This window comes from Vipera berus (assembly GCF_964194415.1).
Source record: "Vipera berus genome assembly, chromosome: 3".
Lineage (NCBI taxonomy): Eukaryota > Metazoa > Chordata > Lepidosauria > Squamata > Viperidae > Vipera > Vipera berus.
This window is the reverse complement of record NC_138204.1, coordinates 49,799,225-49,860,172: the sequence shown is the minus strand read 5'-3', so window position 1 is coordinate 49,860,172 and position 60,948 is coordinate 49,799,225. Positions and strand designations below refer to the sequence as shown.

At 38.1% G+C, this 60,948-nt stretch overlaps 2 protein-coding genes across 6 annotated transcripts; one reads left to right on the top strand and one right to left on the bottom strand.

Annotated features, from left to right (window-relative positions):
* The first annotated feature begins 7,405 nt into the window (after positions 1-7,405).
* Positions 7,406-37,657, top strand: HMGA1 (high mobility group AT-hook 1). The gene is made up of 5 exons (XM_081325981.1): positions 7,406-7,760; positions 19,868-19,976; positions 23,036-23,119; positions 29,454-29,507; positions 34,490-37,657. Exons 2-5 carry the CDS (start codon positions 19,875-19,877, stop codon positions 34,544-34,546), a joined length of 297 nt encoding a protein of 98 aa, XP_081182107.1. The 5' UTR covers positions 7,406-7,760; positions 19,868-19,874; the 3' UTR covers positions 34,547-37,657.
* Positions 37,658-40,734: 3,077 nt separating this feature from the next.
* Positions 40,735-60,458, bottom strand: SMIM29 (small integral membrane protein 29). Of its 5 annotated transcripts, XM_081324586.1 has the most exons (6): positions 56,758-56,889; positions 56,551-56,640; positions 50,477-50,649; positions 48,733-48,758; positions 46,753-46,858; positions 40,735-43,112 (listed from the first exon to the last, which is right to left on the bottom strand). In XM_081324586.1, the coding sequence occupies exons 3-6, from the start codon at positions 50,585-50,587 to the stop codon at positions 43,050-43,052; spliced, it is 306 nt and encodes a 101-aa protein (XP_081180712.1). In that variant the 5' UTR covers positions 50,588-50,649; positions 56,551-56,640; positions 56,758-56,889; the 3' UTR covers positions 40,735-43,049. The 5 variants fall into 5 exon arrangements, with proteins under 5 accessions (XP_081180712.1, XP_081180711.1, XP_081180715.1 ...); XM_081324585.1 differs by lacking the exons at positions 56,551-56,640; positions 56,758-56,889 and adding an exon at positions 59,794-60,458; XM_081324589.1 differs by lacking the exons at positions 56,551-56,640; positions 56,758-56,889 and adding an exon at positions 56,390-56,410.
* Positions 60,459-60,948: the final 490 nt, after the last annotated feature.

The following is a 60,948-nucleotide window of genomic DNA, read 5'->3' as shown; positions in this document are numbered from 1 at the left end:
CCCTCTCAGCTCTCACACTACTTATGTCTTTTTTCTTATATACAGTTATATTACATGCCCTCTGGCATAACAGCTGTTGGTTTAAATCATAATTTTATTTTACCTTGCACAGAAGGACTCCAAGAGATAATAGGGTGCTGTTGTATTTAGCAATGAACAGAGTAAGTTATTAATTGCTGTGCCTAGGTACATCTAGGCAGTTGAGATAAGCCCAACAGCAGTTGCATTATTTCCAAAACTAGTCATCAGTAACACTCCAGGGAACTTTAGTAGTTTTTTCTAGTCAGCATTACATGCAACAAAAAACTCAAAGCTTAGTAGGTCTTTCCTTTGTTACCTAATAATCAGGTTATCTAATATTTACCAATGGGGGGGGGAATTAAAAACTTGCCAATAAAGAAAACATAAAGAGCTACCTGTACCTATTCTAGAACATTTTTTAAATATATGCTTTATCTCAGATATATTAAAGAAAATCCTGAGCATTTTAATACCATGTTTTCCCAGAAATAAGACCCATCCAGAAAATGAATGAACGAACCTTTTATTGTCAAAGTACAACCTTGTATACACTGAGAGTGGCTGAGCCTCCCATCATACCCATCACCACAACTCACAGTAACAACAAACCCACCATCTTGTTACACCATGTGAGCTAATTGCACAACACACCGGCCTCGCAAGTCAATCATACATAAAATTATAAAATTATTTCCCATTCAAGAGCCTAACAGCCCATGGATAAAAGGTGTTCTTCAACCTGTTGGTACGGCTGGCTATACTCCTGTATCTCCTACCCGATGGTAGGAGAGTAAAGAGGAACCGACCAGGGTGTGAGTCGTCCCTGAGAATTTTCCTCACTCTTCCAAGGCAGCGAGCCCTGGTGATGTCAAAATAAGCCCTAGCATGATTGTTCAGGATGCTCGTAATATAAGCTCCACCCCAAAAATAAACCTCAGTTAAGATCATCAGCCAGACGGATGCATTTAGTACCGTATTTCTCAAATATAAGCCCTAACAGGAAAATAAGCCCTAATGCGTCTTTTGGAGCAAAAATTAATATAAGACCTGGCCTTATTATCAGGGAAACACAGGTAATAACACAGATTTTTTTAAAATGGAAAATAAAAAATCTGAACAGGTGCTTTTCTTACTCAAGAATCACCTATACAGGACAAAGGGAGAACCCTACCCATGAAACAGAAGATCCCACCTTCAATCTATGTTATCTGAGCTTCAGGTCTTCAATAACGCTGCTGCAGGACTGCCCCTTCCCATCTAGCCACAGGTCTCCATACTCTGTGGCTATTTCTGTTTTAACTGCTGGAGAGAACAGATTCTCACTTGATAGCCAAAGTGTTCTCTTTTTTTAGGAGTGGTGGAAAATAGCAATGAAGCATGTTCCATGAGATCACTATTCTTACCAATCTCTGCCTTGACAAAGGGGCTCTCCAAACAGCTATTTTATCAAAAGAACAAACACTATGTAGAGAAACTATACCAACTTCTGTCCCATAACAACATATGAACTATCAAACAGCTTATGAGATAACCAAGTATCTTTTACCTACTTACCAAAGTACACAAAATACACAAATAGACAACCTGGGCTGCCCCTTTATATCCAGTATTGGAATTATCATAACTTGTTAACAGCAGATTTCATGAACTCCATGCCCAGACCTTATGTCATCAGCACTCCCAGCTTCATATGGGACACCACAAACTTCCTAAGAAAATTGAACTCCATAGACAATCTCCCTGAAAAACCATCTTAGCAACAAGATATGTTGAGGCACTGCATAACAACATCTTTCACAAACATGGACTTCAAGCTATTAGGAATATTATCTTAATGATGCCAAAATAGCACACCTTGCCACCAAGTATGTAATTTTGTACTACCTCTGGCATTAACGTATATCTGCCAATCAGTTGCACATCCATGTGCATACACATGAATCCACAATATGCCAACATCTTCATGGTTGATCTGAAACAACACTGTCTTAACTCTTACCCATAAAGCCCTTCCTTTGATTGAGATGCAATAATGACATGTTCACCATCAGGAGACGTGGTAAAGAATTTCTCATGAAATTATATCATGAATTTCAACAATTTGTAAGTCAACATCCACCTTAGCGTAGACCCATCTACAAAACATAAAATTTTCCTTGATATTCTTGTTGTACCATAAAAGTAACAATGGATACTTACCGGTAAATATTTATTAGATTTAAATCCTGCCTTTATTACTTTACAAATAACTCAAAGCAGCAAACATACATAATACTCCTTCCTCTTCCTATTTTCTCCACAACAGCCCTGTATGTTGGATTGGACTAAGAGAGAGTGACTGGCCCAAAGTCAGCCAGCTGATTTTCATGCTTAAAGTGGAGCTAGAATTCACAGTCTCCGATACCACATTATACAATAAACAGTATTCAATATTTGTGCATTTGTAATTGTATACTGGGAAACATGGGGGCAGGTCAGAACTGCATTTTCTATCTTAGGTCAAGTGATCAGCAGGGAAAGGAGTTTAGAATACAGGTAGTCCTTGATTTAAGACCAGTCACTTGGCGACAGTTCAAAGTTATGACAGACCCCCCCCTAGTAGTCAGGTGACCACATATTACATAGGAAATAAATGTCAGTTTTCAGCAAAACCAGCCCACAGAAAACCATTGGTTCCATTAATGACCATGGCATTTGCTTAATGAGCACAGCAGAAAAGGTTGTAAAATCAAGTCAGTCACTGGTGATTACAACTGTCACAAGTTACAACTGTAGGCTCCATTAGGATCGTAACTCAAGAACTATCTGTGTATCAGCCAGCAACATTCCAAGCTGCTGACCCACTCCCTCTGCCATTAAGGGGTTGGGTGTTTTTTCCCCACAGCAGTACTTATAAACATCCAGCCTATTTTAAAACCCAGTCTTTCTTTCACCAGCTTCTTTGACCATATCAAACATAATACCAGCGTGTTTAGATTTCAGAAAGTAACTTTGCTCAACGACAGATGAATCGATGGATAGGGCCCTAACCCTCATCATGTAAACTTTTCTTAAAAGTCCATTGGGTTAAAAGTATAAAAATACAATTTGCTTACAAAAGCCCCCCTACACAACACAGCATATCGCTCTATGTACAAATTACTTGTCATATTGACTTTTCTTTAGTTGTCAACACCCCATTAAAAGAATAAAATGATACACTACTTTCACCTTGTTGTTTTTCCATGGAAACAAGTGCCTCTATAACTACCAGGATGCTAAAAATATTAAAGATAAAAAGAGAGGTAGGGCTCTAACCTCAATAAAAAAAAATTAGATGGATTCCATTAAAACATTCCAGGTCTAGAATGGGTTATAGACTCCTTGCAGAGATGGTTTATGAGAATTCTGTTGCTGTTTTCTGATACTTGTTTTTTGCATTGTTTGTATTCTATTGTTTTAGATCATGGGTCTTCAAACTCGGCCCTTTTATGACTCATGGACTTCAATTTCCAGAATTCCTCAGCCAGAGTGCCTGGCTGAGGAATTCTGGGAGTTGAAGTCCATGAGTCATAAAAGGGCCGAGTTTGAAGACCCATGTTTTAGATTATAAAGTCATAATGGAATGGTGTGGTCTAAAAATTCAATAAACAAATAAATGAATATTTCATATGTTTAAGCCATGAATGCTGTTGTTCAGGAGTATACTTGTGACAAAAAAGTAATTTAGTCCATATTTAATCAAAAGCAAGCCTTTAATATCACTCATTTTAATAAAAAGGTGGACTTGGTATATATACTCTTTTCTTGGAATAAGTATACTGAAAGATTTGTTTTCAATTATATGTTTATACCATACAGCTGCATTCATTAAATCACAAGCCAGTTTTTCAAGTTTTTTTCAGAATTAATTCCATTGGGTTAATGGAATTCATTTACTACTATGCTTGAGATTAGAATTGGAAAGGGAAATTTTGAGTCTTTCTTTAAGCATGGATGGATCACCTCCAAAACGTATTTCTGAAGATGTTTTCCTACAAAAATGGGAAAGTGACTTTACTTAACTTCAATCAGCACCTATTTTGGCTGCCAGTTGCCCTCCGGGTGAGATTCAAGGTGCTGGTAATGACCTATAAAGCCCTACATGGCATGGGTCCGGATTACCTACGGCAGCACCTGCTGCCGGCGTCAACCTCCCTCCGTCCAGTGCGCTCCCACAGAGTGGGCCTCCTCAGTGTGCCTCCGATCAGAGAATGTCGACTGGTGGCTCCCAGGGGGAGGGCGTTCTCTGTGGGCGCGCCAGACCTATGGAACCGCTTGCCGGTTGAGCTCCGGATGGCCCCCGACCTTCGCTCCTTCCGATGCGATCTAAAAACCTATCTATTTGAACAATCCGGCCTGGTCTGATGGGTTTGGGGTTTGGATTTGATTTTAACATAGTTTTAATTGTTGTATTATATTGGGCATAATTATTTAATCTTTTTAAACTTTTGTATTTATATTTCGATATTTATTGCCCTGTACACCGCCCTGAGTCCTTCGGGAGAAGGGCGGTATAAAAATTTAATAAATAAATAAATAAATAAATATTTTGCATTTATAGGGTTTTTTGACCCAATTCAAATCTTCCATCTGGTATGCTTTATTCTGCCAATCAATTTAGATTGTTTCTTAATCTTATTAGTACGTCTGAAGTCCCTAAAAGCTTTTGATGGAGTTTTGAAAGCTAGTTCAAAGAGATCAAGTGCCTATAAGTCTGAATGGGACAGAATGAGAAAATTATGAAATATATCATCTTCCTAGTGTTACTCCCATAGGTGCAGAGTCCGCTTTTTGGATCTAAAAATGCCATCTTGCACAGCATCTGGGTCTTATTTGCATTTTGACAGAGATGGCTGTAGATCCATTGGTTACAACAAAAAACTGACTGGTCAGCTTGTTGCATAGGCCTAACATTGGTTTGGTCTGTTTAGCTCAGCACTATCCTGCAGGTGGGCAGTATTTAGCGGCAGCACTAGGAGGAGCAGACCTCATTACCAAAATTATGATATGGAGTAATAATCTTGTTAACTATGATTTAAAAATTAAAACCACTGGCCCATGCACATTTTTGTAGTGCAACCTTCAGTGTTCAAATCCACTAGTCACTAGCATGGAAAAATTGTGTATGCACTCCTAATAAAACATTTTATTTGTAAGAAAAGTAGGGGGGGGGAAATCTGACTTAGATGCCTGGTTCTTGTCATCTCTTCAGTGGATCAATAAAGTTCTTGCTTTCCTTCACCCCGGATATCTTCATAAAACCTGAAGGGTGCCACCCTATTTACATTTACTTGTAAATTAACCCCATTATATTTAATGTAGTTTCCAATACATAAAATGTTTGTCTGAAGATAAAGATTATGAAAACATGTTATGACCTCAAGGATTTCATTTATGATGTAAAGGAGCAACAAAAATAGAATTCTTTCTCCCATATGTTGGCCTTCCTAAATTGATCTGCACTTGTAGAATACTGCATGAAGGCAGGTGTTTGGAACGTGGCTGAAGATCCAAAACAAAACAAACTCACTTGGAATTCTAGCAACAAAGTTTTATTTCAAAAGAAGCATTTGCAAAGGCTTGGTGGACTGAAACACACACAAGAGTTCAGCCACACCTTACAGAGCTGTTTTGACACATTTTTATATCCTATCCCCAACGCAGATTCCCACTCCCCTATCGCACTCAACGCCCCTTCCCTAATCATCCGATAAACTTTCTGGACCGCCTAAAATCACTGTCCTTCCCATGTTCCAGGAAGCCCCTTTGTCCATATCCTATCTTTCACCATCTAATTTTCTGTTACCACAGTTCATCTCCTATGTTGTTTCAATATTTCCTCTTACAATTTGTAACTTCTGCTTTTCACATTTGTACCTGTCAATACTTAGATAAAATATTATTTCTGATCTTCAGTTGGCTTCTGCTTCAACCTTTATAGACTCATTAGAACTTTCCGAATAATACTTTTATTCCTTTCAGAGGTATGATAAAATATGGCCTGTATTTTTGTTAGAAAAATGGAATATAAAATCTTTATAAAGGAATCTTGGGGAATTCTACATAAAGTACATGATCTGGGAAAAGTTAGGGTGCTTCATAATAACAAAGTAGCGTGCGCTTTAGGCAATGAATTGGTGGGCACATTTGGATTTTTCCAAACTTGGGGTAGAGCTCTCTCAAAATGGCTGACATCAGGGCCAGACCATTACAAACAATTCATTCAGCAGGCAGCAGCCTTATTGCTCTCCCATACTCACTACCAATATTCTGGGGTGCAGTTAGGCAACTATCATTTTATCTTCTAAGAAAGCCTATGAGGCCCAAAGTTATTCCTGGAAATAAAATATCAGAATGGCATTTTGCTCTGCAGCAAGCCAGGTTTTTTTCCCCTTTCTGTTCCTTCCCCCCCCCCCTTTCTCTATAGGTAAACCAATCCCCCTTCCCTCCCCACAGCAAGCACCAAAGGAGGTGTCCCATAGGTACAGAATTTAATGCTACTTCCTTGCATATGTATCACATAATCCTTCTCTTTACAAGGATAGATTTTAGGTACTTTGCAAGTTAAAATACATTCAGAAATGTGTAGCAAGCAGGAACGGTATTGTTTACACTAGTATCTCACTATGCCTGAGACTCATGGCACTAGGTGGAGACTTAGGACCCTGAAATGTTAAAACTTGAAATCAAATACAAGAAGTACTTTTAAAGCCAGTAAACTGAAAGGCAGGACTCCTGGAAATCTATATTCTTCTTAGGGAGGCTGCACTGAAGAAACACCTCCGACCTACAGAGTAGTTACTACCTCTCAACAGGAAACCCAGGATTTTTGACCCCTAAATAAGACTTTACACACCAATCGCCAACACACACACAGTACATTGTGTAGCACAGTGTCAGCTAAGATTTGGGTCGACCCCAAATTATATTCCAAAAAAAAACAGCTCCTAATCAGCTTCAACCCTATTAGGCTCAGGAGCTTCTCAAACCACGAAACTTACCCCCACCACCACCACCACCACTTTCAAACGAAGAAACAAAGCAAGCGGGTAGTGATGTTTTTTTTTTAAAGTTTTGTAAAGCGTTCCCTCCCATTCCTTCCTCATCTTTTGGCGCGAGGGAAAAGGGAGCAGCAGTAGCGCTCCCGCCGTTGTTTTCCTTTTGTTCTTCGCAGTTCGGCGCAGCCGCCGCTTTTTTTTTCCCCGAGCCCTCTAAGCAGCCTTTTAAAATCACCCTTGCTGCTTTCTTTTATATTTCCTCCACCCACAGGTGATGATGCAGACGCCGACTGGCTCCGCCTCCTTCCCCTTTACCCTCCCTCCCCCTATTTCTCTCTTCCACTGGAAGGGCTAAGCTCCCCTTAGCCAGTAAGCCTGCCCTTATTTAATTTGGAGTGTGATTTTGCTATTTTTAGCTTCTGGATTCTCTCCAGTAAGATTTTAGAGGAGGCTTTTTTTTCCCCTCTCACTTTTTTAATTCTGCAAATGATTTTGACCCAGCTTCCTTCCTCCTGGAACATTTTTAAAAAAATTATATAAATAAGAGGGGGGCCTGTCTGCTTGTACGCTGTTTCTCTCTTTTTTTTTTCCACTGCAAGTCTCCCTGCCTTCTGCTTCAGATCTGCAATTGCAACCATCAGCAACCAGAAGGGGGGATTATTTCCATTTCACCACAACACACAAGGAAAAACGTATACAGATTCGCGAATAAGAGTAATTGTAAGTTGGTGATTTCTAAAAAAAAAAAGTTGCGTTAATTTTATTTTACATTTGCAGAATTTAGAAACGGATTTTGCAAAGTCATTTGTTTGTAAAAAAAAATGTATCTGTGCTCTTCATTTACAATAGGAAGCAAGTAAGGCATGCGGAATAAAATACTCTCCAGCCTTTTATTCTCAGCGTGCTTGCAAGTAAGAGAAGAAGGGTTATATATGCAGGAAGGGAGGTCTTAAGCCACTGGACTGGGGAAGGCGGAATGGCCTTGTAATTTGTGGCTAAGTGGGTATGGTTTTTCTCAAGCACTTCGCCTTTAATGTTAAATTCTAATGCACTTGATCCGGATTTTATTCAGGGTGGGAAAATTGATAGACATATTTCTACAGATCACGGGTCCGAGGGTTAGAACTCCTTTTCTTGTCTCCCTTTATTTTTATTTTTAACGTCGGAAGAGAGTGGTGAACTGCTTTGCTTATTGCAACTTGCTCCTATCTGCGAGACTCCCGTAACATTGGAGCTCTGGCGGCTAGTGTTTCAGGTTTCCCTCCCCCACCCTTTCTCGAGATCCCTACAAATACATGCACGCTAGGGCTGTGTTCATTTTCAAATCGCGCGACACTACTTTCGTCCACTTATTAATTTTCCAGTGTATTTCTTCCAATAAGACGTGCAGATCCGGGGGAAAAAATTGTGTGTGTGTGTGCGTGCAAATAGCAGGTGCATTAGGCTTTCTAGAAACACCCCCTTCCGCTCTTTTAAAGGGAAAGATGCCAGAGCTTTCGTTTTCTTTTAAAGGAAATTGGTTATAATCGCTTTTCAGGTGTTGAAATGATTGGTAAATTTGACTAGATTTCCTGTTAGACGGATTTGCTTTGTTCATTAGCCTGTGTATCGTTTTTGGCTTACATTTTTGAGCAAAGGCTTTGGCTGTTGTTGGGGGGCCCACACTACTGCCCCACATATGTATATTCAATTTCAGTGAGCTGCTGCTACTGATTTCGAATGTTTGTGTTTTTTCATTAAAGGCTCTGATTAGGCAGATTCTAGCTCCCAGTCTCGATTTAGTGAATTGCTCAATTGGAAAATATTGGGAGAACTTAAATCAAAAATATGTTCAGAATTGAAAGTAGTGCACCTAGCTAGCTTATTATTAATACTTGGCTAACTGATGTTGGTAGAATTGGGTTTTTAACAATTGGGGAAGTGTCTTGAAGAAGTACCTGAGTGTTATTAACTAGTGCTTGGAAGAGAGAGTTTATCCAATTTCCTTTTTTTCTACTGATCAAAAAAGTTGGTTTTAGTGGAAAAGGAGGAGATGGGGGACTGTGTAACTTTCCCCATCAGCGTTTTGTTGTATGAAAAGCTTCTTGCTAACTTCAAAAAATGTAATTTACCCTTTTTCCTCTTCACAAAGAGTATAATACTCCCCTCCTCCCCATCAAGGCCTTGTGGGACTGAACATTTGTGCCCTGCGGGACAGCTCTTCAAAAGTTTCCAGTTCTCTGTTAACCTTCCTGTGTGGCCCCCCAGCCTTCCTTATCGCTTTCTTTTATTATGTGCACTTCAAGTGGGGCTGGGTGTTTCAATAGCCCATCTTCTGGGGCTTCAAAAGAATCCCTCTGGAATGCTCCATTAAGGGATCTCCAAAGCCAGCCCTATTTTCAAACAGGCTGTTCAAATTTGTGATTTGGTGTTTATGTGTTTGCCTCCAGCATATTGTTAGCAAACCCAATCCTTTGCCCAGAAGGTGCCCCAGCTCCTGGGAGGACACTGTGCTGCTTGGATTTAGGCCAGCCATTTTCGATTGAGCAACCTGTTGTCTTTCAAAATTTAATTTGTTATTAATCAGAGAGAAGCAAACAGTTGTGGCGCAAGCAGGGTGTGGGAACCTGGAAGGGGAATTGGCAGATTACTGTATTTGAGGAGAAAAATAACCCCAGAGATTGCTGTTTCTAAGGGTGACAGGTTGTGACTGCTGGCATTCAACTTCATTTTGAGGAATGGGTGATCTCTCTGGCCCTACTAGCTGTCTAGAATAATATGTAGTGATGGAGGGGTGCTGCATAAGCATTTCTTCAGCCAGTACTTTTAAAAGCATTTTCCTTTTTTTTCCATCCAGAGAAACATATCCATGGATTCTCAGTCTTCCCGGGCTTCTCTGCATTCACTATTTTAGGATGTAGAAACAGGATAATTTACCTTTTCCTGCATTCATTTAAAACTGGAGATTGGCTTTCATTGTAGCATAGTGTTGGTTTTCTTGGTTTCTCCATGTTGGTATAAGACTTTCCAAAATCTGAATCATTTGTTTGTTGATTTGGACAGTACAGGTAGTCCTCAACTTACAACAGTTCATTTACTGACCAAAATTACTGTCAGACTCTTGACTGACACTGAAAAAAGTCATTTTTCACAATTATGACCGGTGCAGCATCCCCCATGGTTATGTGGTTTACATTCAGATGCTTGATAACTAGTTCATATTTATGACCGTTGCTGTATTCCAAGATCATGTGATCACCTTTTGCGACTTTCTGACAAGCAAAGTCAATGGGGAAAGCAAATTCACCTAACAACTATATTACTACAGTAGTTTAACAATTGCAGTGATTCACTTAATAAATATGGCAAGAAAAGTCATAAAATAGGACAAAACTCACTTAACAAATTTTTCACTTAGGAACATAAATTAGGGGCTCATTTGTGTTCGTAGGTCAAGGCCTACCTGCAGAAGGGAAGTGAGTGGGGATATTTCTTGCCCTTCATTGCATTCTCCATCAGAAGCAAGAGAGCATTCAGTGGTAGCAAGTAACTGCAAAGGTTGTAAGTTGCCCTTTAAGTATTTATAGCCTCAGCAAAATTCATCGTCTCCAGAAAATCTGAGATTTGAGAAAGGGGAGAGAATAATACTGGTATATTAGTTTATATATTATTGCCATAATGTTTATTTTGGCATTTTGTCACAAATCATAAACCATTATTTAACATGTTGTATAAATCAGATGATTTGATGAACAGATCTAGCCTGTTCTATAAATCCTGTTTAAAACGAGCCATGCCTTGATGTACTGTGTAATCATAAGCATTGGATTAGACAAATGACCTACAGTAGCAGCTCGCAAATTCCTAAGAGAAATGGAAGACAACCTTGTAATAATGGTCTATGTAAAATACAGGTTTGATTTGTTGTGTTTTCCATGTGATTCTAATGATAACTGTTAGTAGATACCCTTCCCAAACTGGGAATTGGTATTATAAATCTAAGAATTATCTATTAGGTATGCAACAATTTATGTTCATCCAATTGACTTTCATTGATCAAAGTGCTGTGATAATAAGTTACATAGTCTCTCTGTGATCTAAAAGTTTAGTCCAATTTTAGATGGATCATTGCCTAAATGACATTTTTTTACATTAGTTAGAGCTAGTTTACTGTAGTGGTTAAGGTGCTCATCTAGTAACCAGGATATAGTGAGTTTATTTATTTATTTATTTATTTTATTACATTTATATACCGCCCTTTCCCGAAGGACTCAGGGCGGTTTACAGGGTAATTAAAAACCAAAATACAAAAGTTAAAAAACCAAGTTTAAAAAAAAATAAATTTATCCCTGTATAAATAAAACCCCAGTTAAAATAAAATTAATCCTCAGCCTGGGCCAGAGAGCTCGAAGAGCCAGGTCTTCAGGTCCTGGCGGAATGAACGGAGGTCGGGGGCAGTCCTCAGCTCCACTGGCAGCTGGTTCCAAAGGGCAGGCGCCCCCACTGAGAAGGCCCTATCCCTGGGTGTTACCCGCCGGCAATCTCTTACCTGTGGCACCCTGAGAAGACCCTCCCTGTGGGAGCGCACTGGACGAAGGGAACTTGATGCCGGCAGCAGGTGTTCCCCCAGATATCCCGGACCCAAGCCATGTAGGGTTCTGCCTTAAGCATGAAAGCCTGTTGAGTGGCTTTGAGCCAATCTCTGTCCCGTAGCCCACACAGGGGTGTTGTGGGGAAAATAGGAGGAAGAATTTCCTGCCTTGAGTTACTTACAAAGTACAAAAGGCAGGTTAAAAACTAATAAACTTTCCCTTTTTCACCCAGAAATGTTGTTTTTAACAGACAATTGAGGAGAATAAAGTATGTGTATATCCAGATGTCTGTTAAAACCAAATTTATATCATATGTTGCAAATGATGTAAATTTATATTAATCACATAGACCAGTGGTGGCGAACCTTTTAGAAACCAAGTGCCCAAACTGCAACCCAAAACCCACTTATGTATCGGGTGCTGAGTGGGCATGGCCCATTGGGTGGGCATAGCCCATTGGGTGGGTGTGGCTGCGGTGGTAACAGCTAGCTGGGTGGGACTAAAAAGTTCAATCAATTCCAACTTTGCGAGATCTTTTTTTCCCCCCACAAGAAGTTGAAATTGATTGATTGATTGAACCTTTTTTTTCTTTTTTGCACATGGCAGCGGAGGCCTAAAACTAAAACGTTTTGTAAAACCCAGCTGAAGGCCTAGGACTGGGGCGACGGCATGCGTGCCCACAGAGAGGGCTCTGCGTGCCACCTGTGGCACGCGTGCCATAGGTTCACGACCACGGACATACACTTTGAATGCTAAATACTTGTCTGTTATTTGGAGGGATGCAAATCTGGTATGTTGAAGGTCCAATGAAGTCCAATAAAACAGGATCCATGGTTTCACTGTCATCTGACAGATTTTCAGATGCAATATCAAAGGTTGATATGAATACTATTCTTGCTGCAAGTAATTTTTACTCAATTTATTTGATTTGATAATTACATGTCTACCCTTGTTATTGTTGTAGAACCTAGTATAATTCTGATATTATTACAAGTAGTAATAATATCCGACTTAACCATTAGTTTAGTGACGGTTTGAAGTTATAATCACTGAAAAAAGTGACTTACAGCCAGTTTTTACGCTTATGACCATTGCAGCATCCCCATGGTCATGTGATTGGAATTTGTGCACTTGGCATTTGGCATATATGATAGTTGCACTGTTCCAGGGTCGTGTGATCACCATTTACAACCTTCCCAGTTAGCTTCCAATACGTAAAGTCAGTGGGGGAAGCCAGATTTGCTTAATGAGCACATGACTCTCTTAACAATTGTCTAGCTTACCAACAGAAATTTTGGGCTCCATTGTGGTCGTAAGTGAAAGACTACCTGTATAAAGTATAATCTGTAGAGTAGAAGAGCTACAGGCCAAGCTATTTCTGAGTTTCAATGATATAAATAGGGTTACAGTGCATATACATTGCAGTGCATAAATGCACTATAATTATAACTATAATCTTCAATCCATATATCAATCTTCCTCAAGCTAGTGTCTTCTACAGATATTAGACTGCAGTTTCTGTCATTCCTAGGCAAGCTGTCTGAAGTTACACATCTGGATGGCCCCAGATGGGGAAGAAGCCTAGTTTATAATCATAATTCCAAAAAGAGGTTGACAACATAATAAAGCTGTTACCTTAGGTTTTTTCACCAATGAATTGCTTTTGCATCCTGTTTATAAGATCTCATGATTTGTGTTATTTTAAGTTCTTTTCTTGTTCTCTCTCTCTTTCTCTCTTTCTCTCTCTCTCTCTCTCTCTCTCTCTCTCTCTCTGTGTGTGTGTGTGTGTGTGTGCACCTCATATATAGGAGATACCATTCCTACATTTTCAGATTTAATAATTCTCTCCTTCTAGACATGAAGAGAATCTAAAACTGGAAATTCATTCCTACTAGTAGATGATGATTTATTTACTGACTTCCCAATTCAAACAGTATGATTTTCTGATGATACTATGTACAGTTTTTCATTCTATCATCTGTATTTTTGGTCTGATGGAAATTTGAATTAAAATTTGGATTGATAAAAAATATTGCCTCAGTATGAATTTCACATTTTGTTAATAACTTGGTATGATTGCTTTTACATCATCAGTCATTGTGCGTGAGCGTTTTCCAGGTAGTACCAGCTCTGAAATTAACAGCCTTCTGCATTTTCCTCAGTCCACCCTGAAAGGTTTTTAGAAGGGAAAAGTATAATATTTCTTGAAAATGTGTTGGTCTGGTATTGGTTATGTTGATATATCTTGAATTGAGTATATTAGTACATTAATATATTTTCTAGTTTGTGTGGTAAAGGCAACAGTATGCTTCCAAGATAGTTTCTAGAATTGAGATCCTAGCTTACCTCGAGTAACATTTCTTCCTCTTTCTTATTCATGAGTAGTAAGACTGGTTTTGCCCAATGTCTTGTCTGCAGCAAGGAATGCTATATGTGAGGGAGGATAGAAAAACTAGAGGTGAAGTTGGGGAAATGTAACATATTGAATGAAATATAACCTTAGTAGAATAAATTTTTCTGCTAGATGATATGAATGAGTGGGAATGAGATGAGAGTGTACAGAAAAGGTGATTAGGCCATCCAGAGACTCAGGAATAATTGAGAACAATGTTGTATACAGAGTATTTGCTTAGAAAAAGGTCTGCTTTGAATTTGTGATTGTACGTTTATTCACACATATTGCAAAGGAATACAAATCTAAAAATATGACTGGTTTGATTGTTTATAATGAAAATTGAGCAAAATATACAAAACCCTGATCTTCTGAATGTTGGGCGACCATTTCTTGATAATGTCAAAGATTCATGGGGGAAATGGATACAAGAAAAAAAGAAGTGAAAGAGGCCACTCACTGAAACAGAACGACTGCTGGGATGAAACTCAAGGCATATGTCTTAGAAAGAATATTTGAGGGATATGTCAAAGATTGGAGTTGAAATGTTCTTAGTGTCCAAAAAAAGACTAATGAAATGGAAATAAATGCTGTGAGAATCTTAGACTGAGAAGATTTCAGTAATAGCTGATATCACTAAAGAAATATTAAAATATGGATGTGGTTAACATGTGTGAAGCCAGCACCAATGCCTAATATCTGGAAGAATTCCATTGTGTTCTCCCACAGAAAATGAAAGATACTACAAGGAGAATTAGGTGTTAAGTGGGCCTAGGAACATGTCTGACAGATTTCTAATTCAAAGAAGAGAAGAATATAGTGCAGTTACATGCTGGACAAGAGATATGCAGCTCATCTTTATTCTTCAATATATTATTGAAAAACAAAAAATACATGTTTATTTGGAGAAAACTTATGATTAAGAAAATAAGCTTGAGCTATGGGTTATTTTGCAAGAGTATGTTGAAAGTTGGTTGCCGAATGCAATAAGCATTATACAGATGAAGTAAAATCTGTGAGAAAATGAATAAAATGCTTAATCAGCATTTCAGCATTATGCAAGTGGTAAGAATGTCTCATTATTTAATATGTTTGTGGTGATGTTAAAGATACGTTGGTTGAGCATATGTATACTTTGTATGTAGAAAATGCTTTGTTGGCTGAGAAATTGATTTGTAGCAAGTGCTAAATTGTACAGTGCATATGCATTGAGGAGTTTTGGTCTGAAAATTAATGTTTTAAATATTAAAGTACTTTTTTACAGAGAAAATAGGATGAATAAGTTATATGGCAAAAAAATAGTAAATTGATGTATATCATGTTAAAATATTGTAAATTGGGATATGGACAAATTTTAAAACATGCAATAGAAAGGTAGTAGGTTGCATTTGATCTATGGTGAAGAGTGAATGTTTGCCAAAAGAAGCAAAAATGGCTGTGAGAACAGCATGCTTTTGCCCATTTAGTTGTATGGAAGCGAGAGCTGGATATGTGAAGAGGAACATAACAGTCACTTGAATGCAGTGGGAATAGGATACTTAAGTGTGTGGCTACATCAAAAAGAGATGGGGTCAAAAATGAATGAGTGATGGATGACTGTGTATTGAATTCAAAAGTGAGTGACCAATATGAAAAAAAAAACATTGAGTGGTTTAGACATGCAGAGAGTAAATGAGGATTGAATTACAAAATAAATATATGAAGAACAAACAAATGACTTGAGAGGAAAGGGAAGACCAAGAGATTTATGGTTGGGTGGAGCTGATGAGAGCTGAAGAACAAAAAGCAATATATGAATCAGTGTATGGGAGAGGCAGGGGTGGTTTTCAATGATAGGAAAGTATGTTGAATATAATGAATAGGGTTAGTGTAACATAATTTTAGCTATGCTTTTTTCTGTTTCATGTTATTTAATTTATTCTGCTTGCTCCTTCTTTTGCATAATTTTATTCTACCACAAAAGGTAATAATGTAATAGATACTGTATATATTTATGTGAAGATGTATTGATGGCTTCAGAGTGTGGTTTGTGATGGTGGCTTTTTAATCTTAGGTGAGAAGATCTATTTATCTGTATCACATATAAGGAACTTATTGGCTGCATGCATCTTTCTCAGCACCTCTTTGCAACCCCAAATTTAATGAGACCATTTCCCCCCTTTTTTCATTTTGATTGATTTAAGGGATGAAGCACTTTTTTAAAAACCCCACTAAACCCTCAAACATGGGTTTGAAAATTCTGGCTTTGCACTTTCCAGTGGTATTACAATATTACTGAATATGCTTCATGTAGCCTCAGTGTAGAAAGAGCAGGGTTGATACCAAGATTTTTAAAAAATGGCCACCTTTAATTCTCCTGAAACTTATGGCATAGGGAGCATAATTTCATAGCAGTTCCTTTAAAACTATTTACAATTCATTGCTTAATACATTTATTCCAAAGTAAATCCATACTAAATTCAGTAAATTCAACTCTACAGTAAGCATTTCTAAATATTATTTATATGTGTCTGGTTCTTTTTTTAAAAAAGTATGAGTCACTTCCACAATTGAGTATGAGTCAAATTTTGTAAAAAAAAAAAAAAAGAAAGAAAAAATAAAAAGACTAGTACGTCTCTGTGCTCAAAGTTCATAAATCTGTCTGGGGTATATATTTTTAAACAATGTTCCTAGAAATATCTACATCCTGCAGGCAGCTGATTCTAAGTCCAAAAAATCTCCTTTGGTCATCCTATAAAAACTCTCATAATTTTGTTTTCTTGGCTGAGTTTTTTTGTTAAAAAAGTGAGCTTTTCTCAACTTTTGAATTTATAAGTTTCGAAGAAAAACTAGATAATATTATAATCTAAAAAATATGGACCCTTTAAACTGTATGCTTTGCATTTAGGAATAAGGATAGAAATGAGCTTTTGCTACTGGCAATGTTTGTAAATAATAAAGCTTCATCAAATATTCTGAGTGTCTTAAAATGCTCAATCCCATGAACTGTATTCTTCAGATCTTTGCTTATGGAAAGTTTCTATCTCGTATTGTCAGTGCTGCAGACTAAGCTTCTAATGGTGTACGTAAGAAAAGGGGAAGGCACATTTTTGGATCTCTGGCAACATTTGGAAATTACATGCGTATTGTGGCAATGCTAAGAAAATATCTGTCATTGGATGTGAAGGCAGTCAATGTACAAAAGCAGTCCATGTAGATGAGGGAATTAGCTGGTCACCAAAACACCCATTGCCAAAAGGACAACTGATGAAGTTGCTGCTCACTAATCCCCCTAAAACGCTGTCTGCCACCTCAGCATATTTTTTCATGGCAGGTAAGATACATAACCACCCCTCTGTTTTGTTTTTAAGAATCAATATATAATCTATAGGGGGGTCCAAAATATTATTTTCATTGAAGAGGAGGAGGTTTTTATAGCATCCATATTCTTCTGTATTTTTATTTGAGGATGTCTTAAGCAAACTTTGAAGGCAGGAAGATAGCCTGGCAGACACCAAGGAACATGTTTGCATGGACATGGATGCAAACAAAATTCTAAATTAATGTGAGGAGGAAAGGTTCTAGTATCCAAAGGCATTAAGACATTGATTTGGTTTTTTTATATGTTATATTAGACATTCAAGTGGGGGGAGGGGGGGAAGAGATTCATTCATTGAGACAGTACATACTGCTTTCAATTTGGAGCTGACCTCAACCATATCTGGAGCTTTGATAAATCTTTATCATATATAAACAGCCCTGGCTCTTTTTAATCAAAATCCTTTAAGGGTTTTCTGACAAGGTACTGTCAGTTCCTGGCAACAGCTAGGAGAAAAAATCTACAAGCCAGCATTTCAGTGAACTTCTCTGTGTTTGGAATGCACAGAAAAGTTGAGGACTTCTCTTCTCTTCAGGGGTCAACAAAGATAATCTATGGTTGGATGATATGCTGTGGTTGCCCAAAGGCACCTAACTTTAGTGAAATGGTTTGATCAACATAGTCAATGTGAATCTTTTAAAACTGTGGACAAGATGGTGCCCTGCATTTCAAGCTGATACATTGGTATTTATTGTGGGGGAGTTGCTGTCTAATGACTCCCCCTCATCATAGGGGTCACCATGGAAACAGCTCAGCAGGTAGTCTACCCTTTTTAAGGCCCTGTTTCTGATAGATTCGGACAGTTGTCAAGTTGCAGACATACAAGATTCAGGAAGAAGTAGTATATTGCTATGTGTGATTGGAAAAATAGCTAAGGGGCAGAGCGATACAAAATTACATGAGTTGGCATATTGACATTCTCATTTTTATCTTAAAGCAGAGGTTTTGATCGAAGTAGTGCTATATGAATAAGGTTTAACGTCCCTCCCATATGGCATTTCAGATATTCAGACAGAGCTACCATCATTCTTGCCCCACTCAGAGAAAGTATTGTTGTCATAGTGATAGCAGCACAATTGATATGGGTTTGGCCTTCAAGAGAAAAAAGTGTGTAGGTCCTTTTTTTCCTCAACCCGATGTGCCATAAAGACCTAAACCCATTTGATGCCTTTAAATTGGGAATGATTGACTTAGACCTAATTTAAATAGGATTTCTTAGTCAATGTAATGCACTTTTCCTGTCAATTGCCCTTAATAACTTTTATAGAATAATATTTAAATTTTGTCTTGCAGAAGACCTTATAGTTTCTAAAATATATTTACGACATTTATTTTGGCTTTAAATAACTTTTCCCTATGTTTTCTATTTTTCAAATTCTTTGTGGAATAACTATCTTCCTAAATTCTTATTCTTGCTCAATTTAGATCTTTGAATTAGACATGTAACACTGGGCTGGCTGACTCTTCTTTATGCTTCCATCCCCAGTGCCTTTTTTCAGAAATCTTATCACAATTTTTTCTGCATTATGTGGGACAAACATCTTCCTTATTGCTTAGCATCAATATACAGGTGATTATGAGTATACAAAGAACAAAATGCTAGGATATTATTTTTTTCTTCAGTGTAATTTTATCACTGGCAGTGCCATGGTAATTATAAGGCATAGTCTCAAAATGGGCTTCAGAGAACTCACCTTAAAGTATAAAGGCTTACTAAAAAACAAAAACAAAAGATGCCCCTGAACGCAGCCCTCTTTTCCATAGCAGAAAATGCTTTTTGCTCTGAAGCTTCATTTAAAACAAACCATACTTTTTTTTCATTCAGAACTCTGGCCATTCTTCTATAGTTCAATGATAAATTAATGAATTCATGGAATGAAGCTAATAACTATTTGGATATTAAATCAGGCAGCAATTGTAAAAAAAATATTCTAAAAGCTGGATGATAATCTGTTGGTACTACAATAAATGTGAAGTGAGTCTGATTAACTTTTAAGAAGCACTGATATTCTTAGTCCAGTAAAACATGTAGCCTTTAATAAAAATCGGAAGTGTTCTAGTTTCATGCTTGGCAGGATAACAGAGTAGTGCAGCCAACTCTTCTAATAATGGTCTATCATGATATTCGTGTTAGCCTGTATGTTGTACTGCAGTGAAGCAGACAGACACATACATACACACACAAATTTAGAACAGGGGGCCCTTTGGATGCCTTTGGAGTGTGCTGATCTGAATAGATCCATTTTTCAAAGCACTCAGCTTTCCCTACTGAGGCAAATAGAGGGCATTTCCTCTTTGCTTGGATAAGAGCACCTCTTGAAAGTGTAGACTGGGCTTTTCATTTGTTCCCTGGATAGGGAGAGGACAGAGTCCTTTGCATTGTTCATACCCTTTCGTAAAGTTTGATATTCTAGTAGCCAGAATAAAATCTGCTTTTAAATCTACCTATGTAGACATTTGAGAGAAAAGAATTAACAGAATCATTTTATATCTGTCCTTTTAAAAGCGAGAAGATGAGTGAATCCAGTGCAAAATCAAGCCAACCCCTGTCTGCTAAACAAGACAAGGATGTTTCAGAGAAGAGAGGACGAGGTCGGCCCAGGAAGCAACCCCAGGTTTGTACAGTATTCAACTTCCCTCATGTTATTAGGGGAAGCTTCTGCAAGATATACTATGAATCTTGCTGGTTATTGCTTAAAGCAACTGAGTCATAGTAAAAGGGAAATAAAAAGGACTATTATGGTGCGACCAAAGCTATTGATAATACACAATGAAAGTTAAACATCAGTAGGTCATTTACTCTGCATATGTAATGAAAGCAACTCCCCTGGGAATCAGGGCATCTTGCTTTATGATGCTGGCAATAATTGTGACAGTCTAACTCCTTTGTTTCTGGGACAAACACAGTTCTGTAGAGGAGTACTGAAGTAAATTCTGAATCTCTGCTATTTTCATTATTTGCAAATATCAAAATATTTTTCTTCCTAAAGTATCTAGAAAGCACTTTAGTAGCTTCAATGAATGCAGTATCCTGGTATACTAGGAGAATAGTTCAGCCTTAGAGTAGTTTATTTTGATCCCAGAAAGAATGCAATTTCCCTCTATAGATTTATTTCAGCTTAAAGTGTTGAAAGTTTGGGAACTCTTTAGAATTGTCTGCAATGTTGCAATATTGTCATCTGTAAAATGATCAGAGTTTCAACTACCGTAAGTCATATTAATAAGTAGAACTTACAAAGCAGTTAATACAGTATATTGAACACATTGAGCAAACATTATTGTGTTTCTAAAGAGTTCACATATTTAATCTCACTACTATAGATGTTCAAAAGACTTTGAATCACATTATCATTTATGATATGATTCAATAGAAGATTTTGATAGGGAATCACTTCACCATTCCTGGAACTTCAATCTCTGTCCTGATCTCTTTGCTCTGAGTTTTCCTCAGAGACATAAGTATTTATCCAAGATAGTTAAGTATAGTTTTGATTTTGGATGACAGCTTCATGGTATGTTTTCTATTTTACCAGAAGCAAATATATATGCCATTATTGTCTATCTAAACTGGAATGATCTTGCTTGTGAAGTAAGGGAGCCACAAATTCATCTCCCAATTTTATGGAGCATCACATGAGGCACTCTAGTGACAGTGATGTCATTGAACAAGCCTAGTTAATTTGAGGGAGTTGTTTTTAGCATTTGAGGCAGTTAAGGGTAAAACTAAAACTGAGAAACCTTTCTTGCAAATTGTTTTCATTCCCATCCTTAAAGCCACCAATCCAAATAAAAATGGATCAAATTTGCACAAGCAAAATTTGGTAATTTTTTTGCTGGTTTTTGTTACATTGTGTCAAAGTACTAAGGGGCTGCAAATGGGAGGCTGGGCTGTGAATTTATTTATTTATTTAATTTTTATACCGCCCTTCTCCCGAAGGACTCAGGGCAGTGTACAGGGCAATAAATATTAAAAAAACAAAGTACAAAAGTTAAAAAACAATTAAATAATTTATGCCCGATATATACAATAGTTAAAACCATATTAAAAAACCCAACCCCAAACCCATCAGACCAGGCCGGACTGCTCAAATAAATAGGTTTTTAGATCCCGCCGGAAGGAGCGAAGGTCGGGGGCCATCCGGAGCTCAACCGGCAAGCAGTTCCACAGGTCTGGTGCGCCCACAGAGAACGCCCTCCCCCTGGGGGCCACCAGTTGACATTCTCTGATCGGAGGCACCCTGAGGAGGCCCTCTCTGTGGGAGCGCACTGGACGGAGGGAGGTTGACGCCGGCAGCAGGTGCTGCAGTAGGTAATCCGGACCCATGCCATGTAGGGCTTTGTAGGTCATTACCAGCACCTTGAATCTCACCCGGAGGGCAACCGGCAGCCAATGCAGCTCGCGGAGCAAAGGTGTAACATGGGAGTATCGGGAGACTCCCAACACAACTCGCGCGGCTGCATTCTGCACCAGTTGGAGCCTCCGAGTGGTCTTCAAGGGCAGTAGTACAGGGAGACAATCTTTCTGGAGAAAGGCTGATGATATTAGAGTATTGGCTTCTCCATAGTACTAAAACCTGTGTCTGTAATCTTTTAACTGGTTGAAACACGCATCATAGGACAAAACATTTTCAACATTTTCAAGTTGGCTAATTTACAAAATGCTGGGATCCATTACTCCTGAGGCAATGAAATTTGGGGAAGTTGTGGCTTCTTCGACATTGCTGTTTTAGCATTGTCTCAATCAGTTGCAATTATGTGAACCTCATTTTCAACAATTCCATGGGAACACACCGCATTCCCTTGTTCCGTCCTCCACCCAGCCTGTGGAAAGGGAAAAAGAAAGGGAAAGGAAAGGATGACAGGAGAGAAGAGGAAAAGGAAATGAGGGAGGGAGGGAGGAGAAAAGGGACGGAAAAAAGAAAGAAAAGGAAGGAGAAGGGAGATAGGAATAGGAAGGAAGATAAGATGAAGAGAAAGAGGAACAAGAAAGGGGGGAAAGGAAAGGGAACAGACAGGAAGAAAGGGAGAGAAGGAAATAAGGAAGAAGGGAGAGGAAGGAGGGAGGAACAGAAGGAAAGGAATGTGAAAGAGGGAGGGAGAGAAGGAAGGAAAAAGTAACGAAAGAAAAAGGTGGAAAGGAAGATTTTCAAGGTTCACTGACAGCTTCCCCTAAACAAACTCTGTGGGGAAGCCAGCAGCAAGCCAGAAGTTGCTCCCATTCCCACTTTTTTTGCCCACCTGTCATCATTCTGTTTCTGTGTTAGGGTAAGGAAATATGTGTGAAATGATGATCTCATGAGTCGCGGGTTATCTAGTTTGCAGCTATAAGTAGCACGTTACAGGAAATATGAAACACTAGCTACAGTGTATAACACTTGAACATTGTCCACTATATGATAAAATGAGCATAAGAAAAATGTGTGGTCTGTACCACTAAACGTATTTCATGGTATTAACATTTTTGAAACTCGTTCTTTAAACACTGTAGACTGTATTATGAACGTCTACCAGAAATTAATGTGTCTGCGTATCAAGTTTCTAAATTGGCTGTATTGGTTGCAGTTTGGTGGGATTCTTTTATTTCTTTTATGGTAGCTTCCGGGTACCAAGCGGATATGTAAGCATTACCTACATTTATTTCTCTGTCACTCATTGTAATACTCTTTGTTTGTAGCAAGAACCCAGTGAGGCACCAATACCTAAGAGACCACGTGGCAGACCAAAGGGGAGCAAAAACAAGGCCACTTCAAAGGGAAGGGTAGGTATTCTGGCTGTTGGATAATGAATTAAAAGTCATACTCAATCATGTGTACTCTTTCCTGTTGTTTTTATGCACATATACCAATTGATAGTGTCTGTTAAGGCTGATCTGGAGAATTGTTTCAACAAAAATAGCATCTATGGAGGAATAAACCAGCCATAAGGAATGTCAGTGGCATTCTCCAAACATTAAATGTATTGGAGCAAACTTTTAATGCCTTTACTAGGACCACCTACTATAGATAGCCTCTACTTGTGACCACAATTGAACCCAAAATTTCCATTGCTAAGCAAGGCAGCTATTAAATGAGTTTTGCCCCATTTGACAACCTTTTTTTGCCACAGTTTTAAGTAAAACATTGCATTTTCAAAAGGCAACTGGACTTTCTTGGTTTTTCCTTGAAGACTTTTCACTGACAAAACCGAAGAAGCTTCTTAGATGAGAAGTAAAATGTCTTCAAGGAAAAAACAAGTCCAGTTGCCTTTTGAAAAAAGACCTTTGGGACAACCATGACCTGGATGAAGGAGAATCTCTTTAGATATGAATCAGTTGTTAAGTTAGTAATATGGTTGTTAAGTGAATTTGGCTTCCCCATTGACTTTGCTTGTTAGAGGGTTGCAAAGGGTGATCACATGGCCCTATGACACTGCAACCATCAAAAATATATGCCAGTTACCAAGCATCTGAATTTTGATCACATGATCATGGGGATGCTACAACAGTCAAAAGTGTGAAAAATGCTCACAAGTCACTTTTTTTAGTGCTGTTTAACTTCAGTCACTAAATGAATGGTTGTATGTCAAAGAATACCTATAATGAAGATGTGTAATAATGGGGCTGCAGCCATGTCAAACAGTTGGTTAAGAGACAGCTTAGCCTCAGTAAGAATATGAGTGTAGCAAACTTCTCAGAAGACACCCTCAGTTTTTTGGCCAGTGAAGGCAATGGGGGAAAATGTCCTTTCAAACTAGCAAGATTGAAATCAGCCTTGTAAAGTAATCTATACAGGAATAACAGAGTTGGAAGAGACCTTGGAGATCTTCTAGTCCAGCCCCCTACTCAAGCAGGAAACCATACTATTTCAAATGGTTGTCCAAACTCTTCTTAAAAACCTCCACTTTTGAAGCACATCCAGGATTATTTGCTCTGCTATTTATAAATTACATTAACAGAATCTTGCAAGTCCAAAAGTATATTCTCCCCTCAACTTTACAGCCCCAAACCTCTGAGACGTTTGCTATGCTCAGATTTCCTTCTGCTGGCTAAGATACCTTTTATCCAACTGCAGCTTTTTCCCCTCTCCCAAGGTCATTCCCACGTACCATTACAAGAGGTGAGTTATAACTCGAAAGGTTATGCATTTTCTCTTACGTTTATTTCTCAAATGGTCTATTATGTCTTCCATTTTTTTTAATTTTAAATGTAACATTTTCCAATTCATTATCTGTTTGTGTGTATCAGTCTGGTTTTTTGAAGTTTCTAAGATAAAACTAAGCAACACATGAAGAATATAAGAATTCTAGATGTAGTTTTTCATCTGGTGATAAAATAGGACCTAAAGTCTTGTCCCCTTGACTTATGGCCATTTTTCACACTTAATGACTGTTGCAGCATCCGCAGGGTCACATGATCAAAATTCAGATGCTTGCAATTGACTCATATTTATTGATGGTTGCAGTGTCCTGGGATCATGTGATTACCTTTTGCGACCTTCTGACAAGCAAAGTCAAAGAAGGCGAATTCACTTAACAACCTTCTTACTAACTTAACAATTGCAGTGATTCACTTAACAACTGTGGCAAGAAAGTTCATAAATGGGGCAAAACTCACTTAACCAATGTCTTACTTAACAACAAAACGTTTGGGCTCAATTGTGGTCATAAGTCGAGGACTACTTCAATATGTTTTCCTATTAGCGATTTTGCCTAGTATTCTGTGAAATTTTCAGGTGACAGTTAACACCATTTTCTGAAATAGCATCTGTTTTAAAGCTAATAACTGCTTTAAACCTATGAGAATACATATGTTAGGAAACAAACTCAATGTTGAGGATCCGCAAATTTCCTCATCGCTCTTGTTAACTGTTAACAGAATGAGCCAAGAGTATGGGATAGCTGCAAAAAAAGCAGTTGTCTCAATGCTACATCAATGCAAGTAATCCTCGCTTAACAACTACAGTTGAGGCCAGAATTTGGTTGTTGAGCAAAGCAGTTATTAAGCAAGATGCCCACATAATTGCTTTGAACAGTGATTGCTCTCCTGGTTGTGGCCGTCAAGCAATCTCCGGAGTCATTGCGAAGACAAGAGTAAAAGAGCTGCCAGCCGAAGTTTGAACAGTCACTGAATGAGTGATTATTAAATGAGGATTACCTGAATAACCATCAAAGTGCCGTGCTAGACCTAGAGAGAGAGAGACCAATCCTCCATGGAAGTTTACTGAGTGACTAGTCATGCACTCTCAGTCCATTACAGGATTGCTATTGTGGAGAAAAATATGAAGAAGCATTATGTGTATCGTTTTGAGCTTCTAGAGGAAAGGCAAGTTATAAATCTAAAAAATTACTGAAGGGCTGTCATTGTAAAAAAAAATGGGTAGGCTTGTTAAGTATTGAACCAGGAGATAATAGGAAAAAGTGATTTTTAGATTATAAGGAAGCAGGTTTAGTGTAGATACCACAAAAAGTTTCCTAATGGTAAGAGCTTAAGCAGAGGCATGCCATAGTAGTGGATTCTTGCATTTAGCATGGCTGCACTAAGTGATCTGTATAGTCTGTATAACACATTTTAAGATTGTATGAATATTGAAAAACTGTTTCCAAAGAAGAGATATGCTTGTAAATATGCATATGTTTATTTTTTTTTATTTTTTTGAGTTTATGGGGAAAGAAGAACAAATAATGGAATTCTATTGATATCCAAATCTAGGATTTTGAGTAAAAGATACTTGAATTAGCTGGACAGCTGGTGACGTTTGTGTGTGTGTGTGTGTGCATGCGCGCGCGTGCATGTCTGTCTCCAAGCAGCTGGAGTTTGTAAATCTGCAAAGAATAGAAAGAGATATGTCTCACTCACACACACAGAGGGAAGATTACAGTTCACTGGATTGGGTAGCTTCTCTCTGTCCCATCTCTGAATATGGAAGCCTTGACCTTCTAGCTTCCTCTGTTATATAGTTGCCAATCCTTAATGGCACATTGACTGTGCCATTCACATGCTGGTTAGGAATGAAGGCTTGTTATATCGGGTGCTATATGGCTGAAACTTAGTGAAGGTTTGGAATAAAGCAAGGAAATGAATAAATGATTTCAGAGCTGATAACTTGGCAGCTGTTTACATATGCAGTATGTAATCAGAAATACTAGGCCAGAGCAATAAAGGGCATGGTCTTTCTTCACCCGCGCTCTCTCCAAGTCTTCCAACTAATACCAGAAAGAATCTTCATTGTTCCAGATGCTTTGGAACTACAGATGCTTGATCCTGATTTGACAGCCAAGCTGCCAAGGTTATTTCAGTGGACACCTCAGCTTAGCCCAGGCCTCTTGCCATCTGTTCAAATTATAAAATGTAGCAAGAAGAGAACATGAACCAAGTTCTGGAGACATTTGTTTCTGTTTGTTATGCATCTGACTCTGCAGCTATTGTGTTCTATTTTTAATGAGTAAGAGCAAAACCTTATTAAAAAGGCACTTCCAGTTCCTATCGGTGTATGAATTACAAATGTTCTGTTCCTGGTTCTGAAGTGACCATACCGAGCCTATTAGATATATTCCCAAATGATGCTGAGTACTATTGTATGTGGATACGTACAACAGTACTCAACATCATTTGGAAATATTTTTTAGCCTTTGCTAATGGGCAGCCTCCTCCTAGCAGTCATCTCTTACATTGTTGCGGTTACTATACAGAGCAAGTATGTTCCTGGAGCCTTTTGAATCTAAAATAGCTATTACAGATGTTAAGACAAATTTACACTAAGCATGCTCTGCAGTAAGTACAGGTTATTGTGATGACCAAGCTTCTGCTCTTGGCCTCACAGTTTCTCCTACAGCTGCCTCTGTATACTTAAATGGGATTGCAGTGAGGTGCCATGGAAATAATGGATCTACTTCCCAAAGTACTTTTGTACTCCAGTATCCAAATGATCCTGCTAGTTCCTCATCTGGTGTTTGGAACTATTTCAGACAAGATGTTTGGCATGTGGAATAATCTGACACTTGAATAACCTTCTGCTTTGAGCTACACATCCAGACTTTGCCTTACTGCAATTAAAGCAGAAAAATGGGACTGGGCTGTATTCAGGGTAAGAATGTTTTGGAATGCTGTAACCCAGGGGTTTTCAAACTTGGCCCTTTTATGACTCATGGACTTCAACTCCCAGAATTCCTCAGCCAGCATGCCTGGCTGAGGAATTCTGGGAGTTGAAGTCTACGAGTCATAAAAAGGCCGAGTTTGAAGACCCCTGCTGTAACCGGAAGCAGAGACCTGACAGAGTACTACCTAAAAGGCCAGTCAAATGATGGTAAGAGGACACATCTTGGTCCTCTTCCTGACCCGTGCCTAAAGGAACAATATATAAATGCTAGGGAAGAGTTTTAGTAGGAAAGAGATTTGTAGAAGGTTTCATGAACACAGTGTATATTTGTATTTGGTTTCAAACCTCTCTTGAAAATATACGACTCATATCCTGCACTCTCTGAGTCATGGTACTAGAACCCAGATGGCTCCTGTTGAAAGTGGCAGTGATGGTAAAGAATAACAAGGGAAGGACTAGTGGCTCTGTTGCCAAAAGACAAGACCGAGGACAACTAAAAAAGATTTTTGCCAACCCAAGTATTCAAGTGTATGAATCACTTCCTCAAATTATAAGGTTAATTTAGAATTTTTGAGATCATCCTGGGTATTTGTTGTAGCTCCTGCAGTTCAGGTTTTGTTTATTTAGCTTAGCAGCTGTTGAAATTAAATTATTATGTGTGTTCAGATGAAGAAAAAACATTTCACATCATAGATAGGAACTATCTTGAGCAACTGTTTTTCACTTTCATTATTGGCTTCTTTGAGGCAATGGCTAGTTGTTTCTAACACAATTAAGATCAGGAATATTTAAGGATTGTTTTCCAGTTTATTAGTAGTATTAGAGTGCCTTTTCACAAGTAACTTTGATTTCATACATTGAATATATTTCTTGTAATGTCCGTCCAGTCCAGATAATCAAGAATAACATACAGGAATGCTAACTTTTAAGTCATTCTGTGTTCATTATAACTTGTAGTTTACTAGCTAGTACAGTAAAATATGTTTGATGTTGAATCAGGTGGTAGTTCCTGATTATGCTAGCATAATTTCCAAAGTTGAACATCTTACTTTATAAGGCAGGGGTGTCAAACTGCCGGCCCGTGGGCCGGACGCATCATCCAGAAGCCGCACCCACACCATTGCCGGCAATGGCAAAACAGTCCCGTGAGGTCACGAGTTTGACATGTCTGTTATAAGGGGAAAAACCCAAAATGGAGTGCTTGAACTCAAGCAGAAATACAGATTACACTAGCCTCTTGTTTTGGTCTACTTCCCCAACTAGGTACCTTCCAAATATGTATTATCTATTTTATTTATTTGAAGTCTTATATTGTTTAATAACCGAAGCTCTTGTATTTATATAGTATAATACATATATAAGATAATATCAACTGGTTACCAGTTCCATAACTTTGTTCTGCTACTCTCATACCCCCAGATTGTGGTAATGGGGTTCATCATACACATCTGGAAGATGCTAAGTTGAGACAGTCTATTTTAAAATGAATGGTTTCCTTTAAAATGTATTATTTTAAAAGAAATATTGCCTGCTACTGTTACTGATTTTCAGGGACTCCTTCTGAACAAAAGTGCTCCAATATAGCAACAACCTTTTAATTAATTTAATAATAATAATAATAATAATAATAATAATAATAATAATAATAATAATAAGAAGAAGAAGAAGAAGAAGAAGAAGAAGAAGAAGAAGAAGAAGAAGAAGAAGAAGAAGAAGAAGAAGAAGAAGAAGAAGAAGAAGAAGAAGAAGAAGAAGAAGAAGAAGAAGAAAGTTGGAAGGAACCTTGGAGGTCATCTAGTCCAACCTCCTGCTCAGGCAGGAAACCCTATACCATTTCAGGCAAATGGCTGTCCAGTCTCTTCTTAAAAACCTCCAGTGTTGGAGCATTCACCACCTCTGGAGGCATAGTTAATAAAGGAATACAAATCAGTCTAAAACCAAACTGGGTTTTTTCTAGATGGCAATAGCTTGTAATTTTGATCTTCATTTAAAGATCATCTTTATGACTTCCTTCCCCAGAAAGCTGCTGTAACAACACCTGGAAGGAAGCCTCGAGGTCGACCGAAAAAATCAGTAAGTTGTTTTTGAAAAATATCTATGTAAAGAAAAAAGGTGGGGGGGGAAGGGAGAGGTTATTTTAGTCTCTTATCCTCTTGAATCTCGATCTGTTTACAACCACTGGTTACACTGGATGGGGGAAATTATTGGATTAAGAGAGATGAATATGGTGAATGTAATTAATTTTGTCATATACAGGTTTGTGTATTGTTTACAGGTATTGTTCACAAATCTGGAATTTTGCAAATGGAATTTTCTGACTCAAGCCTTTTATAAACTATGCCTTAGCTTTTCTACTAGTAAAACATAATACAACCATAGTTTTTTCACCACTACTAGGCAGTAAAGACGTAATAGTTTTTGGCCTACTCTGTAGGGCTTGCATCTGGTGATGGAAATGGTGCATGTAGGAATAGGGAGCAGGTCTGAAGAACAGATCAGTGGTATTATTCCCTAACACCAACCTTTAGTGTGATTTTGATTCTTCTCCAATAGCCACTTTACCAAAATATTCAACAGGAGGCAGGTTTACCATATCAAGTGAAAAACACTGCGATATAAAGATAAAGAGGACAGACAACTTGTTGGATTTATTCTCAATTTTGAATCTTTCTGTAACAATATCCATTGAGATGTAGTTCTCTTATGGGTCTGATGAGTTTTAGAAACTTTCTTCCAGAAATGATTGGTGTAGCATAAGGGAACTTAATGCTGCTTTATTGGAAATTTCAAGAGTATGTTGCCTGTCAAAGCTAAATCTGACTGGTTAGGAGGTTTTCCGAGGTTTATTTTGTTTTTAATCCTATCTTTTCAACATTTTATACATGTTGTGTTTCAGTTTAAAATTATTCTTTCTTGCCCTGAAGTGAGTAACAGGAAGTGGCTTGTTCTGTTAACTAGTACAGATTTGGTGTTGCCACTATGGCATTCTTGCAGAGTGAGTTTCAGTCAGTTTCATCTGGCCTTGATTGCTTAAAACTATTTTTTTTAAAATAATCCCAGAAGAGATTCTGGTCTACATTCAAAAATTTACTAACAAAATAGGGTTTTCAAGTTGATCCTAATAAAATCATGTGCTCTATCTTTAGCATTACTTTTATACACCACAAAGCAAGATTGTCTGACTTCGCTATAATTTCAGATTATTTCTTCTTTCTGATAATAATTATGTTCCATTATACCCTCTTCATGCAGACAGAAGTATATCTTACTTCTTAATGTTTATCTCTATACATCTTATAATAAAAGTTACAACAGCACAAAGGCTAGATGTTCTTTGGAGAAATATTTGGCAAGTCCCTTTAAATCAGTGGTTTACCTAGGCTGGGACTTACCTTACAGGTAGCCATTTTAAATTTCCTATAGCAACCCAGATAAAATTCTACATTGAAATGAGGACATTGTGTTAAATTAAAGTGGGGGACCCAAATATACTTTGTACCAGATTAATTACCAAATTAATTTGTCAAATATCACAAATTTGTGCTTAGGAATAATTGTAAATCAACCATTTTCCAAAAAATTGGACATTTTTGGTATTCTGAGAGTATGTTGTAGGGGAATTCACAAAATGGCTGTCAAAGGAGAGGTCCAATCACAAAGAGCACTTGGTTGCATATGGCCTGTCACAAAAGTCATTTGTCACAAAACAAAACAGACAAATGCTTTTATCACACTTTTAACCCCATAGGACGTGGTCCATCAGTTTACTATTGCATTATTTCTAGGCAGGGGATCATGTTTCCAGGCACAATTCTGAGCTGCAGATTCCCACTATTCTAGTTTTTCTTCAGTTCAGATATAGTATCCATATTTTTCTATTTTATTTTTGAGAATGGCTGGGTAAGCTATTCATATAAATAAACATAATGCTGGGAGCTGACAGTCTATTTCATCAGATGTTTGCCATACTTATTTATTTATTTTATTTATTTTATTCCATTTATATCCCGCCCTTCTCCGAAGACTCAGGGCGGCTTACAAGCTTAGCAGTAGCCTTCATATTTTGATGGGGATTTCCCTCCTCAATTTTAACGACATGTAGGAGAGATAAATCCACAGGCACATTCAGAATGGCATTGCCAATACTATCCTTACATTCTTGAGTTCTTTGTAGGAAATTTATCTGGGACTTCATTGATGAAGTGAATTGTGGAGAAAAGATAGGCAGATATCAATGTTACTGGATCTTGCCCAGGATGCCGAATGTTGGCATTACATTTGTAGCCCAGCTATGAAGACAAATAGATTCCCTTTAAAATAAGCTAAACTATATCTGTAGAAAATTCTAGGCTTATTGAAGAAGTTGGGGACATAACATTTATTCTTACAAACTAATAGAAAATGTTCAAAACAGGTTATGCCATTAATTTAGAATGTGGAACATGCTGCTGACTCCATATTGGTCTAAATATCAGAAGTGGCTGATGGCTTTGCAGTTCACATCTGTCGCCAGCTGTCAAAGTGTAAGGAGCAGTCCTTGCCAGAAACAGCTCATTGCAAGTTTTCTTAATAAGCAGATAGGCAGTCTTCCAAAATGGGAAATCAGATTTGCAATGAACATTTAAAAAACCATTTCTTTTAAATCATGAAATAGACAAGAAATTGTAATAGATTGCATATTTGGTCCTTAATTTCTTAAAACCTGAATTTTGGCAATAAGAAATCTTCTGTTATCTGCAGGAATTACTATTGCTAAAATGTCATGCTTGTAACATTATGCTTGCCTTTCTGCTAACGTTGATATTCAGCCAGAACATACATGAATTCAAATAAACAGATAATGCTATTATTTTTGAAGCCCATTCCTGAGAAGTAGGGTATGTGGGAAAGAATAATAATAAAGTATTCTTTGAAGATCACTCCAGCAGAGCAATTCATGAAAATTCAAAGAGCAAACCAAGGAATATGGTCATTTCCTCTAATGCTCACATTGGGTTACTTCCAAGAACTGTAACTAATTTAGGATTTAATCTGCTCTGCCTCTATCTGTAATATCACCTAGATGTATTAGTTTCCTCTGAAATAATATTTCCATTTAAATTGCAAACTTTCAAATGTTTCATGATCCATTGTCTTCTTTTGAGCTTGTTAAATCTTTTTCCAACTTGATTGGAACTGAAACCTTCACTGTGTGTCTTCTTTTAGCAAAGAGAGGTTAAGTAGAGTTGATTATTTCCTTCCTTTGCTAAATGAGCTCTCTTGCCCTAAAACTTGCTGAACCGACTTGGCAGGCACATTCCACAGTGGTTTAAATGTGTGTTTTTATGAATGAAACACAAGGAAGTCAAGGTTGCTGACTCACACATGCATTCAACCATGACTCATCTCATTCCAATAGCATTTGTTTTAGCTTTAAAAGAGCAGGCAGGAGACCTCCAGGAAGAAATATTTTCCCTCATATACAAACAGTTGTTTATTTAGGCCTAAAAGAGCGTGGATGTTAGGAATTTACTTGCTGGATAGGATAAACTTTTAAGGAGACTGCAGAGGGAGCTTAAACATTGGACCTATTTTTTGTTTCGTTTTTTTTAATTCTGCTCTGTCCCTCTTGTGGCAGGTTGAATATATGACAATTCAAAAGTCCAAGATGAATTCTGTGTTTGAAGCAGTTCACTTTGTAGATGTTTGTAGTGAACATTATTTTTATGCCGACTTCATATCCATGTGCTCATTAGGTTTGTTTCATTAGTTCCATTGTATGTTATGCTGGTTGGGTCTTTCTTGAATACCTTTTGTTCAGTTCTAAGCCCTGCACTTAGGCAGACACACAAAAAAGCTGGAGTAGCTTCAGAAAAGACCTATCAGAGTAAAGGGGTCTGAAAACAAGCTCTATGAGGAAAGACATAAAGGTAGTTCTCGACTTGTGACCACAATTGAGCCAACATTTACGTTGCCAAGCAAGACAGTTGTTAAGTGAGTTTTGTCCCATTTTACGATCTTTCTTGCCACAGTTGTGAAATGAACCTGCAGTTGTTAAGTTAGTAACACAGTTGTTAAATGAATCTGGCTTTCCCACTGACTTTTTCAGAAGATTGCAAAAGCTGATAACATGACCCTGGGACACTGCAGCTGTCATAAATACTTGCCAGTTGTCAAGTGTATGAACTTTGATCACATGATAGCATTAGCAATAGCACTTAAACTTATAAACCACGCCACAGTGCTTTACAGCCCTCTCTAGGCAGTTTAGAGAGTCAGCATATTGCCCCCAAAATCTGGCTCCTCATTTTACCCACCTCAGAAGAATGGAAGGCTGATTCAACCTTGAGTCAATGAGACTCCAACTGCTAAACAGCAGAAGTAGCCTGCAGTACTTCATTCTAACTACTGCGCCACCATGGCTCATAATGATGAATGAGTGAACCTTTATTGTCAAAGTACAACCATGTATACATTGAGATTGGCTGAGCCTCCCTTCGTGTTTGATGATTTATTTTATTTTATTTTATTTTAATTCCATTTATATCCCGCCCTTCTCCGAAGACTCAGGGCGGCTTACAAGCTTAGCAGTAGCCTTCATTCTATGTATATGCCTACTTATTAGGGCTTTCACACACACCCCAAGTGGCATTATTACAAAGTCAGCTTAATTGCCCCCAACAATCTGGGTCCTCATTTTACGTACCTCGGAAGGATGGAAGGCTGAGTCAACCTTGAGCCTGGTGGGATGCGAACCTGCACTAATTGCAGGCAGCTGGTGTTACTTAAGGAGGCATTAGCCCATGATGATGATATTATACAGCAAATGAATGCTAGCAAAGGAACAGGTTTTTGCTTGGGCATACTGATCTGCATTACAACAGGAAAAGCAAAGCCATTCCTTGAAGTTCTTCTATTGATTGCCATCTTCCTCCCTCTATAAGGAAGGAGGATCAGTTGCCTCTGTGCAGCAATGAGGAATGGTGGTCCTCACTCCTGCTATAGGATGAGGATTAGTCTTAAAACAAGAGCAATATAGCAGCAGATCTTCCCAATACTATTTTCTTCCTGTGTAGGAGAAAGATGAAGAAGAGGTCAACATCTCCCAGGAGTCTTCAGAAGAGGAACAATGAGAATAGCCGACTGATTCTACCTCACAGCTCAGTTTTCCTGTTTCTTGTCAAGTTCTGGGACTGAGGAAAGAACGAAGAATCCTCACCCCTTTCCTGACCTGATTTCTCCAATGTTCTCACAGTCAAAACAGCAACACTAGGGTACAGTGTAAAACAGATCAACCATCATATTTGATGTGTAATGTTTAATGGGAGAACTTTATATTTTGTTTTCCCCTCTCATTTGACAGGGTTAAGAGTTTAGCCTACCAATTCATGTAATTCTGTATTATATCTGTTTGATCTATTTCTCCAGAACACTCCTTATCAAGAAAGGGGTTTATAAATCTTTATAGTGACCACTTATTCATGTTGAAAAGAGTGGACAGTCTAGTTCTTCCTTATCAATCCTAATTTCCACTTCAGAGAGACCATAATACTCTCCAAAAGGATAACTTGGCACTGGCAGAAAGTTTGCCGAGGAGGAAGATTTGAGAGCATTGTTATTTTATTTTTTTCTGGGAAATGAGTATAATGGGATAAAGGCCACAACATTAAAAGGATGGATACATTATTTTTTACTACTGTAAGGTATTTGCAAGACTAATTGAGAGGAAGTTATCCTATCCTTTTCACCCAATTTCCAATAGTTCAAGAATATAGTGCTTTGCAGTCGGTCTGTGTATTCTTGTTGACCACGTGCTGCCCTGCCCCAATCAGCTGCCTTAAGCCCAGAGCAGTTACACTTGCATAGGCTGAATCTGACCTAAATTCTCATCTTTTCCCCAGGAACCAGAGATCCTATTTTTTTTCCCTTTTCCATTTCCATCTGTCCCAGCTGCCAGTGCACAAATGGAGCGTACAACTGAAATGTTTTTCACTTGGTGCTCAGTCATTCTGCACAGAAATTATATTGAACAAGACTTTGCCATGACCAAGGAAAGCAGGATGGCAAAATTCTCTCCCTTCGTGGTCTCTCTTTGGGTTTTTTGTGATTTTTCTCTTTTGGAAATAGCAGTTAGCAGTTGACAGTTGTCTTTCCAATATATATTGTTTGTCAAGGTTTTCCTTCTTAATTCACAACTACCTCTGGATACATTTGAGTTTCATTCTCTTAAAACGTAGATTGCTGCTGTTTGTTGCTGCTGTACTGATTACAAAGTTTTATTTCAACAGGTTCTGTCTGGTTTTTCTCTGGAACTGACATTTTACACTACAGATAATTTCATTTCAGTTGACTTTTAAAACTATTGTGCTATTAAAAAGGGATAAAAGCTCTTCTTTGTCAGACTGATGAATGATTGGGGAGAGGGAAGTTCTGTGAAAGTGGACACTATTTTAAGAGTCAGATTTATACATATAAATAAATACTAGGCTCTAGTACGGAAACCCCAATCACAAATAACTTCTGAAAGTATAGATATGATTTCTTTATACTACTTTTTTTCAAAACGTACCCATTTCTTTCTATCGGGCTTTTTTTTTTTCTTTGTAAAGGTGTATATTAGCTATATTAAGAATTTTGAGACCTCATGGTAAGTACTCCCTAGTTACAATTTAGCAGAAAGCAAGCTGGTCAGAATGCTTCTCACCAATTCCTTTTATACCACTCTAGCTTAGCTTTTTGTCTTTTCTCTGGAAAGTGAAAACTTCCAAATAAAGCATTGGACTACAATCACCCTTTATTGCTTTGTTATCCTAGAACGCTGATATGGGATCAACAAACATTTCTACAAATATTTTTGAATTTTAAAAATGTTAGGTGCCTGGGTAAGGCATCAAAGGGGACATTTATACATACACTGTGCTCATGGAAACTATATAGCCTACCCTTCTGCCCACTCACATTCTTCTTCTGCATCTGACATATTTCATAAAACACTCTTAAAAGGGAGCAAAACTGAGCTAGTTGCATTGAATATCCAGTATATTACGTAGAAGATAACTGTTCTTCATTCAGTAAAAGGCACAAACATTTTAAGTAAGGATTGCAATAATTCCTGAACTGGTTGTTAATATCATCAGTCGGTCTCTACCATCTGCCAAAACGGATTGAGGTTCATCTTCCAAGACCAGTATGACTTTGACTCTTTACAAATATACAACAGTGATCCCTGTTCAAAGCTCATCTTTCTAGCCTCGATAGCGTAATTTGCACAATGCCTGAACAAATTAGTTTCCAATTTAAAAATTATTTTTGGCAATGATTAAATAATAAGACCATAGGAATCTGTATTACTATTGTTCCATCTAGCACAGTATTGACAAAGAATGACTGAAAGTAGGCTTTCAGCCCATTTCTCCTGCCTCATTTGAATATGCCAAACACAGAAAACCAGGATTATCTGTGTGCTTTGCATGTCATGTACTAAGGCAAAAGGATTTAACTTTGTTTGCCTGCAAATAAAGCAAAGCTTGTTTATTAAGTAGGCATATTTTTTTAGTCAATAGCAGAGAAGAATATGAACTTTTCCCTCTCAAAGGGTTATATAAAATATCCTTTCCATTACCATGCTTGATAATTTTAATTAATTGATCTATGGTTTTGTTAAGTCAAAATGCAAAAGGATAGCATAATCAGTAGCTTATATTGTATAAATTTATTACTAAAGATTGTGGTTTACTTGAATAAAAAGTGATGTTTTAAACTTTTTCATAGCAGTAGACCAAAAAAAAAAAATTAAACATGAACATCAAATAAACATCAATTCATGGGGATCTCAAAAGCCACAAAGAGGATTCTTGTCATCAAATTTGCCACATCTGTCCTTGCTCCATTCTTAATGCACCAGGCAATATTTTTACTTGTACTATACTTGTAAAGTGCTTAAACATAAATGACATTTGACATATATTTAAATGTTATATTTTGGTGGCATCTTATTCTTCACTTCATTTACCACTTCTGGTGTTGAGGAAGATGCAAAATTCTGGTTCTTGCACTTCTGGTGGCCTCAACCATCATTATTTGTTGCTGTTGTAGTGTGTCTTTGATGTTGTGTCTCCGCCTTCTTCTGGGTCTGCCTCTTTGGCCCTCTCTTTTTGTATGTGCCTTGTACAGTATAGAATCCCAAGATATTTGATGGTATAACTGGAATAAAAGTTCTAAATATTGAACCAAGAGCTAGTCAGTCTTGCCATTTTCTAAAGCTGTTCTTCCCTCTCCCCATGCTTTTGCTTGAAACATGGGATTTCCAGGGGAAAAAATCCAATTTGTTTATTCATTCTAATATCCACAAACTGCACAAGTATTTGGGCTACAATATTTAATAAAGAGAGATGTAAAATCCCTGCTTTCCACTAGTTTTAGAATTTTTAGATCTTATTACCAGAAAAACACCTTTAAAAAGTTAAAATTGCCAAACCTGTCTGAATACCTTCAATTCCTACTGTGTGAAGCAAGTACAGGTAAAAGTCGAAAAATTAGAATATCGTGCAAAAGTTCATTTATTTCAGTAATGCAACTTAAAAGGGGAAACTAATATATGAGATAGACACATGCAAAGCAAGATAGTTCAAGCCATGATTTGTCATAGTTGTGATGATTATGGCATACAGCTCATGAAAACCCCAAATCCACAATCTCGGAAAATTAGAATATTACATGCAATCAATAAAACAAGGAGTGTACATAGAACAATATTGGACCTCTGAAAAGTATAAGCATGCATATGTACTTAGTACTTGGTTTGGGCCCCTTTTGCAGCAATTACTGCCTCAATGTGGCGTGGCATGGAAGCTATCAGCCTGTGGCACTGCTGAGGTGTTATGGAAGACCAGGATGCTTCAATAGCGGCCTTCAGCTCTTCTGCATTGTTCGGTCTCATGTCTCTCATCTTTCTCTTGGCAATGCCCCATAGATTCTCTATGGGGTTCAGGTCAGGCGGGTTTGCTGGCCAATCAAGCACAGTAATCCCACGGTCTTTGAACCAGGTTTTGGTGCTTTTGGCAGTGTGGGCAGGTGCCAAGTCCTGCTGGAAAATGAAGTCAGCATCCCCATAAAGCTCGTCTGTGGAAGGAAGCATGAAGTGCTCCAAAATCTCTTGGTGGACGGCTGCGTTGACCCTGGACTTAATGAAGCACAGTGGACCAACACCAGATGATGACATGGCTCCCCAAATCAACACAGACTGTGGAAACTTCACACTGGACTTCAAGCATCTTGCAGTGTGTGCCTCTCCATTCTTCCTCCAGACTCTGGGTCCTTGGTTTCCAAATGAGATGCAAAAGTTGCTCTCATCAGAAAAGAGGACTTTGGACCACTGAGCAACAGACCAGGTCTGTTTTTCTTTAGCCCAGGTAAGACGCTTCTGACGTTTGTTGTTCAGGAGCAGCTTGACAAGAGGAATACGACATTTGGAGCCCATGTCCAGGATCCATCTGTGTGTGGTGGCTCTTGATGCACTGACTCCAGCCTCAGTCCACTCCTTGTGAAAGTCCCCAACACTTTTGAATGGCCTTTTCCTGACAATCCTCTCCAGGCTGTGGTCATCCCTGCTGCTTGTGCACCTTTTTCTTCCACACTTTTCCCTTCCATGCAACTTTCTATTAATGTGCTTTGATACAACACTTTGGGAACATCCAACTTCTTTTGCAATTACCTTTTGAGGCTTTCCCTCCTTATGGAGGGTGTCAATGATGGTTTTCTGCACAACTGTCAGGTCAGCAGTCTCCCCCATGACTGTGATTCCTACTGAACCAGACTGAGAGACCATTTAAAGGCTCAGGAACCCTTTGCAGGTGTTATGGCTTAATTAGCTGACTAGAGTGAGCACAAGTGGTGAATGCTCCAACAGTGGAGGTTTTTAAGAAGAGAGTGGCCAGCCACTTGTCTGAAATGGTATAGGGTTTCCTGCCTGAGCAGGGGGTTGGACTAGATGACCTCCAAGGTCTCTTCCAACTTATTATTATTATTATTACTTTGAGCCTAGAATATTGCACCTTTTCACAATATTTTAATTTTCTGTGATTGTGGATTTGGGGTTTCATGAGCTGTAAGCCATAATCATCACAATTATGACAAATCACGGCTTGAACTATCTTGCTTTGCATGTAATGAGTCTATCTCATATATTAGTTTCCCCTTTTAAGTTGCATTACTGAAATAAATGAACTTTTGCACGATATTCTAATTTTTTGAGTTTCACCTGTACATGAGCGTCTTGGATAGAGAAATGTAGATATTGGAAAGGCTGCACTGTATATTTCAGTAGTTGCATAGAGAAGTAAAGCTGGTCCAGTTTTATCATGTCATGATAGTATATTAACATAGAAAAGTCTAACTTTATTAAATCGGGTGTCATGGGTTTTATTTCCTAATCTGAACAGAGACAAAAAGTGGTCTACATTTTTAAGAATTTAGTGGATTCCTAACCCGTAATAACTGTCAGGACCCACCCCAAACCACGTCTTAGGAAGACAAAACTTGGAGCCAAATCTTAGTCCAAAAGAAATCTTTACTATGACATGCTTGGTTGTAGGAATACAAGACAGGACTTAATATTGTTCTACAAACTAAACCCTTATAAAGAGTTCCCGGTTCAAACCCCCCCCCCTTAACCCCATTGGGTCAGTCCCCCATCATTTACCTCGTATCATCCCTCTCGTGGGAAAAAGGAACTTAGGACCTTTTATGTTTATTGCTGTCTTCCGTGACACAAGCCAGATGCTCCTACCCTAACCCCTTTTGTTCCCCCAGTTCAAAAGCCTTCTCTTTTCCTTTGAAATGCCTAATACAGGCTCAATACACATTCGTTCCCTCCTCCTCGGGAGATGGCAGGATCCATGGAATAATGTTTTAAACATACATTTATGAATATGATATAAATGGATTCTGACAATAACTGTAAGAATAATCAGATTTAAGGTACTTCTTTTAAAAGAGATGTAGCCTATATTCAACAGAAACACATTCCCAATAAATAGTACCTGAATCCCCAGTTCTTCAATATCAGATCTGAAATGAGTATTCCGGTATGCTTCTGAGCCGAAACAGACATGATGACAATACGCTCTAAACTAAAGCTAATTGGAGGGAACTTCCGTAAAATGAAAGTGGATTACATCTAGGATCCCAAATTCATGTTTCACAACCATAATGATACACTGGAGAATACTTTGGTCAGAATGTCACTTTGAATATGCTATAAATAGAAAAAGATTACTTTTTGTTTCTAACTTCTATTATCAAATAATAGACCATTACTACAACCGATTCTAGAATTTTAATTTTTGCATCCAATGGATGTTTACAAAAAAAACCTTGTTTTTAAAAACAGAACAATTTGTCCCTCAAATGCTGCTCAGAGGGAGCTCAACTGTTTAGAATATATATTGTACTGTTTTAATTTGCCCTGTAAACTGCCCTGAGTCCCTCGGGAAAAGGGCAATATATAAATCGAAATAAATAAATATTCCAGGGTTTGCGAAAACTTGGTTTTTCAAAATTATAGTGTATATGCATAATTTGTTGCCGTTGTTTTGAACTTTTGTAAGGGGTGCGAGAATATATCAGAAGCCTTCTAGGGGTGCGGGGTATAGAAAAGGTTGGGAGCCGCTAGCTTAGGTAAAGAAGGAATGGCAAAATCATCCTGACTTGATGCTCCTGGCACTAGCTGATATTTGCCAATTGTAGATCTGAATCCAACTAGTGCACTGCGTTTGACTTAATTTTTTTCAAAGATCAAAACAGGAATTTTCATTTTGTCCAACAGAAAATTAACTCCAACCATAGGACAAATCAAAATAGCAATCTAACACTCAGAATGCTGCAAGCTGAAGGTTACTCTCAAATCTATTCTTCAGTGGGGATGGAAATACATAATCTGTATTTGGGAAATTTATTTCTATTTTGAGAGACATTTAGCAGTGTGGAAGTAAATGCAGTACATAAATGAAAGAACAAGCATTCAGTACATTTAGGAACTAAAATTCATGACTGGATGTAAATCATGACATTGCAGTTTTTTGCCTGCAGACCCATAACAAAGCAAGGAGTAATAGCAATATGAGATATAAATTAAAGGCATACAGATGGGGACAACATAAAACAAATTACAGTGCAGAGTCCATATTGATTTTATTGGAAGATGATGCAGGAAATAGCAACTATTTTTCTTCATGGATTCAACCCATGTAGCTGCACCACCAATTCATTAACCTTGTGTGTTTAAGAAGAGAAGAAAAGGTTACAATGTGCATTGCCATGTGCATTCAGCCTTGTCATGGAGAAAATTAATTTTATTTCCAGAACCACAATCACCAATCTTTTTGTTTGCATTAGGAATACACTGTCAACCTCAAAAGGCATCATATATATGCGATATAAGTTGCATCCCAATTTTCTTAAAATGTGTGGAAGACCCCGAACTTTGCTTAAAATCAAAACTTCTGGGGGAAAAAGACATAAAGGCATTAAAACAGTTTCTCAAAGTTACCAGTGCAGCTTTCATTAGGTGCATAATCTGTGTCCATTTGTTGAGTTCAGCAAGCAATGAGTAGCACAAATTTTTCAGTTTCAGCAAAGCAGCAGTTACACTGCTGCACCAAATATGTCAGTCCATCTCAGGTATATCAGTGGTAACAAGTTGTCTTCACAAACACAGGCATAACAGGTTATAGTACTGGAAAAGCTTGATTGTTCTGCCACAGGTACTCCTAGTCAGGTTCAATTTTATTTATAAAACAGATGATTTCTCAAATACCAAATATACAGTAAGTCCCTATTGACTCAAACATGTCATCAAAGAAAATAGCTCTCAGAAATAACTATGGTCCTTTCTGATAGACATGCTAAGCATCTACATGAGCTTCCTAGCTAAACTGCATCCTCCCAGCATGTAGCACACAAACAATTCCAAAGCTGGTGACATGTACCCATTATCCCTATTTCAAGACGTATACCACCACCCCTCAAGCACCGAGTTATGCATTTGGCAATTTTATTCACTTTGCTTGCATCTGTTCAGCAACGTTACAGGAATCCAACAACTTTAAATAATACACCCTTTTACATTCTTAGGCAAGTAAGGAAAGAAGGCAGCTAGCAATGTGTGCTGGAATATCATAACAGCTGCATTCTGATGCTCTTTGTTCACAAAAGGAAACGGAGGTTGACTGCTTCGTTTTTGCTTTTTTTAATGAAGCCAAGCTTTTGAGGACTGATGCCCATAATGCAAGAGCTATTCAGTAATATTTTACTCAAAAATTCATAAACTCCTGTATCTCGTCATCCACATAAAATGCAAATCAGGAGACAATTGATATGAATGACGCCACATAGCAAGCTGTCCTAGTTCCAAACACAATTCTCCAACCCCTTAAGCTGCTCTTTGTACCAGGTGCCCAGTGCCAATCTCCTTGACACGGCTGGCACCCATTACACCTTCTGTTACTGGAAGTCATGGCAAGAGGCTGTAGTACTGAAGTGTAAAGAAAGGCAGCAACGTTAATGGCATTCAGGTTGGCACACATGCCAGGTAGGTCATCCATCTTCACTCTTGTGAACAGTTTGAGCTGAGTACCGTCAAGCTTTCACATCCATGAAAGAATTGCGAAAGGGCTGGTATCCTCCCCAACCTCGCATCACCTGTAATACACAGCACACATATTAATATCACCACCAGACTTTCAGTAATAGCATCTTTTCAAAGAATAGGTAGCTTCCACAGCCTATTATGACAGAATAATAATCTGGCAGTTTTCATTACAATTAGAGCATTGCTTCCCTAACTCAGCTGCATGAATGGAAATCCTCCAGTAAAGCTTTAATGGGAAGATGGGTGCTCTGCCTGCACTTCCAATATTGCATTGTTTTGGAAGCCACTTCAGAAAGCAAAAATGGAGACAACATTCTTCTTTGAAACGGAAAGGAGAAAAACCAGCTCCCATGCGCTGGCTGCGTGAAACAGCTAGGCTTAAGCATATTTATGCTTCTGTGAACAATTCACTTCCTCTTTTATGCAGCCATGAAAAATGGACAGCCAAGGATCTTTTTTTCAACATTTGTCATTTCAACACTGTTAACAGATACAGCAGAAATACTGGTTGCACATACAGTAGTATAAAAATAACTCCTTACACATCGCTTATTTTCTAGCATGGTCCATAAAAACATTCTTTTTGTGATAGTCTTCAGTTAAATGTCCTAATAATATTTGGCTTTTTTTAGCTATACTCACACCTTTCTGTAATCTCACTAAGCAAGCAAGATCTCCAACTGCAACTTTCTAATGTCAGACTTAAGAAAACTTACCGTAACTCTTCATCCTCCTCTCATTTTGACTTGTATCCCACACATTCCTGACAGGGCCAGACAACAACAAAAATGGTATTTTTCTTGAGAGTAACCTATTTTGTTTGTAAAAGGCTGTATCTTGAAAAACACAAGGCACTTTTGAGGGGAAAGCTTTGTGATGTATGCCAAAATTTCTGCATTACAGTAGAATGAACAATTTATCCCAGAGGTGCACACTGCTGTTAGCTTAGCTCTTTGCTTTTTTATGGGAAAAAATAATAGTGATGAGAAAAATAAAGTGTATATAAAAAGGCTCAAGCTAACTCAAATGGCATTCCTAGAGGCAGTATATCTGAACCAGGAGGTCAAGAAAAAAAGCATAGCTTCAAACTACTTGTAGTATTCAGCTTATGACCACAGTTGGGACCCAAACTTGTCATTGTGATCTAAATTTGAATCAGATCCCATTTTTTACAGCAGCTGTTAAGCAAATCACAGGATCATTAAACAAATCCAGCTTCCCCTATGGGCTTTCTTGCTGGAAATTGGCAAAAAAATTAAAATTGTATTTTGATGAATGTTGCCTGGCCTGTTTAAAAAAAGTTGGTGAACCTCCAGAATAAGAGGCTACTTGATTTGGAAGGTCATGAATTAAGATTTGGATTGGTTATTTATGGTAGGGGTCCCAAACCCCTGGTCCATGGACCAGCACCGGTCCGTGGCATGCCAGAAAACAGGCTGCGCAAACAAGCGAAGTCCCATCCATGGGATGCAGGCAGTATACAAAACCATGCCCCCTCCGGTCCATGGGAAAATGTCTCCACAGAACCAGTCCCTGCTGCCCAAAAGGTTGGGGGCTGCTGATTTATGGTATGATAAACTTACTGTTGATTTTAATAATCACTTTGTCAAACATGCCATACTAAGTATGGAATAAATATAAACCAAGATTCGCCACGAAGTTGCCTCTTTGGGTGTCCCCACAGGAAGCTTTTTTTAAAGAGAAGAAATGATTGTGAAGCTGGACCGGTGGACTTATGGTAAAATAATACTCTTCAACTCTAAAATCAAGGGAAGAGTTAGAATCAGAGGGTCATGCTTGTCATTGGTTTACATATCAACAACTGAAAGATTTAAACTAGATAAAAAAGAGTTACGGGTTTGATTTCATTAAAAATGAATTCTAAACATTATTATGTGGTAGTGATGAACTTATTATTGCTAAGATTTATAAAAATGCTATTGAAATTGAATTTGGAAAATGAACATGTAAAATGTATGATACAGTGGGCAAGGAACTTTGGATATACTGTAATGTGATGGTGGAACAATGGGAGAATAGGTGGACGAAAAGCTTAAAATTTACATTGAATTACAATTTAAAAGAAAACTTTTATAAGATGATGCATCACTTGTACTGTATTTAACACCAGATAAGCTATCTAGAATGTACAAAGGTATTTCAAATGAATGCTGGAAATGTAAATGTAAAGAAGGGACCTTTTACCACTTATGGTGGACACGTGATAATGCAAAGAAATATTGGCGAATGATTTATATTTTAATACAGAAAATCCTTAAAGATAAACATGAATCCAGACATTTTTCTTTTGGGTTTAATGGAAAAAGACTTGGGGGAAAAAATTGGAACTTTGATCTTGTATATGTTGACGGCAGCAAGACTACGTTATGCACAAAAATGGAAGGACATTTCAATTCCCACTATAAACGAATGGCTACAGAAGTTGATGGAGTTGGCAGAGATGGCTAAATTGACTGTTTTGATTAAAGAAAAGAATGTAAGTACTTTTGTTTCTACATGAAGACCACTTCTGGACTTTGTGCTTGAGGTGGAAAAAATGAAACTTACTGTTTAGATTGATTTGTTGTTACAGAAATGGTTAGTTTATACTATTATGAAAAGGTAAAAAGTTGAGGTTTGATGTTAATGCTTTATTCGACTGCAACAGAGGAAGTCAGAAGTTGATGTCTTTTCTTTGTCCCTTCTCACCCTCACTTTCCTTTCCCTTTTTCCTCCCCATTGTGTCCTACTGTTTGCTTTGTATTTTGTATTTTATTCTATAATTCAATAAAATGTAATAAATATGAGGGGGGGGAAAGAAATTTTAAAATATAATAAGAGAAAATTGGCAAAAAAAGATTGCAGTCATGACCACAGGAGGCCGCAACTGTTCGCAAATGCAAGCCGGATGTCAAGTGGTCATATGTACAAATATACAGGTCATTTTCCAAGGCCTGTCATAACTTTGAATATCATTAAACAAATGGTCTTAAGTCAAGGACTGCCTGTATAAAATGGAATGAAACTATTTTATTTTCTCTTTCTTGAATAGACAAAAAATATTCAGAATTCACTGCTCACAACTGTAGGACAATTCATGACGTCTTGACATAACATAACTCAGGGATTATGTTTTGAAAACACTTTGCGAGTACACTTACAAAATGACTAAGGAGGGACTTGCCTATTCAAAAAATGTGTGCCAAAGCAATACAATCACTGGCAAATCACCAGAACTCGTTCTAGCCTCCAATACCCACTTGATACGCCCACTTTTTGGAAGAGAAGCGTACCCTTCAAAACAAAGGATTAGACTATAATTCTCATCATTTTGTTTTCTAAGGAAATAAATGGGGCTATGTGGGCTATTATTATAAAGAATAATAATACATTATTTTGAAGTAGGACATTTTCTCTTTTGTTAATGACTTTTAAGTGTAACAGGTCAAGCAGTGCACGGTGAGTTCAAAAAGGAGGCGCTCGTGGTTATACGGCACTTCTAGGTACCGTACTGAGTCAAACTGAATCACAGATAATTTGAAAATATGATGCTTAACTGCTTCCTCCCCTCCCTCTTTTTCAAGCAATAGTTTCATAGGCAAGTCCCATCTGAACATGCAACTGTCCATAAATATCCTGAAACATGGCTCTGCAATAGATATGTAATGTGTAAAATGTCAATAAGCTTACTTTAGTGTCTTCTGGCTCCACTAGGAGTTCTTGCTCAGCCTCATGCAGCTCCTCCGCAGGATCATAACTGTACAATGGCAACAGATGATGGCGTAGTCGATCATATCTAGAAGATAGTTTTGTCAGAGTATAACTGTCCTCAAGCAATTAAAAGTTGGTACAACTTTTTTCTCATGACCCTGGCACTGCCTTAGGCAAGGTAGAGCTAGATCGTAAAGCAATGTCAGGGATGAACAACAGTCATAATCTCAATACAATAAATATTTTGAAATCTCAAGTAGTTTAATGTTCAAATGTGCTAGATCATTGTTTCTATTAGTCTCATGAACTAATAATTATTTACAAGTAACTACACAGGTCCAAGTTTCAGTCATAGATCTGATTCATATTTTGATAATTTACGTTAAGTTCCAATCATCAGTTGCCAGTCTTCAGCAACCTGATACTCTTCAAATGTTCTGAACAACAGATTCCAGAATTCCTAGACATAGGAATTCAGGAAATTGTAGGTCCAATACATTAAGCAGCACAAAGTTAGGTGCACTATAAGTAAGCTTTGCATTGAATATGCATCTATATTTGTCAGAGGAAAACTTTGGAGTTAACTAATATAGTAATAAGATACACAGATGATTTAGCACATAAAAGAACAGTCCATACCATTATTGACAAACCACTCTGCACATTAAATGTTTATTTTTCCACCCACCTAAAATTATATCATGCTTACATGCTGTGGATATTTACCCGGAACATGAAAATTATACTATAATGAAATGTTAATATATGGATTATAATGAACTAATCATAGAGCATGGATAGTTCTTCTAATTAGAACCCATCTACCTTAAACCCATGACTAATGAAGCATCATACAAACTGCATCCATGCAGCAACAAATCCTGTGGTTTTAAATGATGAACTGTATGTCAAGCACATTATTTTCCTTCCAGATTTGGAAAACTAAAATAATGTCCAAGAATATTTCTGGATTTCACATGGGAAGATAAAAGTGGTAGCTAGTTCATTCCAGTAGTTAATTTTAATTTTACATTAAAATGTTTAGCTATTTAAAAAAATTTTAAAAAATCAGTGATTGTACCATGTGAAACTGGAAGGAATGGCAGTAAGCAATCTCATTCACCTTCCAATAAATTAGTTTTTGTGACCAGCCCATGGCTGCCATTCAATGCAATATAGACAGACCTTGATTAATGACTATCCTATTTAATGACCATTTGAAGTGACAATGGTGCTGACAAAGCAACTTTATCTCACATTGATGATCATGGTAGCATCCTTGTGGTCAAGTAATCAAATATGGCCATTTCACAAGCAGCAGGCATTTACAACTATTGCAGTGTGCCAGTGATGTGATCACCATTTGTGTACTTCACAGCTAGCTTACAGTTTCACTTAACAATCATGTCACTTAGCACCAGAGCTCCTGATCCCAATTGTGGTCATTAAGTGAAGATTACCTGTATTTTCCAAAATTTCAAATGTTCCCCAGAAAGCTGAATTCCACTTCCCCAACATAACTCAACACGTTAAGCTAGTATGCTTAAAACAGGTATCATTATTCACTATATCAGAAAACAATTGTGATGTGATCATTTATAACTATCCACAATAGATCCTATAATACGATATTGAAAGAATTATATTATTTTTAATATAAGATTTAAAAAGAGTTACTAGTCAACTTCATAAGCTTCTTATTAACTTTTAATGTAATTCCCAGCAGCCATTTTCCAGGGCCATTTAATGAAAGAAAAAAGAGGAACATGTCATAGTTAAAACAACATACACAGAGCAATGTGCATTATTCCACTTTACATTATTTAATGAATTGATCTACCTCTGTTTACAGTAAAGTAAGTATGTAACTGACTGCATTGAGAAAAAAAAGTCCCTTCTAGTAAGTAGATGGATCTGAAAAGACAATGAAGCCCAAAATCTCCTACTGGAATTTCTTACCTCTTTTTTTTCTGGATATACATTATCTGCAATGACAAAGGGGAAGGGAAAAATAACTATGAGAAGAATGTGAATATGCTCTAGACATTATTTCTTCTAACTAGGAATAAAAATAAAACAAAGAAGAAGAATACAAGGAATGTGAACATCAGGGTCAACATTTGTTTCATTAGTCTAGGTCAGGGGTAGGCAACCTCGGCTCTTTTATGACTCATGGACTTCAACTCCCAGAATTCCTGAGTCAGCTATGCTGACTCAGGAATTCTGGGAGTTGAATTCCATGAGTCATAAAAGAACCAAGGTTGCCTACCCCTGGTCTAGGTGCAATTCTCACAAGAGGCATGCCACATAATAGTAACATATGTCGAGTACCCAATTCATTTGAGATGTGACCTTAAGTGTCAAATGACAAGGATATTGACAAATGTAGCCCTATGTAGATAAAATCTCACCAATGTTTCCAGAGACCAGCCTGGTACCCTCCAGGAATATTGGATTACAGCTACTTTACTTCCCTCAACTTGCATAGCCTTTGATAATATTAACTAAGGACAATGAGAGCTGTAGAATACCACAGTAAGGATGACTGCATCTTTTCAGTGTAACAGACCAAAGAAAGTCCTATTCTGGCACACTTTTTATGAAAGCTAAGCTCCCTTAAGAAACTGATTTCAATTTGTGAGCATCTTGAGGTAATTACAAGTTGCAAGGGCCTGAGTTTATGCAATAAAATGTTTGTTTGGGCTATGGCTTCCAGATACACTGAACATAAAAATCAAAAGCAGAGCAGCTTTCATATAATCTACTGATATATCTACATAAAGTTATAAAATTCTTCAATCAATTTATATTTTAGGCACTAGCATTTTAGGCATACAACTAAACTAAAACATTTTTTTCCAAACTTGATAATATAAGGCCTCTTAAGAGTATCCAGTAATTCTAGGCTAAGCATCATTGAAGGCTATTGGAATTGTAAGGAAGAAATACTTTTGCTCAACCTAAAGGGGAAAATGTAATGCTTATGGAAAAGGGATTATTTTTATTTATGTAATATATTACTAAAATTCAGTCTTCCCAAAACAAGCATTTCATCCTATTGCATTCCTACATCCAATAAATATTACCACTTTGACAAAGCACTAACAGCAACAAACAAACCAGCTGTACTCCTCTCCCAGGTATCCTGTGTGCTGGGATGTAGTCCCAACACACCTTGAAAGAACAATATTAGAGAATGTTTTGTTAATCTACATAAGACTCAGTCTGTGGGTGATCTGAAAATGCTGTTGGTGGAAAGCAGAAACATTTGTGGAATTAAGTAAAGGACATTTTCCCCAAAAAACTTGGGAGCAGAGGGTGACTACATAACACACACAAGTGACAACAGACAGAATTCTCATATTACTTTTAAAAAGTTTAATTACATATTTTTATGACTTAGATCACTGGGATTTCCCAAGATGCAGTGTTCACAAGTGGGCATTTCTAATTTAAAATGGTACTCACTAACTGAAAATACTGCCACTGTTACAACAGAAACCGTTGACTAAGAATTGATATTGAGACTCATCTCTTTTTTTTCCAAAGAAAAACTTTCCAGCATATTCCATTGCTGACATAAAAACTAGAGCAGCATTTCTTAGCCTCAGCAACTTTCAAGATGTGTAATCTTCAACTCCCAGAATTTCCCACCCAGCATGCTGGTCTAGAAACCAAGTGCTTCTGTCTTGAGTCCACTCACCACTGCCATGACGATGCCAACAATAGTGATAAGGAAAAACGGCACTAGAATATAGCCCACCAGGGAGTCATTGGTTGGCCCAGCAGAAGTGGGCATGGTGGTGTTATTCATGGCATAGAAAACTTGCTTGACAAGATCGGAGAAGCAGCTCCTGTCATCATTGGGAAGTCCACCTCACAACGATAAAAAAAAAGTTTTAGGATTAAAACACATTCTTAAAGTTGCCCAAAGCCACTCTTCTCCTCCTCCCCAACCCACTGCCTTCAAACAACTGCCCATAAGACAGTCACAAGCATATCACATGCTACTCCTCACTTTAGAATCAATGAATGAAATCCTTTAAAATATTCAGCCCTGAGATATGAATCACAGCTAAATGAAGCTGATAGAAGGGGCAAGAAAAATAAACCATTCCAAGACAAAAAGAGAGTGACAAGACAGAAAGGTAGACCAATGGACTACCTTAGCTGACCTCTAAAATACTCGTGAAGAAACGCTTTCATCCATCTCGCTTTTTAGATATTTCCCACAATGGAGAAAAGCAGAACTGTGCAACCCCTATCCCACACCTCCCAGCACGTTCTATCAGGAAAATTTACATAGCAAAATTTGTTCCATGCTAGGCTCACTCACAAAACAAAGTACAAAAACTTGTTTTGGTCTAAGGTTAATAAACTTGTGGCCCTCCGGATGTTGATGATGGAGCTCCCAATAGACATACCCGGAATGGCCAATGGAACAATAGTGGAGAATTGTAATCAGCAACATCTGGAAAACCGTAAGTTTCCCACTCCTTTAGACACGTACAAATTTAGAATCAAGCAAAGCAATTTGGGTTAATTCAAATAGATACAAAAATGTTTTTCTGTATGGGAGAGAAAAACCATTAGTTTTTAGCCATTAATGCTGCCACTGTTCTGACTATTAGAAACCTGTATTTTAGTAAATGGGCCATAGTTGTGTGGTAAAGCGCATAATTTGCTTGCAGAATATCTCAGGCACAATCCCCATTATCTCCAGGTACAGATTTGTTTTGTAATCAGGTCCAACAATGCTGACTTAGTCTGTGGTTCATATCTTCATATTTCCATGTACTCATAAAGAAATAATCTTATAGGAATATTGGATAACCTTTTTTTCAAATTCTGAATTGGGAGTACAGGTTTTCATTGTAAATGCAACTGAAATACAAGACACAAATATAATCTAGATTTATATTACTATGAGATGTAAGAAGCCAAGTTGGACAAATTCTTTGTGGCTCCTTGTAATGGTATGTGAGAATGACCTTGAGAGTTAGAGTTAGGGTTAGGCGAAGAGATACAGCCTAGGAAATTATCAACTAAAAGAGAGAGGAGCCTGCAAGTGCTTAATGGACAAAGAAACTTAAGAAGTAGCCGCCCTAATGTATCAGACAGCAGGAGATTTATGGTTTCTGTTCTGACTTGCAAGTTCTGTTAATGTAATCTGACAATAACATAGCACTGGCTCATGTGGTCATGTTTTCTGTCTGGTTACCTGGGAGGGCTGATACCAATTTTGCAAGTCTCAAAATACAAATCTCCTGGTCATCAACGTGGTATAGTCCAATACATTAGGGTGGATCCCTCTTAAATGTCTTTGCTTGTTAAGCATTTGAATAGGGGCCCTCAAATCTCAGGTGGGAGGCCAATCCAAAGAACTGGGACATCTACAAAGGGAAGAGATGGTCCCACAAATCTGGCTCTGTGTCATGTAGAGCTTTCAAGGTGATAACCAGCACTTTTAACTATATCCAGAAAGCAACTAGGGGCTAAGGCAATGTAACTTGATGAATCATGGGGCTATACTATACATGCCACAGTAGTCTCAGCCAACTGCAGCTTCTGAATGTTCTTCAAGGGCAGCCCCATGTACATAATGCAGTAATCTAATCAGGAAGTGATTAAGACATGACTGTGAGCAAGGCCTCCCAGTCCAGGAATGGTAACCACTGGCACACAAGCAAAGTCCCCCAGCTAGGGCTGCCACCAGCTCTTCCAACAGGACTTTCAAATATAGGAGGACTCTCAAACTGCATATCAATTCTGTCCAGAATGTTACCCCCTCCAGAGTCAAAGATGTCAGCTCTCTTGATCCCAGGGGGCCAAAACCCCACAACCATTCCATCTCACTGGGATGCATCCTGTTTCTCCCCATCCAGGTCCTTATAGCCTTCAGACCCTGAGAAGGAAGTTAAACAGCATCACTTGCCCACCATGAGGTAGAGATGCATAATTTGGTACTGTCAGCACACTGATAATACTGAACCCCAGATAAAGCAGAATTTATCTTGAGCTAACAGAATGTGAAGAACGAACTACAGAAACAAATGAACTCAATGCCTACGAGACTATCTATTTCACAGCTATAATTCAATACTGGAGAATCATTCCCATATTTAAAAAAAGAAGCTGGGAATTAAATGGAAGGATGCCATCTATGCTAAACACTTGTGGAAGTGAATCAACTTAGTTAACAGGAGACATTTCTTTAGATACTTTCTGTGACAACTCTTAAAAGTCCAAACACCACATTCTGAGCACTTATAGACGATACATTCCCATTTATTCTGAAAGCCACAACAATTCAGAATTGCTAGCAGAGTGGGGCCTTCATCTGTCTGCAAACTAGCCCTCCCTAGATTTTCTGTGGTCACAAGAAACAAACTTTCAGCAACCACATTCACTGATTAAGACAGCTACCAGAGCTAGGCTGCAAACATCCAGATTATCACTAGATGAAAGCAAAAAGATACAGAAGATTCTGTCCTTTTACTGCCTTCTAGTTACTGCCTTAAACTTTGCTGTCTGGATATATTAGTCCTATTAAACAATAGCTTTATTATACATTTGGCAACCTACCCATAGTCAGCCAAACCCTTAGTCAGCCTAATAATTTCTTAGGTAAGGCTACAATTGACTTGGAGAGTTCCATGGCGCCCTATTAGGTAGTCTTCGACTTATGACCACATTTGGACCCAAAATTTCTGTTGCTGAGCAGGACAGTTAAGTGAATCATTGCAGTTAAGTTAGTAACCCAGTTGTTAAGTGAATCTGGCTTTCCCTTTGACTTTGTTTGTCAGGTAGCAAAAGGGGATCACATAATCCTGGGACACTGTAACAGTCATAAATACATGCCAGTGGCCAAGCATCCAATTTTGATCATGTGACCATGGGGATGCTGCAATGGTCCTAAGTGTGAAAAATGGTCACAAGTAACTTTTTCCAATGCTGTTGTAACTTTGAACAGTCACTAAATGAATCATCACTTACGCATTTATACATTCATATAATGTATTTCATGTATACATTCATGTACATTACATAATGCATAATGTATTTCATATAAATATGCAGAGAACCAGTTTAATCCAGTGATTAAGACACCAGATTAGAATCCAGGAGACTGTGTGTTCTACTCACACCTTAGACATGAAAGCTGGCTGGGTGACCTTGAGCCAATCACACACTCTCAGCTCAACTCATTTCACAGGGTTGTTCTTGTGGGGAAAATAGGAGGGAGGAATATTAGGTATGTTCATTGGCTTGAGTTATTTATAAAAAATAAAGGTGGGATATATGTATATAAGACCCTGCATGGGATGTACCATCTACAGATAGCTGAGGTGGCAGACGTTGGGAGATCTTACCAGTGGGTCGTAAAAATGGCTGGCTGGCGTGCACACATGTGGGTGCGCATTTCCCTCCACTCACGCTAGTGCCTGCGGCCCCATTTGTGCATGCACGCAAGCATAAATGGGGACACTAACGTGGGACGGATGTCCACAGCCCGTTCGTGCATGCACTGCTAGCCGGGTCGTTTGCGTGGCCCGTTTGCACATATGTGAATGGGCCGCTAGCCAGTGTGAGTGGTGCATGGCTGTTTGAGCATGCGCATGGCACCAGCACATGCTGCATGCGTGAATGGGACTGATAGTGCTGCGCCAGTGTGCGTGGCCCTGTGCACACCAATTCTGAAGCTGCTCTCCTTCCCTCCGGTCCACGAGCCCAGAAACGTTGGAGACCTCTGGGCTAGACTCTCCCAAATCCAGACGGAAGATTCTACAAAAGGTTGTGGAAAATAACAGTGCTAAGATCCTGTGAGACTTCCAGATCCAGATGGACAAGAAAATACCGGTCAATCAACAGACATCACTGTAGTAGACAAGAAACAGAAGGCACAAGATGGTGATAGATGTAGTGGTGCCAAGTAAAAGCAACATCAGGAAGAAGGTGTACAAGAAGCTAGAGAAGTACAAGTGCTGAAGAAGAATTAGAGAGGATGTGGAAAATAAAGACCAAAGTGGTCCCAGCAATGATGACAGCATTCAGGGATGTCACTCCTAAGATCCAACAAATCCTATGAACACCATCAAGGCTCTCCATCCAGAAGAGTGCTGTGCTAGAAACAGCTAAAATACTGCGCAGAACTCACAAACTCTTAGGGCTCTGTAAGAGTCAATAGACTTGGGTTTTGGAAGATTTTTCACAAATATATAGTTGCAGGTTGGTTACTGACTATTGCAATATGTTATGATGAAAATAAAGCATACATGAAAATAGTTTAGCAAATGGTGTATTGAAGAGGAAGTAAGCAAGGGTGTGTGATGTTGTGTTGGTTGTTTAACATATTATGATTAATTAGAAACAATGCATGTATTCACACAAATATATATATATTTTCTATGGTTTCCCATACAGTATGATTAGTTCAGAACCCAATGATCTCCAGTGAATGTTACTGTATGAAGCAATGAGGAGTGAAGAAATTTTTAAGACAGATGCTGACTGATAGGTGGGTATGTACTAAGTATAAACAATGAATAACTTTGAAAGAAGTAAAACTAGAGGGGGATATGAAAATGCTTCATCCAATGGACATTAGCTTTGGGAAATTCAGGAGAAATATGTAAGAGGTTGAATAGAGTGGGAATGGGGGACTTAAGCATGTGGGTGAAACGAGAGAGAGATTGGGTCAAAATGGGAGTTGAACAAATGAAAAGTGTTCAGAATATACAGAAAGAATGAACAAATGAGGTAATAGAAGGAGAAAATTGAGAAAGTCATGATTGGGTGGATTTGACGAGATCTTGAAAAAGAGGAAGGTGAGAAATTTAGAGAAGAAGACAAACAAGTATGTAGACATTGTGGAAGCAAGAACAAGATAAAAAGATTCCAAAAGGCGTAATGCATGGCATTGGTGTAACAAGACTTTTAAATATTTCACCTTCCTTCTCAAATAACATAGTCTACCCAGAAAGAAAAGTTATATAAACAAAGCCAGTGTTTTAACAGTCAAAAACTCTCTTTGACAATATTGATTTACTTACCCATATCTACTTTTTTACATTTACATAACCCCTTCAGATGAGATTATTTCTCAAGAACTGGACCCTAAGTTGTATCCTATGATTCCACACTCTCCTCTGATTTCTATTAAGTAAGAAAACCTAAGACCCTATGAAAGGAATCATAAAATTATCCCAATGCATATTATTTTTTTTAAAAAAATGTATAATAATAATCATGAAAATCTGAAAGGCTACCTTATTTGCAATTATGTAGCCAAAACGCTCCCAAAGAACTTCTATTTTTTTAAATAAAAAAAATCAAAGTTAAGAACAGTACTCAACTTGGGTTTAGAAAATCCATAGACTGGTGTTTCTCGGCCTTGACAACTTTTTAAGACCTGTGGACTTCAGTTCCCAGAATTCCCCAGCCAGCATTTCCAAGGAATTCTGAGAGTTGAAGTCCACACATCTTAAAGTTGCCACGGTGGAGAAAGGCCCCACTCCACCAGATCTCCAGACTCCACTGAACCAAAAGGCTTTCCTTCAAGGGGACGACAGACAATTTGGGAAGAAGGCCTGTGTAATTCAGCAGTTCTGTTTACCTCCAAGTAAACAGAACACAAGCCCACATCCATCCCAATCACGGAACAGCGTCCTCTGGCAAACTTAAGAATTCAGGGCCGGCCCGTCTTATTCACCTAGTGTCCAAGCTGAGGCTTAATTCCTCTCTCCTCCTCCTGTTTCCAGCAACGGCAGCGCTTACCTCTTCTGCATTCCCAGGTTTACAACAGCATCACCATATATAAAAGCAACTCCGCAACGCTCATCTTCTTCCCGGAAGTCTCGCCTCGAACTGGGGGGTGGAGAGAACCACACGAGAAAAATCAATGCGTCTCCACCTCCCAGCCGTTTCCCCAGAGACTCGTTCACTTCTCCATTTGCTTTTTCACGGGGCGGACCCAGTTCTTACCTCCCTTCTTTCTTCTCCGCTCCTCCGGGGGGAAAACGTTTGGTTGCTTGCAAACAAACACGCTCGCGCGCGCGCGCGCCCTCCCCGTTTCTGCGCCTCTGAAGCTCCTCGCGCTCTCAAAACACCGGCAGGGGAAGCCAAAAAGGCACGTGACGGAGCCCGTACATTTAGAGGGGGAGAGCAGCAGCCAATCTCCAAACAAAGCTTCCTCCAGGTAAGGCGCGATTGGTCTTTCGGGGCAACAGAGGGCTTTTCTCCACCGATATAAGCCCAGGGAAAGACAGTGACGAGGGAAAAAATAACTGTATCCTCGTAGGTGGGCGTAAGAGAGGTTCGTCTCTGCGTCGTACCGGTTCTCATTTTGATACTCAGCCTGTGGGGGAGGGGGGAGGTTTTCTGAACTGCAATGCGAAAAGTTCCCGAAAGTGTACTTTGAAACGGGGTTCTAAAAAAACGGGTCGACAGGAAAACAAAAATGCAAGGTTCCAAGCTAAAAGGGGCGCGCATCGAACTCTTGTGACTCGTCGGTGTCAATATTTTGCGGATCTGACAGTTGTGTAACACTTATCCGCCGTCGAATAGGATGGTCGGAGGTAATTTATGGAAAATAAATCCGAAGAATTAGCCGAAAAGGGATTGGAAATAAGACGGTGTGTCTCGTGACGCCTTTTATACAACAGTGACTAAATCTCATATGAATATTGCCTTCAATTCTAGCCAATTTTCAGAGGAAAAAGTATGTCAGAACTGGGAAAAAAAATGCAGAGAACTCTCAAAAGTCAAAATACCTTCTCTGGAAGGAAGGAATATAGTCCTCCGCATGGAGGCAGTTTTTGTTAAATAAGATGAAACTATGATACTTTTAAGGATCACTTGTATGAATCAACCCCTTTTTATCCAGCCAGATTCTCAATGGAAAATCTCTGCAATGGTAAAGTCAGTTCATTCATAGGTAAAGTTCTGATGATCAGTTTGAGTATGATATATTTAATTCCAACACTCCTTGTTTATGTACTCACATACTTACAATGATATAATGAAGGATTGAAAAATCTACCTAATGGCTTTAACTTGGCTCTAATAACCACATATTAAACATTACTTTCAGAAAGTTCTGGAAAAGACAATGTACTTTTTACAAACTATGATTTTTATTTATGAATTATTGTGATAAGCCCAAATCAATCCACTGCAGAATGAAGGTCTTTTCTTCACCACCACACTAGTCCAATGTGGGTTGACAGGCAGACATGTTTTGATTTTCTGGTCCAGGGCTGCAAAAGAAGTGTGGTCCCGAATCACACAGCAAGTTCTGTGTCCTGTGGCTTCCACAGCATAGGGTAGTGTAATAGGCATATGTCACCAAGTAAACCTAGTATAGCTCAGCCCTGTGTGGGGAACAAAGCCAGATTGCCCCTGATATTACCTATGAACCATGCTACACATAAAGGAACATCAACAGCCAATTCAACTGGAACAAAAGGATGCTGAGCAGTCATGCAGAGAAAGTCCCAGAGATGACAGCACAGCCATTTGTTATGGACTGGAAGCAAAGAAAGAAGAGGCAGCACAGCATCTGCATGAGGATATGAGGTCTACAATTCATGACATGAATTATATTCTCAAGAGCAATGGTTTATATTTTCCTATAAAAGCTGGATATTTAAAAATACTGTAAACAAAAACAGATTTCATGAAGGGAAAGCATAATAACGATCTGAGTTCCACCACTTGGGAACTTATAATTTAAACATAAGGTCATTTTGGTCCTGTCCATTTTACTTTAGTTTAAATGGAGCATCCTTTTGGATTTCCTAATTGCTTTCTGAGACTTAATCTTCCACACTCTTTGTTTCCTCTTTAAAGTAGGAGCTTAAATCAGTGAGGAAAGATAACCCTCTGTGCTGATGTAGTGCATGTATTGCAAGCTATTCAAATCTAGGATCCTGAACCAATAGTTGTAACTGCTCTTTTGACCACACTATTACAGATAAGTGGCTGTTTTCATAAAACATGCCAACTACGACTTAACAGAAAAATCCAAAACAGGATGTGAGACAATAGCCTTCTGTAACTGTTCCCCTGCAGTGAGTATTTAGAGCAAATTGCCTTCAGTTCCAAGGTTGATATACAAGTGTCCAGACCAGTACCCACCAAAAGCAATTTTTCCCATTATTTGATGTAGCCTTCTTATAAAATCTTATAAATTGGTATCTGCAGACAATCATGTTTTATGTACACATTATATAAAGAAGTATTTCTTTTTAATTCTTTTATTCACAAACCATGAAACTAACCAAAATTTCAAACCTTTCATTTGGCTGCTAGCAAGTTATAAGATCTAATCTTATCATTTGACCGCTCCAACCTATCATTCTCCAATTCTAGGATTACTGTTCTTCCCTGTACTCTCATCCTATTCCACAGAAACCTGTGTCATTCTAGACGTGAATATCAAAAATCAAGAGTTAAACTTTGCACCTCTCAGGAAAAGTGTCAAGTCCACCAAGTATCACTAGCACGGAGGGAACATGTATAAGAATTTCTTAAAAAGCAAACATTCTTCTCCTGCTTCAACTTGTATAATTTTTGTTATTATATTTTAGTTAAGACTCACATTTATTACAAAGCAGCAGCACTTAGTCTAGATCAGGGGTAGGCAACCTTGGCTCTTTTATGACTCGTGGACTTCAACTCCCAGAATTCCTGAGCCAGCCATGCTGGCTCAGGAATTCTGGGAGTTGAAGTCCACGAGTCATAAAAGAGCCAAGGTTGCCTACCCCTGGTCTAGATCATTGAGAACCTGCATTCCTTGTGGGAAGAGCAGGCCCAAATTTCTGAATTTTTGAAGACTGCCAATCTGTTCCTAGAGAATGTCATGACGACTCCATGGATGTGAATGGAATATATTAGAAATTATAAAAGGCAAATATTAAAAATTTAAACCATTGCTCGATATTTGAGACATTTTTGAACAAAAATCAAAACTGAGAAATTAGAAGGGCAGTGAGAACACTTGTGATCCCTTCTACTCACTATTCATTCTTTGCTGCCTTTCTTGCCTAGCTGTAGATCTACGTTGTCAGCATTGTGTCTTGAAAGCTGCATGTCATTCTTCAGTTCAACTGATCATGACAAATATAAATGGGGAAAAAATAAATGAAGAGGGGGGAAAACAATGATAATAAATACCAATATCTGGTAGTGCTATCAATTATAGTCTTTCATACCTAAGCGGCCTTACTGGTAAATGAGAAGTACTTTTGGAGAAAGGAGCTAACAATTGTTTCCGAGTGCATCAACCTCTAGAGTTAAAAGATGGTATTTTGGCAATGTATTAATGTCCCTTTCTTGAAATTACATTTCTAGTTCTAAGTTCTCACTGTTACTTTTAGTTTAAGTTACAAATATTAGAGGAGATGCAAAATGTTCACATCCTCAGATAATCTCTCTTGAGAGGATCAGACATTGCAAATATGCCTATAGTATTTTCTAAAGAAACGTCTGAATTATTTTTATGGAACTCACATTAATTTTTCACTCCCAGCAGTACTAATATTGTCCATTTTTGTATAATATATAGTCACTACTTTTTATTGTAAGCTGTTTCATTGCCATAACCTACCTCCATTATTTTAATTATAATTGCCTTTGAAGGAGTATTTAAAAATCAATTAATATACTTTCATTATTAATTGTAATTAAATTCTTACCATTTGCTTAGGAATCCAAACAGAAAAAGATGGGTGAGCTTAGTAGAAACTTATGACTAAATCTAAGCATACTGCTTCTGAAAAAAATTAATTTCAATTCTGTGTTAACAGACATTATCTCTCTTTTTACAGTGGTCTAGCTAGTGATCCAGTCATGCTGCTCTCTGAAAAAAACAGCTGGATGAATATACAAAGGCTAGTACCTTACTTGCCATCCTCCTTCCACCTCTCCCAAAGCAACAATAGTCTGCACTATAAAATGTGATTCACCTAAGTAGCAGCTATTTTGTAAAAAAGGAAAACTACATTGTGATAATTGGTGTTTACTTGTTAATAGACTGATAGTTTGGGGTAATATTATAGAGAACTTTCTTCTACTATAAAAGTTTTAATGTTTGTTCCCAGTCTATGAATATAGACATTTTAAAATTTACATTAAAATATGAACTCGTGGTGGTTGAAACAAATTTGGTTACCA

Coding starts and splice junctions, on each gene's coding strand:
- HMGA1 (XM_081325981.1), top strand. CDS start 19,875: ATGAGTGAATCCAGTGCAAAATCAAGCCAACCCCTGTCTGCTAAACAA. Junction 19,977..23,035: donor GGCCCAGGAAGCAACCCCAG/GTTTGTACAGTA, acceptor CTTTGTTTGTAG/CAAGAACCCAGTGAGGCACC. Junction 29,508..34,489: donor GAGGTCGACCGAAAAAATCA/GTAAGTTGTTTT, acceptor CTTCCTGTGTAG/GAGAAAGATGAAGAAGAGGT.
- SMIM29 (XM_081324585.1), bottom strand. Junction 48,759..50,476: donor TTGGCATCGTCATGGCAGTG/GTGAGTGGACTC, acceptor TTGTCATTGCAG/ATAATGTATATCCAGAAAAA. Junction 43,113..46,752: donor TGGAGCCAGAAGACACTAAA/GTAAGCTTATTG, acceptor TGTGTATTACAG/GTGATGCGAGGTTGGGGAGG.